The 71,028-nt window shown below is 39.7% G+C and overlaps 5 protein-coding genes across 6 annotated transcripts in view; 2 read left to right on the top strand and 3 right to left on the bottom strand.

The window, feature by feature from the left end:
* The first annotated feature begins 2,854 nt into the window (after positions 1–2,854).
* cax2 (cation/H+ exchanger protein 2) lies at positions 2,855–15,879 on the top strand. 2 transcript variants are annotated; one of them, XM_031737283.2, is made up of 20 exons: positions 2,855–3,041; positions 5,871–6,017; positions 6,108–6,214; positions 6,307–6,421; positions 7,878–7,994; positions 8,072–8,133; positions 10,046–10,198; positions 10,439–10,630; positions 10,719–10,818; positions 10,897–11,038; positions 11,128–11,311; positions 11,605–11,704; positions 12,108–12,241; positions 12,341–12,372; positions 13,865–14,010; positions 14,101–14,246; positions 14,320–14,414; positions 14,494–14,572; positions 14,677–14,785; positions 15,496–15,879. In XM_031737283.2, exons 1-20 carry the CDS (start codon positions 2,972–2,974, stop codon positions 15,567–15,569), a joined length of 2,304 nt encoding a protein of 767 aa, XP_031593143.1. In that variant the 5' UTR covers positions 2,855–2,971; the 3' UTR covers positions 15,570–15,879. The 2 variants fall into 2 exon arrangements, with proteins under 2 accessions (XP_031593143.1, XP_031593144.1); XM_031737284.2 differs by having other exon boundaries at positions 13,865–13,977.
* Positions 15,880–17,001: 1,122 nt separating this feature from the next.
* LOC116318305 (kelch domain-containing protein 10-like) lies at positions 17,002–23,866 on the bottom strand. Its single transcript, XM_031737274.2, has 10 exons — positions 23,608–23,866; positions 22,586–22,678; positions 22,130–22,351; positions 20,290–20,444; positions 20,050–20,198; positions 19,848–19,932; positions 19,697–19,763; positions 19,563–19,610; positions 19,348–19,487; positions 17,002–19,262 (listed from the first exon to the last, which is right to left on the bottom strand). Exons 1-10 carry the CDS (start codon positions 23,690–23,692, stop codon positions 19,053–19,055), a joined length of 1,254 nt encoding a protein of 417 aa, XP_031593134.1. The 5' UTR covers positions 23,693–23,866; the 3' UTR covers positions 17,002–19,052.
* A 5,217-nt stretch (positions 23,867–29,083) lies between these two features.
* LOC116318328 (ubiquitin-conjugating enzyme E2 H-like) lies at positions 29,084–38,409 on the top strand. Its single transcript, XM_031737311.2, has 7 exons — positions 29,084–29,391; positions 33,039–33,115; positions 33,223–33,297; positions 33,391–33,430; positions 33,643–33,695; positions 35,530–35,658; positions 35,891–38,409. The coding sequence occupies exons 1-7, from the start codon at positions 29,339–29,341 to the stop codon at positions 36,013–36,015; spliced, it is 552 nt and encodes a 183-aa protein (XP_031593171.1). The 5' UTR covers positions 29,084–29,338; the 3' UTR covers positions 36,016–38,409.
* A 16,028-nt stretch (positions 38,410–54,437) lies between these two features.
* LOC116318344 (S-adenosylhomocysteine hydrolase-like protein 1) lies at positions 54,438–66,349 on the bottom strand. Its single transcript, XM_031737331.2, has 17 exons — positions 66,214–66,349; positions 61,097–61,193; positions 60,585–60,722; positions 60,325–60,425; positions 59,994–60,096; positions 59,807–59,901; positions 58,188–58,294; positions 57,985–58,101; positions 57,841–57,904; positions 57,665–57,753; positions 57,470–57,540; positions 57,262–57,356; positions 57,081–57,179; positions 56,584–56,652; positions 56,391–56,469; positions 54,983–55,103; positions 54,438–54,891 (listed from the first exon to the last, which is right to left on the bottom strand). Exons 1-17 carry the CDS (start codon positions 66,286–66,288, stop codon positions 54,885–54,887), a joined length of 1,527 nt encoding a protein of 508 aa, XP_031593191.1. The 5' UTR covers positions 66,289–66,349; the 3' UTR covers positions 54,438–54,884.
* Positions 66,350–70,866: 4,517 nt separating this feature from the next.
* Positions 70,867–71,028, bottom strand: part of LOC116318347 (muscarinic acetylcholine receptor M2-like) — an 8,102-nt gene continuing 7,940 nt past the window's right edge. The window contains exon 4 of the mRNA XM_031737334.2: positions 70,867–71,028. This exon is cut by the window's right edge and continues 750 nt beyond it. The gene's annotated coding sequence lies outside the window, so the exon portion shown is untranslated.

Consider the following 71,028-nt stretch of genomic DNA (forward strand, 5'->3'; position numbering starts at 1 on the left):
CAGTTGTTTTTTTGTTTTTGGTTATATTTAATATGATTTTGAGAAACCTGATAAGAAGTTGTATTGGTGGGAAAAGAGATGAAACTACAATAAAAGATCAGTGTGCTGGTCACAGTTTGAGATTAAAGAGTTTATTTACAGGTCCAACTTTGGGTCACAGAAACCTTTTTAAGGTCTGCATGGCCTCAAGCTTTATTTGCTACCAAATGTTTATTTTGCCAGAACGCAATAATCCGGACATCTCACATTTGACCTTGTCAGCTGTTTATCTTAACAGTTGAACATTTACATGACACTGACAGAATATTGAAGATAGGCCAACACAGCGGATATATGGACAGAATCTTAAGCTAAGCCAAATAATGCCAAGCTACACAAAAGGTTACTAATTGTAATAGATTATCAACTGAATGCAAAAGTTTACGGTTAAAAACTATTTTCCACAAAAAAAAAAAAACCCAAAACAAAAAATGTCTTAAGGTGCTAGATATTTCTTTTCACAGTCAGCAATCTTTATGGATGAAAAATATGTTTGACTGGAACACAGCAGCTGAGGTTGAATAGTTTGTTTTCATACTTAGTAACTGAATGAAATGACCTAGCAGGGGTAGATATAACGAGAGCTGCTGACAGTTTTTAAACGTAAAGGAACGGTATTTCCCAGTACTTTCTTTCTTATCTCCTTCACCATACTGGACCAGCCTCCATTAGAGGAAAAAAATGAGATAATGCTGACCCAGATTCAAGTTAAGCCTAGCTCACATAAAATGTACCAGAGTTTTTAATCATCAGTCTCCAGTTTTACACGCTGGTGAGTTTAAGCAAATATTCTGTAGGATCTTTCTGATTGCACAGTCTCTCATCTGCCAGTCAAATCAGTGTGCATCGCTTTACTCTGAGTCTGCCTGAGTGCGACCATTTCCTTCTGAAATGCAAAGGTCTCTAACTTTACAGTACAATGCAAAGCTTTTTTATCAGTTGCGACCATGTGTCCAAAATGCTAATTCACGATTCCTCTGATTAAGTTGTAAAACTAGTTAAACCTGTTGCAAATGATAACAGGTTTATCCAGTGGAGGAGACGAGGACTGACAGCGCTGTGTCTGTTAGTGGACACATTTAAAAATTTGCCCAATAGATACAGACTAGCTCGTCAGGATAAACATCACTTTGACAAGAATGTTAAAGGACGCATATTAAATATATCAGATATTACTGAGATATTGATTTTAGCATTTAATTCTAAACTGTATAAACACATAAGTGGAGAATTATACAGGATCATTATTAATTTAAGAGGCCGTTCAACAAATTACATGAAAACTAAATGTGGAAAAGAATTGGCAATGGCAGTCACCTCTATAATGGACATCTATAATAAATGGTAAATGGCCTGCATTTGTATAGCGCTTTACTCAGTCCCGAAGGACCCCAAAGCGCTTTACACTACATTCAGTCATTCACCCATTCACACACACACATTCACACACTGGCAATGGCAAGCTACATTGTAGCCACAGCTGCCCTGGGGCGCACTGACAGAGGCGAGAATACCAAAATAACTACAAGAGCCTCATATATGTGGAGTGATTTTCATTGAAAAAATGTGTACGTTTTTTTTCTAACGTTTTTTTTCTAACTCCAAAAAACTAAAGTCTAGACAGCTCAAATGTCGGCGTGGATTTGATCATTGTTTGACAGACCATGTTTCATCATGTTTTTTGGAGCTGTCTGATCCTTAAACTATTCTGGGACAGTGTTCACAGAAGAGTGAGGGAGTTTCTGTGCTACAGTGCTGAATTTTAGTGCCTGATTTATATATTTTATTTTTATTTTATTTTATTTAACAAGGCTACTATGTAACTTTTTCCATTTTAAAAGTGTGTTTGGTGCTTATAGTACGAAACCTCTGCTAAAACCTAAAAACAGAACAAACCGCTTCATGTCATTGCTACATTTGACCATATCGTGGAGCTATTTGCTCTGTTTCTGCTGGCCTGCAGTCATTTTCAAGTCAAACACACCACATAACTGTTTTGTTGTTTAGAAAATCTACGCTCTTTAACACATATATAAAATTAAATTGGCCCAGTTTGTTATTATTTTGTATTTCAGATATAGCAACCGTGTGGCCATTTGTATGGCCGCTGCATATGGAGCCTGAATAACGAGGAGAAAAATATTGAGTGAAACTAAGGTGAAGGATGTGACCTTTTTAGTGAAAGAGAGCGATAAAAACAGAAAGAGAAACAGCCGTTTGTTGGTCCTTGGTGTTAATGACCTGATTTTGGATGCATTTCATAACATTTAGTACGTAAGTTCATTACTGTGTTGTCCTTTCGCTTGCTTTCTATTTACACTGAATTATATATTTTACCAAGATTCACAAACCTTAAATAGTCTCGTTGTATACCACACAAACCATCATGTGATATTTTTGAAATACAATGTTTACTGGACTAATTCACTAATATGCCAACATCATTTTTTAATTAATAAGAAGTGTTTGTTACAGGACTTGCACCGGACACCGCGACTCCTATGAAATGAATAAAACAAACTGGCAGCTCCTTCAGTACCAGCAACAGTTCAACAAGGTTAAAAGACTCCATACCACTCACACTTTAGCCTTTTTAATAACAAAATGTAATTATTGTAAAGTTAAATAGCTGAAATAAAAACAAATATACATATATAAAAATTTTATTCATTTATTTATTTAGTCAGACCACTTTATAATATTATTTTTCAGTTCACAAAGGCTCGGCTGAGCTGAAGTGAACAGTTATTGCGTTTTTATTGTGGCTTTTCCCTTTAAGACGCCAGAAGCCTACATTTCCCACAATTCTACGCTCCATAACACTCATTAAATCAGTGCGTCCACGCGACAGCGACAGCAGCATCCGAGGAGATGATCCGGTCAGGCTCCGGTAACACACTCAGCAAACGGTGAGGTGTTTTTACCGGCGGAGATGTCTCTGTCGTCCACGGGGAGCCCGGACACGACCAGCCGGAGGAGGAGGCCGGCTGAACACGCGCAAGGTGAGCGGCACGAGCTCAGTATTTAGCACCTTGTAACTTTATTTGTTATGTGTCGCTAACGGCACCGTTATTACTCTCTCCATTTTAACTGTCTCCGTTTTATTTCTGTCTGCGTAGGCTTTCTTTACACTGATATTCACAGGAGCTCATTATGGAGTTATTGCACGGCTGTGCTCTCAACTAATCAATGATAGCGCTCAACGAATTAACATATATTTCGGTTAATTTTTAGATTAATGTGGACCTATAAAATGTCATAAAATAGTGCCCTCCTGTCCAGAGTCTTTATATGTACCTGACAAACGTTCCTGAATGCCTTTCTTAAAAGGCATTCTCAGTGTTCTCAAATACTCTCGTACACTAAGGAACAAAATCACGATAGTGTATCGAGGTAATGCTGTGTGTGCACAGTCATTAACACCATCATATAACACTGCAGCTGCTGTATTTGCAGACACACTTAAGGAAGCCAACAAAAAAGGAGAACAAGGAAACAAAACAAGACTACCTAAAAGTGTGTGAGCCAATTTGAGCTGTTGAAAAAGGGAAGTCAGGACCGATGTGCCCACATTTCCTTTGATGCATCTTGTTTGTTATGTATCCATTCATTCATCAATCTTCTGTATCTTTCTGAATGGCTGCAGGCACTTTCTATCCCTTGCTTTAATTGCTGTCACGAGTCTGGTTTCACTGAAACAAATCCAGCTGCTGTAATCAGGTCAAGTAAAGATAGATAGAAAGCCTTTTTATACCCCTCAGGAGATCTATGTACATGTTTCATTCATGTCACTGAAGAATAATAATAATGACAAATTTAAGAGATGAGGCGTTTTGTGTGCAGCTTTTGAAGCGACATAGAGGGAAGGGTCCCTGGCAAATCAGAATCTCCTCATCTACACTCCCAGGTTGACAAAGCCCCTGTTTGAATGGCACGAGGGGGTCACTTAATGGTTCAATTAGTAGGAAAATGATGACAGTCACATGATATTTCATTTGAATTCACCAGAATCACCATGGCCAACATTAAAACAACAGATGAGGAGATATCTTGCAAAGAATGGTCTTCCAATCCTCCTGTACAGATTCAAAGAGTCAGAGAATCACTTGGCTGCATGTGTTAGCTCAGAAGTTTATTAAAACATGTTGTTTTTCTCTTTAATGTGTCACCCACCTGTGTCGTCTCTGTATTTGATTAAAGAGGTAGTCGGTGTGTCATAAAGCAGCTGTGTGGCAGGCAGAGTGTGGACCCGGATTCAGGACTTGGGAGGAAAGAATGACCTCGAAACCTCAGCTTTATTGTCAGTAACTCTCAGAAAAAATCAAAACACGCACAAAGGAAACTGAAAACACAGAAACACAGAGGCAGGTGACACACCACCATGAGGGAGGATCCCACAAGAGAATAAATACACACCAGGTCATGAAGGGACAGCAAACAGGTGGGACCGCAGGTGGAAATGACCACAGAGGACGAGACAAGGGAAGTAGAACTAAATACAAAGCATATGAGGCAAGAGACCATCAAAATAAAACAAGAAGTAACTAACACCGAGACAAAAGACAAACACATGGAGACAGGACTGAAAGAACAGAATGGGCAACACAAAAGGCAAGTAACCTATTGCCAACAAAAGCTAAGCAAAGGACACAAGGTGTAGAATAACCAACAGCTCATAAGCACAAGGGGAACATAAAGTCAAACCATTAAAAGGCTAAAGAGCTCCAACATAAATCCCTTTTCAAAAGCAAAAAGAAATCATGAAACCACAAAAACCTCAAAACCCAGCGTCCACTGTGACACAGTGTATCCGATTCTATACGTACATTATACTTTTTGACCAAATGCAATATGTGCAATAAGTAAGTGGGGAACAAGATACTTAAAAACTGGCATTCTCTGATTTCTGTTTTAATTACTTTGGAGAATCGATTGAGAGTCATGCCATTTTGATTTTTCTTCATGTGATGATTTTCTTGCTGAAGTCTTTTACAGAGTTGGGGTTACGGTGATTAGTGATTTTTGAAACAGTTTCCATGTGATGTCTTTATTTGTCTTATCAGTTCAGAGGAGCGAGTGTTGGAATAGTTTGGCACAGCTTAACTGTTCGTGACATACTGCATTATTCTGCTTGAAACAGCCATCAGTGATGGGTGCTGAGGGGTCTTTAGCGTACTATTGATTGTACTGAACCATTAATACACAGCAGGATGGATCCATACATTTCATGTTATTTACTCCAAATTCTAACTGTACCTGAATGTTGGCAAGAATTACAAATTGTAGACTCAGTTTTCTGTTTGAGCTGACAGGAGTTGCACCCGGTGTTGTCTTCTGCTGCTGTAGTTTATCTCCTTCAAAGTTTAAAGTGCTGTATGTTCAGAGACGCTCTTCTGCTTAGCTCTGTGATCTCTGGGCAGTGGATTTTTTTTCAGACCATTCTCTATAAATCTGGAGATGGTTGTGGGTGAAAATCCCAGTATGTGAGCGGTTTCTGAAATACCATAAGTTGCTCAAATTACTTTCTTCCAGATTGCTCACTTCCAAATTGTTGTGATTCTGTGCTATAAAAATACAAATTAAATTAAATTGTCTAATTAGTCTAAACGTCATTGTAAATTCAGTACTGTGCCACAACAATACATTTGATTAAAACCTGATTGAACACAAAATGCTGCCTATTACCATATATTATGGGATGTCCTTCTCAGGCCCTTGGACACCTGGCAAAAACAGCTCATGCTAAGTTCCAGTCTGGGCTTTTTAAGGATGGCACTTGGTGTATGAATGCTGTCTTTGACATCTTTCAGTTTTTGTTTCTTTGGTTACAGATTCTTCAAGCGAGCATGATCCTCTGTTAGGTTACAGTAATGAACAGGCCCATGATCGACTGTGTGGCGCTCAGCACGCAGACTCCTCCACCCCATCTTCACAACACTCCTTATATCCTGCAACAAAATGCACTGCTGCATGTGCATGTGAGTGTAATTTACCAGTCTTTATATCCATATTCAGCTCTCCTGTTAAGAGATATTTGCAGCCATTTCTTGGTTATTTTCTCGTTGTAGGTCCGAGCCATCATGCATGCGAAGACAGCTGGGAGGAAAGCCAAAACAAGAGAACCATCAGAGCCGAGAATGAAGTGGAAGCCAACAAACTGGTCAACAACTACAGAGTAAGAAACCGGAAGAGTTTTCCACAGGAAAAGAAAGTGACCTGAGTTAAGGACACTGGAGTAATTGCTGTCTGTGTGTGCGTTTTTATCAGTTTGGGTTTAGAAAGTGGAAGAGCCATGTGACGGAGCGGCCGTTTGAAGGCCGGTCAGATGTTGTGAAAGAACTATACTCTGAGCTGAATGTCATAAAACCGCATTCAGGTCCAGGTACATTTTTTTAAATGTTTTCGTTTTATGTAAAGTTTGAGTTGATGCATGATATCAGTCTGTTAGATCTCGGGCTTTATTTTTCGTTGTCATTGAAGTTGAGCGCAAAGATAATTGCTGAGGAACACTACAGCTAAATTACTGTATTGAAAGGGTAAATGTATGTAAAAATTGTATGTAAAAATGTGTGCTTTTCTCTTCCAAAGTAGAAAAACTAACATGTTTTCTTGTCACTATGTCTCGGTTTAGAATAACAGAAATAATAATAGTGATAGATTTGAAAGTTTGATGTCATAAATCAGCTGTGTGCAGGCAGGAGAGGACTCACTTAGGCGAAACGTGAACTCAAAATGCAGCTTTATTGCTGAGAATTTAAAAAGTGGTACAAACCTATACAGGGAACATAACTAGGAACACGGTGAAACACACACAACTATGAGGGAGATCGCGACACAGGACCGAGGGAGACGCTGACATAAATACACAGAAGGAAAACGAGGGAATAGAGAACACACGGGGAACACAACTAGACAAGAAAACATGGGACCTTCACAATAAAATGGGAAACGAAGGAACATGACGCAAGAGTGGAGGAGAGGGAGCGAAGAAACATGAGGGAGAGTGAGGAGACATAACGAGCTGGGGAAACAGAATAAACATGATGGAATAAAACACAAGGAGGGGAAACAAGGCACAAGAACTCATACAAGCACAAACACAGAGAGGGAGACACAGAGGGCAAAAGACACAGGGTGGAGTCTAATAAACGAAAGCTAAACAGATTAACCAAGGTACTACAGAATAAACCCTTAGACTAACAAAGTGGACTTAAACATAATACAAAGTGACAAAAACACAAGAAACCTCAAAATGCTGGGTCAAATGACCCAGGGTCGTGACATTTGATCAAAGATTCAAGTCAGATTTAATATTGTAAAATAGCATCATTCTCCTTGGAAAAAGTGAGGAGTGAGTCAGAGGGAGTAAGACGGTTGTTACCATTTAACCAATTTACACACATTTTTTTGTGCCTAGTTTTAGTTTTTCGGTAAAAAGTTGAGAAAATCTTTTATGAATGTTACTTTAAAAAACCTTTGAAACCATCTTTGATATGAATTAGTTGTAGAAGATAAAACTGGCTGTCAAGTTCTTTTGAACACATTACATGTAACAACCATGAAGAAACTGATAAGACTTACAAATCCTTACCTGAACTAAATCTGATGACAACAGAATTTTTTGTTATTATATTTTGAGGCTTTGGTAACATTATTAATAAAAAGTGTCTAAGAATAATAATAATAATAATGATCTGGAAGTGCAATCTATCTATTGATTCTGTTCTTTTTTGCATTAATTAATGAAATTTAAGTTAAATTATATTCAGAAATCCTAAAAGTGTAAAAATATTTCTGCTGAAACACTTATTTCATTCTCTGTGTCCTTCTGCTGTCAGGTCATTTCATCACATGTGGAAACGTAGCCTACGTGCTCCTGTTTGGTTGGTGGGTTTCTCTGGCATATTTCCTGGTTGGCACACTGATGTTCATCACTGTTACTGGGGTACCGTATGGTAGGTGAGGTAATAGATAATGATAATAATTGATCATCTGCCATTCCCCTTGTCCTTCACTCTGTTTCTGTCTTCAGGTAAACTGTGCTGGAAGCTGTGCTGCTACTTCCTGTGGCCGTTTGGCAACCCAATCCACGAGGTGCTGTTTGGGTTCAGTTAATATTCCTGCTGTTGTCTGTGGTCCTTTTCGTTTAGCGGGCATCAGACTGATTCACAGTAAATCCTGTAGTTTCTTCATTGACTCGTGGTCATTAAAGCAGAAGTCGTGTTTTTCTGAATGATGTCACAAGTCTGCAACAGTGCATTTGCAACAACTTGTTATTGCGACATGTTCAGGGTGCAGGGGCGACTTTGAACACCCTCAGTGAGGTCCCTCAGTGTGTCCCTAACGCCTCCTTCCTCTGACTTGTTTTATGTCCCTGTCCTCCATTGCTTCTTTGTATCTTTGCTCGGCTCGGACAGTCTCGGTCGTTGTGTCCTTGGGCAAGACACTTCACCCGTTGCCTACTGGTGGTGGTCAGAGGGCCCGGTGGTGCCAGTGTCCGGCAGCCTCGCCTCTGTCAGTGCGCCCCAGGGTGGCTGTGGCTACAACGTAGCTTGCCATCACCAGTGTGTGAATGTGTGCGTGAATGGGTGAATGACTGGATATGTAAAGCGCTTTGGGGTCCTTAGGGACCATAAAAGCGCTATATAAATACAGGCCATTTACCATGGATTAGTTTTACTCCTGGTCTAGACGTTTTCACAGCTCAAACTACATTTCTCTCAGACTTATACGTTGATTGATCCCTTTGATTAAGAATAAAGTTACTATTAGCAAAAGAAGAGTTTGCATTAGCACTCCAAAAAATGAAAGTGAAAAGACTGGATTTTAACTCTTTTCACCCTCTCTCAGATGTAATGAGAGGTGAACCGGGGGAACTTCAATCTCTCTCTGTCCCACTTTTCTCGACAGTCCCACTAATTTTCCTGATAATCTTCACTTTATGGGATTGTGCTTGTTATCCTCCTGTTGGTTATTCCTTAATCCCCCCTCTCTCCTCTTAGTCTATGTCACAGCATCTGTTGTGTTTCCCATACACAGAGAGCTGTACTGTGAAGTGAGATTAATGGCTCAACAAGCTTAAAGTCAAAGTTTTCTGTGTCGTGAAACTGGCTTTATATATCCTATATATATCCTTAAATCACCATGGTAGCGTATGCCGAACACATAACCTGGGCCCTATACTACAAAGTCATTCAACATTCCCAGGGTATCTTTCTGTTATCTGGATTTACTTACCCTAAAATTGGAAATCAGGATAAACAGTCACATGAAGCTGGTCATCAGTTTGTTACGTTAACCCAGGCTTTCTCCTGCGCATTCACATGAAAGGGTGTTGACAGCATCTGACCAATCGAAAAGGAAGGTGTTTTAAGGATCATTTGACTCTTCTCCACAGAAAATGATCCCTATGACATCTACTTTAAAATGTTATCAAATGGTGTTTAGAAAACTATAAACAACGTAGAATATATAACAGTAAAACTGAAGAAAAGAACAAGAGATGATACTTAATTGTTAATCTGGTGATTTAATGCACAGCATGGAAAAATAAGCCTTTTAATTGCAGTTAATTGGTCAGCAGGCAGTAATTTTATGCCACGTTTCCACTGACTCTTTCATTTACAGCCTTTTTTAAGTCAGGCTTGGCCAACTCCAGGCCTCGAGTGCTGGTGTCCTGCAGGTTTTAGATCTTACCCTGGGTCAACACACCTGAATCAAATGATTAGTTTATTACCAGGCCTCTGGAGAACTTCAAGACATGTTGAGGAGGTAATAGCCATTTAAATCAGCTGTGATCGATCAAGGACACATCTAAAACCTGCAGGACACTGGCCCTCGAGGCCTGAGTTTGGACACCACTGTTTTAAGTGCATTGTAGAATCTTTGCTGCGGGAATACCTTAAATGTGTGCACGTCGTTAAGTCGTACCTGAATAAAACCACTGAATGGACCTGAAGCATGAAGCATGGTTGTAAAAGACATCTTTTTGGTTGTGTTCCTCCAGATGGGAAATACACTGAGGCGATGCTGTGAGCGCGCACCATACTGTGAGTGCAGTATGGAGGCGGAAGAAGATAACTCACCATTTCTGCTGCCATCACCCACAGAGGTGCCAGTCCCAGAGATGCCAGACCGACCTCTGCGCACTCCTTACTGGGTAAATGTTCACACTTAAAAACATATATATATATGTAGATACCGGAAATTCACAAGCAAGACTTTGGCATTTATGGCAGAAGGTGTTGCATGCTGTAATTTGCAGCACTGGGTTATAGAAATAAAACTGACCTAGCACTGAATACATTGCATGTTTAGCAGATTTTTTGCTGCAAGTGTAACATGCAGCAAAAAAACATGCACGTGCAACGTTATACAATGTGCCCTTCTTGTTGTACAGCGTCGTTTTGTCACCTATGTGTGGCTGCTGCTGGGATATCCTCCTCTGGTGGTTGTTCACTCTCTGGCGTGCTTCATCTCCTGGATCCTGGTCTTCACCATCCCAGTTTTCAAGATGAACGCACGAACTCTGGGCGTCATCCTCCTGCTGCCTCCTGAGGATGTGTCTATCTCTGCTGGCTCACAGAGGAAGGTACAGGTGACACGTAGTGTTTATTGGTCACTGCATAGTCCTGGGGAGTTCCTAATGCACCATTTTCTTTGGTTTTCTTCACTTTTAGCATCAAGGCTATGAGACCAGAGCGCTACTGTGTTGTTACCACGCTGCCAACTGGTACTACTACAAGTACACGATTGATGGGATTAATGTGTTTGCTGCCAGTATCCTTTTACACATATAATATGTGTGTTTCCTTGTGTGATATAAAGACCTGTTATCATCCTTGACTCCAATCTCAGACCTCCTCCCTCTAGTGATAGTTGCCCTGGTAACTGGATATATTGACAGAGAAAACAAGTACGCCAGCTCCGATGTCAAATTCACCATAGCAATTGGTTCCATCATACCTCTGTCATATTACATTGGCATGGGAATTGCTAGGTGAGCATTTTTCATTACCATTGACACCTCAAGAAGCAGAACTGTTAAAAAGAGTCTCAGATTTTTATAGTTTGTTTTTGCATTTGCAGCATTTCAGCTCAGAGTAACTTTGCTGTGGGCGCTGTGGTCAACGCCACCTTTGGCTCCATCACAGAACTGACCTTTTACATCACAGCCCTGCTCAGAGGTCACCAGCAAGCTAACACCTGTCTGGAGGAGGTTGTTAAGGCTGCGCTGACTGGGACACTGCTTGGATGTATCCTCTTCATTCCTGTCAGTCGAGCTTCATCTTGTTTCGCTTGTTTAGCTTAGGTTTGTTAGTTAGTTAGTAGGTAGGACTTCCCTACATCCTTTTGGCACTGCACTGCTGTGCACAACAACATGAATGGCTAGTATGTTGGAAAGTCTACCTGTACAAAAAAAGAAAAAATGCCAGTACGTCAGTTTTTAAGTAACACAGTTAGTGCAACACCAGTATACTGTATATATAATTTCAAGGCGTAGGTTTCAGAAATGTGTTAAATAAGCATGTATAAGTGAGACCTCATGTTTTGTTTGCTTCTCAGGGGATTTGCATGATAATTGGAGGTCTGCGGCACAGTGAGCAAAGGTTTAACAGCCGTTCTGCAGGAGTGAGCTGTGCGCTGCTTTTCATCTCCATAGGAGGCACGTATTTGAAAACCAGCACATGCAGAAGGCTGCAGGAGCAGTTCAGACTGCCACATGAAAATATGTGAATAGCATGTATGTGCCACAATCAGAAAACAAATATTTATGCCTGCAATAGTTTTATTTCATTGTTTTTGTTAGTAAGTAACACCTGGAGCAGATGTCGGCCATTATAATCCCTGGATATTAAATAATCAAATGCAAATACCATCAAACTGGTGCCATTAAAACACTGAATACAAGCTAAGTCTAAGAGGATTGTCTCCATGAATCAAGTCAGCTGATGACGATAGCAGCACGAACAGTTTCTGTTTTTATTCTCCCCAGAAACATCTTATAGTTTAAAAACATTACAAACAGTGTTAAACACTCACTTCGATCATCTGAATGTTATTGGCAGGTGTGTTTGCACCCACGCTCTTCTCTAAGGCTTATGGGAACTTGGTGTGTGACTCCTGTACCAACTCTACCGGGGCAAACAGCACAAGCAACAGCAGTGGGCCGTTTGTCTGCCACAACTGCCACTATGACCTGGTAGGTGTCATTAGCCAGGAGGACATACACCCTGTTCTTACACACTGTACTGCACATGTACAATGTTTTTATTGTTGTTGTTGTTGTTGTTTTCAACAGAGCAATGGTACACTGTTTCACAACCATGTCCAGTAAGTTATTTTTCAAATTTATCTACTAATAAAAAATAGTTTTAGAACTGCACAGTTAATTTTCAAGAATAAACTTGTCACAGCTGTTCAGCTCACATTATGTGCAGTATAAAAATCACCTGCAAAACTAAGAAATACGATGCAGTGCTTCCTTTGGTGATACATTATAATTACACATACATGCAGATACACTCACTGGACACTTCATTAGCTACCCCTTGCGAGTACTGGCTTGGACCCCCTTTTTCCTTCAGTTCAATAGGGAGAAATCATTTAGAAGAACTTAAAAAGATTTTTGAGATACAGAATTAATTTAAGCTATTTGGCAAGTAGACTCCGATGTCCCATCATAGCAGAACAGAGCCCAGCAGTGAGCAATTATGAGAGGACACCTGGAGGATAGGTGAAGATAAAGATGAAGGCTTAGATATTGAACTGGACATGGTGCGGAAGTGGCCTGCAGGAATGAGACCCAAAAAAGACAGAATGACAGAAAAGGATGCAGAATGAAGGCTGGAGAAGGCGGACAACAAAATGATTGGACTAAAGCAATGACGTCTGCTTTGAGTGCAGGGAAAATGGAAGCGATGTAAAGAAAGGTTAGCAGCTGAAACACCTGAATGTTGTTGCAGAAATCGAGACTCATTGGACCATGGGAACAACCAGCAAGTTGCTAATTACATATTTGAATTAATAAGCAATTAAACAGGTGTACCTATCAAAGTGGCCGGTGAGGTGCTCTAAGCGGATTCTCCAATTTAATGTACCAACTTAACTTTTTATTAAAGTGATAATTTTGGGTGGTGCAGTGGTGAACACCGTTGCGCCACAACAAGAAAGCTCCTGGTTCAGACCTGCTGGCCAGCTGGGGGGTTTCTGAGCATCATCCCTGTGTCTGTGTCTCACAGTTCAAAGACATGCATGTTAGTCCGAGTGGTTATTCTGGATTGGCAAAGGTGTGGATGGTCTCTTTATCTCTTTCCCAGTGTTACTGGGATTGACTCCAGCAGTTAAAAGGATGGTTGGACATAACTGGGAATTACTTTGACATTGTAATTTGAAAGTGAATATCTGATGTTGCTAAATCTCTACAGTAAATAAATATTCCCTAAATTATGGGCTATTCTCTTTTCCTCAGTAATTCTAGCCTTACATTTTCTTGACATCTATCCTAGCAGACTCGGGTTTAGAGGCTGGGTTAACCATGGATAGGTGCCCACTCTGTCAAAGCTCCTAAACAGCAAAACCGTTCAGGCTCCCATCTAAACCTAAATTCTGAGGTTTAGATGGGAGCCCACTTGGAGATTCAAACCAAGGACCCTTCCACTGTGAGGTGGCAAAGCTAACCGCTGCACCAGTCTAATGAAGCAAATCCTCCTGAAGAGGAGTAATTTAATCTGAAGCTGTAGAAACGGTTTCTAAAAATCACACATTCATTCATCATCATTTTGCTGCACCTGCTGCTCATTAATTGTGCACTGTTTGTTTTTAGGCCTCTGGTGTACACCGTGTGTGCCCTCCTGCCTGTTGCCTACATCATCGGTCTGCTCTTCACTCTGAAGACGCACTCCCACATTTACAACATCCACGTAGGAGAAGTACAGGGTATGAATCACTCTAACGAGTCACACTTAACAGGTCAGCCAAAAAATTTCATGTTACATTTTGCTATTTTAGAGAAAAGTGAGCCGTGTTTGATGCTTACTTACAATACTATAATCTCACCAGTGAGTAGCCACCACGGGACGGTGGTCCACTGGTCACGCTGGAGGTCTCTGGTCATCCTCATCTTGGCTACGGTGCTCACGTCTGCTTGTGCCGATCTTGCCACCGAGCACATTCAACCCATACTAAGCCAACCAAACATCTCTCAGGTAAGTACATGCATCTGAGCACGCTCAGGCTGTTTGTATTTTATAGCTTTAATGTTTTCTTCTCTCCCAGCAGTATTTCATCGGGGTGACCGTTCTGGCTATGGTTCCTGAGATCCCCGAGATTGTTAATGGGATCCAGTTTGCACTCCAGAACAACATCAGTCTCAGGTACATCCCGTCTCATCAGTAAGCTACAGGAACAGTTTGAAGAGCATCATTTGTATCTGCTTTTCTTTTATTCTTCCAGCCTCGAGGTGGGAAGCTGTATCGCTGTGCAGGTCTGCATGCTACAAATACCAATACTGGTCCTATTTAATGCTTTCTATGTAAGCCTTCATTTTAATCCTTCATTTATTCATATATAAATACAAGTCATTCTGCTGCTTTACAGTGTTTTATAATAGACACAATCTATCTCTGCCTTTTCCAGGATGTGGGATTTGTGCTGATTTTCAGTGACCAGCACCTGTGGGCCAGCATCTTCAGTGTGATCTTGGTCAACTACATCTTCATGGACGGCAAGTGTGATTATTTTCAGGGTAAGTTAAAGTAAGTAAATTTAAAAGATTTTGGAGCTGAAATTGTGGATAGCTGAACCTTTGTGAAATACATCACATAAGACTGTAAAAGGGGTCTATGCACTGTATTTTTGCATTACTGGCGGACATTTTGAAATCTAAAACTTTGTGGGGGTTTTTTGTTTTTGGTCAGAGTGAGCTGTTTTTCCCCTGAAGGGCAGGAGCATGTAAAAATGTGTAAAATGTAAAAATAAAAACTTTATGTTGCCCACAGTTTTTTATGGATGGTCTTAAAACTTCAAGGCAGTATACTAGGCCTTGGGGGACAGGAGTACCCTAGTTGGCTAAGCGTTTGTCCTTGAACTTGAAAGCCGATCATTGCCAAAAAAAATTCAAGTAACCATATCAAGTCATATGAAATTCAATACGACTCCCTGCAACATCCCTACAATAACAGAACAACAGGCTGACATTAGCATATTGTAATAAAAACATCATGGGTATAGCCCTTGGGGAGGAGTTTTGCTCTCTAGTTGCTCTTGTTTACTCCTTAGATAACTGAATTACAGGTCTGTAATTTAGCAAAGTCACCCAGACACCTCAATAAAAATGGCTCTCAAACAACGTCTTGATTTCATCACAGGTTGACAGTTTAAACAGGCATATCTGGGATCTGATACTAATTGCAGCTGAAAGACTTGAATCTTATTTTAGGGTGTCTTTTCTCCCAGGTACGGCTCTGGTGGTCGTCTACCTCATCCTCCTGGCTCAGTACTACTTTGCTCCATCTCCAGCCGGCTGTTGAACATTGGATGGGGATTTTCTGCACAAATTGCAGGTGTTTTTTGGCAGGTTCTTATCTCGTCAAATTATGCATAAATGTTGATGGGGGAATCCCAAATGGAACCTTTAAATTTTTTTTAATCTATTTTATTTCTTTTATTGTAATCATACTTGAGACAAAACTGAAAATTGTAAGCTCAGGATGGTACTTTTGTGACTAGTGCTGTTAAAAAAAAAAATGTATATTTTATAAACTGACATAATTAACAGCGATGAGAGATTAACTATTTTTACTGTACAACAGGAGTTTCTGCACTGATCATACTTTAAAGCAGGGGTCCCCAATCTCAGTCCACGAGGGCCGGTGTCCCTGCAGGTTTTAGATCTCACCCTGGGTCAACACACCTGAATCACATGATTAGCTCATTACCAGGCCTCTGGAGAACTTCAAGACATGTTGAGGAGGTAATAGCCATTTAAATCAGCTGTGATGGATCAAGGACACATCTAAAACCTGCAGGGACACCGGCCCTCGTGGACTGAGATTGGGGACCCCTGCTTTAAAGGAACAATTGTAATGACGTTTGTATATTTCAACTGCAGTAAATGTGATGTGAGACGTTTTTAAATGACAGTCATGTGAATTATGTAAGAAAGTTTACCCTCTTTTACATAACAGTGCTTAGCAGATTTTATAATGATTCAAACACAGCCTCAGATGAACGACAACGGCATGAAATATTATACACCGTCATTACTTAACCAGAGCTACGCCAAAAAACAGAAGCAGTGTGTGAACAACTAACACACACCCTGTTTGTTCATGCACAGCTCTGTCAGGTTGACGTCTGGAGTTCGAAATGTCATTGCTACACTTCGATTTGCTGCTGTGCTTCGGATCATTTTGTTGCATTACCCAATTTGGCCACGATTCATCAGTTAGATGGCCTCGCGTTCAACTCTAGAGTACTATAGTATTCAGAGGAGTTCATGGTCGACTCAATGACTGCATGGTGTCCCAAACCACCATCCCTTGGAGACCCCCCGGGGGTTAATCCCTATCATTTAATTGTGACTGAGTTTTATTGTATAGCACTTTGGTCAACCTGTGTTGTTTTTAAATGTGCTTATAAATAAAACAGACTTACTAAAAGGAGTTCTTCCTTCTGCTCAAACTTGCTGATGATCAGTTAATCAAGTACATTTGATTAGCAGCATCTGGCTTGTACTTAGCCTCTTGGAGACAGTAAGATAGTACCTAGCTTTTCCACAAACTGCTTCTACGTTTTGTTAAATAATGACTGTACTATTCTGCCGTTTTTGTTCATTTTAGGTTGAATTACCCAGTTGTAGTGTACTGGATTTTTCACACTGTGCTGTGCCAGCAAAGATTTGTTCTCTGTGAACAGGCTATGGGGAAAAAAAAAAAAAAAAAAAAAAAAAGTGAGTCAATACAATGTTTTGAAAAACCAGCTGCCTGCGTTTTTATTGTTTGTACAGACAGAAATTACAAAACAACGTATATTGCAGCCATATTTGCCTTTTATAAAGACATTCAACTTTTCTCCCAAGAGTTTAAAGTGACATGCACACCATACTGACATGCAACAGATCATTGAACTTTCATTAACATCAAAAAAATGATGCAAATATTGAACGTGTCAATCTGAAGCAAGGTCGTTACTAAGTTTGAGCACGCAGTGAAGCAGAATGCTTCAAGATAGAAATAAATAAGGCCATGACATGATTAAAGGAACTGAGGTGCGGCACAGAGTGTACGAAAGGGATCGTAGTAGAATAGCTGTCAAATTAACGCAGCTCAATATTGAACCAGCACAGTTGCAGTTAATGTGAATTCAAATGCTCAATGCAAGGCTTAATGTGTGTTTTGGGTTTTTTTTTTTTTTGTTTTTTTAAATTGCATGAAAGCAACTAGGAGAACCACAACAGTATTAAGATTTACAGTCCACAGTAACTAAAACAAAACTGCTGGTGTGCCCAAATCTGGTTTCACACTGAACCTGCTGATGTTTTAATGATGAGTGTCTGCGCGGCTCATCAGACTGATCACAGTATTTCACATCCTGAGTACACCTTCCACACATCACCTTGTTACTAGTTTGTTAATGTTCCTTGCCAAGTACCAAAGCACATCATCTCTAAACAACAACAATGTAATAATAATAATAATAATAATAATAATAATAATAATAATAATAATAATAATAATAATGTCAACAATGCATGTTGCAGTACAAAAAGTTGAAATGGATTCTTGGCTTTAAAGTGAAAAAACTGAACGTTACAGAAATGTTGGGTTGGGGTTTTTGGGGAGGTACAGCGCCAAGTCGGGTGCAGTTCAAAGATTTCTAATAGAATAAAAACAGCAGCACAGTGATTAAAATAGTAAAACTGGCTTCGTGGGTTTAAAATAACAGACTAGTTAAGCATACATGCTGAGCAACAAAATAGCTTGTGAAGAGCACCGACTAAATCCTAGTGGGCAAAAAAAACAACAAACAAACAAAAAGGGCTACACACTGACTGAAATAAACAAACTTGACTCTTGCAGACCAATCTGCACACCCCACTTTTTGAAATTCAAAAGGCACTAAATAAATAGATACTGGAGCTACAGGTGTTCAAAACAGGTATTTTTCATTTTTCCCCTCCCCTCAAAAAAAGAGGAATAAAAATTGAAGAGGCATAAGATATTTCACAGTGATGCTGTGTCACATGTTTTCATCTGATCAGAAGGTCTAATTGTGACCGGCGAGAGGAACATTTTCCAATTTGAATGGTCGAGTTTTAATCGCAGCTCCACATCAGCACCCTAATCAGTGAGTCTTTGAGGCTGAAACGTGTTACTTAAACTGTGAAGAGCAATCACAAATAGAAGTCTGCTTTTTACTGAGAATCTGGAGACTTTCTATTTAAATGTCAGGGCCTACAAACTGGTGCCTCTGCTGGGTTTGAAGAGGGAACAGCAGGACTGATTGAGGGTAGTGCTGCACAACCTGTTCCACTTCAGGATTGGAGGAGAGAAAAAAAAAAAGAAAAAAAAAGAAAAAGAAAGAACAGACAAAAAAAGTCTCTCTGATCTAAATAAAAGCTAAAACTTCACTACTTTACCAACATTCATTTAGCCTTTTAACAAGTGGTCTTTGGAGTTTATAAAATCTCTCTCAGGCTCCACAAGTTTCCACGACCAAAAAACAAGAAGAAAAACCTGAAGGCGGCGGAAGTGAAAAACAAACAGCATACAGTAATTTCTATTTTCTACACGGTTTCTGATGGATGCGTGCACATATGACACACTGAGAAACTTAAAAAAAATTGCACTTTTTAAAAACAACCCACACATTTACATCAGACTAATGTAAAAAGGCAATCAAAGTATTTTCATAACTATCTGACATCATCGGGCTTACTTTGTCCTTTCATCCTAAATTGTCAGACATCTTAGAGTCAGTGCTACGCCATCACATACCGCTGCATTCAGTCTTTATTTGAGCCGCTGGATTAACGTGTGCGTCAGTCCCAGGCTGAGCAGCTGGAGGGTGGACAGCTGGGATAAGTGAGGGAAAGTTTTCAGCAGTTTCTCCCAGGTCATTTCCAGCAGGCTGGGCACCACCAGCCACACTTTATACAGAGAGCCAGTCCTTCGATTCCCAGACATGTTGACGACTCCGCCGTGGACGTACATGCAGCCGGCCTAAAGGAAGAGGAACACCAGAGGATGAAATCTGCGTCCACTCTATGAGGATTTAAATTTTCTCTCTGTTTGCGATGGTACTGACCGGAGTGACCGCAGCACAGTGAAAGTAAGCCGGCTCCGGCATGATCGCAGGAAGCTTCGTCCACTGAAAAGTCTGCAGGTTGATCTTCCAGAGGTCTGACAGGATGCGCTCTCCGTTATAACCCCCACATATAAAAACCTCTGCACATAAAAACAGGCATGAAGCAGAAACATTTCAGAGAAAACCCGTTTGATGATGTTGTGTGAAACACTCACCCTCTTTGACCTGGACACAGCTGTGACATCGACGGGCGGCGGGATATCCTGTGAGAAGAAAATGAAGTGAATTCGACTTGTGGCAGTCAAAACGCTTTACCACTGTAAATTAAAGTTTAACATTAGTCACAAACCTATTTTTTCTTGGGGTTTCGTTATGATATCCTCCCAGTAGTTTGTCTCCAAGTTATAAGCATGAATCTGATGAACACAAATAAGCTTAATTTAAAGACAGGACGACAACAAGTTTGCATGCAATGGTGTTTAAGTGCCAGTTACTCTCACCTTGTCTAGTGGATATGATGTCCAGGAAGTCCCGCCTCCAAAAATATATATTCTCTGCCCGTCATGAGCTAGCTCATGTCTATATCTGCGAAATTATTGATTCATTTTCAGAAAATCTGGAGCCACATGTAGAGAATTCCCTGTGTTTAACAAACTGTCCCTGCTGCTTTTAGCTGTGTATGAATGACCTAAGGTCACTGACCTCTCCTCAGGTAGGTCTGAGGGCACGTTGTTGGGTTTGATGTGGGTCCACTCCCTGGTGGTCAGGTCCAGCCTGTGCAGGTCGGTGCTGTATAGGTAGCCCGTCGTCCCTCCAAACACATAAAGGTAGCCATTTATGATGACCATCGCCTGGAAGAGGAGGATAAATTGTTGATAAATGGTTGTAACAGAAGGGATGGGACAGAACATTCAAAAGGACCTCATACACAAAAACCGTTACCTGTCCATAGATCTTGTTGGGCTTCTTCCCTCTGCAGCTGAGCAGGTTCCATCGTTTGTACTGAACGTTGCAAACGTGGACGTCGTTGCCGTTGTTCTCACCGAATGGAATCCCGGTGCCACCGAACACAAGCAAGTTGTTCCCATGTAGGACAGCTGGGGAAAGACAACAGTATCAAACTCAGTTTTACTGATTAGGAGTGAAGTTTGGGAATAAAAAGAAAAAAACAAAACCCTGAATGTTTTGTACAGGAGTCTTAGACAAAACCTATAGGAAATTGAGTCAAATTGTTGCATCTGCATCCGTGTATAATCTGGCAATCTGAACTTCTGTTATCACTGAAACGACTGAAAAGACCAACAAACTGGGTACACCCGTGTTTTCTATTCCTGTTTTGCATTTTACAGGCTACAAAAAATAAAATAAAACAATCAGGAGGTGCAGATCAAGCTGTTGGTGTGCCAAAGTGTTTTCTAGATCTCATCTCCCATGAATGATGTAAAGTCATGTTGGGCAAGAAAAGAATATTTGTGTCACAAAGTAGAAGCTGCAATCAGTTTTTGGCAAAGTGACTTTTATGTCTTTTATGTATCCAGCCAAAACGTTTCTATGACATTAAAAATGTCTATTTTTCAACAGTGACCTTGCCAGGAGGGCAGCAGACAAATATAACAGTAGTTGTATAAAACACTGAAGTCGATACAAAGGACTGGACTGATTATAATGTAGGTACAAAAAAAGAAAAAAAAAAAAAAAGTCGAGACAAAAAGATACTTGCAAAACGGGTCATTTTCTTATTTAATACATAACCTTCATAAATCCTGAGACTAGACTACAGTTTATTTACCAATAGAAGCAAAACTATCACACACACACAAAAAGAAAATGCATAATCATTGGAAATCACTTTGACACAAAACCAGAAAGACATTACCGCGCAGGGCACGGCAGTCGCCGTCAGGTCATTTTTGGCTCATGTCTGTTGGTGAGACACACTGACGCACACAAACCAGGCTTAGTGGTTCTCAGGCAGTCTCATCTTGATGCAACACAGTGAATCATCATGCAGACTTCTGTCCTCTGAATACTGTAGTTTTTTTTTCCAGAAGAGAAAACTGCTAGATTTGCTTTCGCTGCTAGTGCCACCTAGTGGTGAGGCTACACATTTCAACCAACTAAATGGCCACTGCACACTTCTGCCTATACTATGGAAACATGACAACACAATGTAGTGTGGAGGTTGACCTCCCTCTTATAACGGGCTAATTCTAAAAATAAATATAAATACATTCATGTCTGCCAACAGGTCCCTCTAAAGCCTACACAACAGTCAATTGTGACTACACAAATAATGAATTACAAACCAAAGAGTTGAGTTCTTGCAAGACTGCATCTGTTTGTTTACTAAACAAGGATAAAATTTTAGTTATCAGATAAAAGTCTAAACTTGAGAAATATCATTTAGAGCAGAATATTTTATTTTTACTGCTAAAAAAAGATGTTGCTATAAAATGTCAGAATTCACACCTAAATTAACTGAGCTGTAAATTGCAACTAAAAGTCTTGCGACTTGCTGAGAAATGCAGGCCAGTTTCTAGCCTCAAATGTGATGTGTCCTAATTTTATTTGTGTGAGTTCAAAAAAAAAAAAAAGTGTGCAGGGGTGAATTTAGAGCTGGTTTTCAATAACAGTGAGACTAACCACATGTGCTCAATGTTTAATGCATAAATGAAGGCAGGGGTGTGCATACACCCTTTAGAATATACTGATAAAAATACTGGAATAAGTCAAAAAATATTTTCATCAAGGGAATAAAAATAAAGGCAGCATCAGTCCTTACCTGACATAGAAGCCAGCTCTGTGGGCATGTAGCCCTCTGTGCGGACCTGCTGCCAGGACGCTGTGGCAAAATGATACCGCCAGAGCTCCCTGAACAGAGGGTAGTCTTCGTTCTCTGAGCCGCCTGCCTCATCAAAGTCTGGGTTGTAGCCTCCAAACACGTACAGGTTGGTGCTGTCTGCTACACAGCGGTGTCCACTGCGGGCAGGAGGAATGCAGTGTCCTGTAGGAGGAGGCGTTGTAGACAGAAACCATCAGTCTCATCGCCACACACCACGATGTAAATCATCACGCAGACTTCTTTCTCTCCTCTGAATACTGTAGTTTTATTAGGAGCGATATAACACTTCTAGCTTTGCTTTACAGGACGTTAACTGCAGCTCAATTGCACTTTGAATTCTAAGTGTTTGTTTATGAGTTTAGACAGTCTAATGTGGTGTCTGTGCAGGTTTAGTACCTTCTCTCAGAAACCTGTTGGGGATCCGCAGGTTTGGGCAGGAAGGGGAGAAGATGCGCCGGGCCTGAAACCACCGTGCTCGCTTCTTAGTGGCTGCAAGACAAGCAGAGAAAAAGACAGATTCATAAACCACTTCTCTCATGTTCTTGTCAGGGGTTGAACTAATGAGCATCTACCGTTTCATTTTAACTTCCACAGGGACATTTCTTTCCCCTTTTCACTACAGACCAATTACAGGATCTCACAGACTGCTGTGAGCAGCTGGTGTTGTTGTCCATGATCCTTCTGTCATGGAAAAGATTTTCTGGAGCTCATGGACGATCATTTGATAGCTCCACGGCCGTCACACCTGTTTATTTTACTTTAACCACACTGCAGGCTTTTCAAATGTTGAACAACCACAGTCACGTATATTCAGCCAAGCGACACACTTCCAGCAAACCGGGGCTGGTGTTTCTGGGACTATCCCAGTAAAAACCGTAGAAGTATATGAATACAGTCATCGTATACTCTGATAGTTTTTTATTTTGTTCTTAAGCCACAGCTATTGTACTTCCTCGGTGAATCAAGATACTCTGTTCACTGCTACACTCAGAGAAATCAGGAGTTCAGGTGTAACCTCTCTCATTTTCTATTCTTAAGTATGTCAGTGTAACCGAGAATCCACTTCATGCATGGGAGAGCTTCCAGAATATGAAAATCATTGCTGTGCCTTTGTCTTTCATTTCCATTTAAATGGGAACATAAGCAACAATAACACTGAAATATGCACTCGCTGATTTCTGCTGGCTTCCGTAGCAACGTTAGCAACCTTTGGCCTGTGTAGCTGCTGTAGCGATGCAGAGTGCACACAAAGCTAGCATGGCTGGCTCACAGACAAAGCCCAGCAAATGCAAATGAGCAGCCAGCTCTGCCCAAAGAGGCAGCGAGCGCTGAGCTGTATTACAAAGTATTTACATTAACTTCTCAGGAAGGCTTGCTGATTGGATCCAGCTGCAGAGCAGTCGCCTGTGTTTACAAACCTGAGTCGCGGATGGAGGGCCTCCACGACAGTTTCTCAAACTTATTGAGCTGACTGAAAGTTTCACCGTGCTCAGGCGAAGACATGATTAACCTGGGACACGCCGACCGAAGAGGCTCACACCCAGACCCGGACAGGAATCCGCCTCAGTGCAAACAAACGGCGCGACATGAAACCGCCAGCTCTGGCTTCAGAGCAAAATAAAGAAATATGCTAACTCCTCCAACTGTCCACAGCTGCTGCCGTCCGAGACGTCATAGCCACGTGGTCTGAACTAACCAATCAGAGGAGAATGGGTCGCTCAAGTGGCGTTCAAGAGCCACATGGAAATGTTTATAGTTTTATTAAAGGGCCTCGCCGCAATAATCTCCTAGCAATAACAAATAAATAAAAGAGTCAGTAACAACTGACGTGAACGTCAATACCCTTTGTTTTCAATGAATATGGCTTATCAGAGATATATGTTTGTAGTTTTGCATGTTTACCTTATATTATATACTTAATGCATGTGCATTGTCTGTGGGTCTTTCAGTAACTGAAAAGCATGCTCTATTGAGTTGAGATCATGTGACTGACTTTGAGATTGAAGAACATTTATTTTCTCCAAGAAACTATTGGGTTGCATTTGCAGCATACTCTAGGTCATTATCCATTTAGGCTGTGAAGTTGGTCTGATCGGTTTTGCAGCATTTGGCTGAATCTGAGCAGAAAGCGTAGCCCTGTACACTTCACAATTAATCCTGCTACATTTATCAGCAGTCATATCATCAATAAACACTGTCTTACTGTCTCCACCACTAACAGATTCTGTGGTTGCTTCAGATCATGAGCTATTTCCCTCCTTCTCCATACTTTTCTCTTCCCATCAGTGTGGTACAAGTCAATTTTAGTTTTATCAGTCCAAAAATTTGAATCAGTTTCCACTTTGCTGTAAACCCACTGTGTTTCTATTCATGAATTTAAAAAATAATGTATCAATATATCAATATAAGGAGCTAAAACAGATGCAATACCTAAACAGTTACTTCAATGCTTTTGTTAAAGGCCTTGAATAAAAGCTGAAATTCTGCAACACACAACTTAAATAAGGGATATTTGAGCCAAACACGTGGTTGGAGTAACTCCTTTTGATCAGCTGTATCTTGAGTCAACCTTTCGCCCACATCTTTGGGAGCTGCATTGCAGACATGTTATAATCTGGATTTGAAACTCACTGGGAGTTGCAGAAGGAGCAAAACAAATGCATGACTAGCCACTGTGGCTTGTTTACATGGACCATGTTTTAATAATCATAGACTTAGAATTGTAATAATTGCTAATTCTCACAGTGAGTAATGATCTGGAAAAGATCAACACCCTCTTTTGTTTAAAGTACAAGCACAAATACAGCAGGCATGCCCAAACTCTGTTAAAATGAAAGAACCTTTTGAGACAAAGGTTTTTACACCTGATCTCTTTTTCTGGGACAGCCACTCCCAATGCAACAGTTAATCAAACAATCCTTCTGCTGGTGTCCATGTGTTCACAGATACATTTTCTCTCATCTGAAGCTAAAATATTATCCCAAAGAGTACTTTCAGAGAGGCAGAAAGATTCTCAGCCACTGTTGGTCTCATAATGTAACACAGACTGTCCAAATAACCCTTGAACAGACTGGCAGCAGGTAGACAATGAAGGGAGTCTGTGAAATGTCACAGACAGTAAGAAATTCCTGAACAATGAGCCACTGCTGTGTTAATGAGATTAAACAAGAGATGAGTCGTCAGGTTTTGTTCCGTGCTGTGATCTACTTATTGATTTACAGAGGTCAGGACGTGAGATCAACCAGCTTGAAAACTGATTAGACTTACTGGAAGATGCACCACATTGATCACATTTCTATGCTCCTCCATGGAAAGATTAAAGATAACTGAACTATCCAACTGGATGATGTCAGAGTGTCAGCTAGTCTTCTGAATAAGTCAGGCTAGACAAAGTGCTGCTTTACTGTGTTATATGTAAGAAAAATTGTGTATGTTTCTGTTCTGTGTACTGTTTGTTTGTATATGTGTCTTTCTGGCTGCTGTTACAACCAAATTTCCCCTTGTGGGACAATTAAAGGACTATTCTATTCTATTCTATACATTAATATGTCATATGTATCAATCATAGATGAAGTTTAATAAGCTTCTATCAGAGCATGACTTCACCCCTGTTATTCAAGTTAGAAAGCTTGATAAAATGGCTTACTTCTCATGATATACAACAGACTTCAATGATCTGTAGTTCTGTATGTAGATGCTAAGAAATATAAAAATATAGTAAAAATGAAAGTGTAGTCTAACTTAGTTAAACGAAAGATTTATCAGCACATCAGAAAACATGACGTCTGCATGTCTTTATCAGACTCTTGCATCGTTGCAGAAGAATTTTCGCCACACTCTTCTTTACAGCTTCTTTCATTCATGCACAGCTCCCTGAAGATCCTGCCAAAGCTTTTCAATCATGTTGAGTACTGGACTTTGACTGGGTTGTTGCGCCACCTTGATTCTTTTCTTTTTCAGTCATTCTGTTGCAGATTTGCTGCTGTGCTTGGAATCCTCACATTTGTCTCAAGAACACTGTGGTATCCAGAGGAGTTCGTGGTCAGCTCAACGACAGCAAGCTCATGTTTTCTAGCTGGAAAACAAGCCTAAATAAAGTTTTGTTAAACAAATAATGTGTCATATCCTCCTAAGTAGAGAGGGATAAAAGTATCTTTCAGTTTAACCTTTAGTAGGTAGGGTAGCTGAAATAAGTCAAAACATATGGACCAAAACCAAAAGTCCACTACAGAGGAAATAAATTAATAGATTGTAGGAGGATGTGCTGTTGTTCAGTTGAGGTTGTATTTAAATAACCTTAGAATCTGGTATGAAGCGGATTACTTTTTAAAAAATATATAAAACCTTAGCAACCTTTCTCACATCACTATATTAAAGCACAGCTGGCATGACACATTTGTGGTGAGGTGTTACCAGTAACAAAAACTATGAGTTAATACAAAACCAGTATGAATCAGTGATCAACCTGATATTCAAAGGCATCTATGGATAGATTTATGAGTGCAGATGTCGCTGTGCAAATACATCTCGCTGGTGCATAAAGACAAGTTTTATCTCTTTTATGTCTGTGCTAGATGTCTGCACCTTTTTAAACCTCACCTTTGACCATGGAAGGATGAATCTGTGGTAACAAATTTCCCACGTGTGGGACTAATAAAGGTTATCTTATCTTATCTTACAGAGAGTGTGCCGGCCTTCACACAAAATGTCGTACATGCCAATCTTTAAAACAAGAAATTATGGACAAGCTGATCTTTGTTTAGTACTCCTTGAAAAATTTCGTGTGCAATGAATGCTGATGAGAGTGCAACAGAATAAAGCCAGATTCTGAAACAAAAATATATGGTGCTGCCATATTTTGTTAGGTGAAATATGGCAAAAGTAGTTGTGGGTGCTTATGAGTCTAGTAAGAGACTGAATAAATCTAAAGATGGGCTGAATTTGCAGACAGTCAACTGTGCAAGTTCAGTCCAAAGGCAGACAGTTTAATGCAAGAAAAAGTAATGGCCCCCTAAACCGAATAACTGTTTGTGCCATCCTTGGCAGAAAGGAGTGTTTGTGATAACTGCCAATGGGTCTTTCACATGACCGTGGAAGAATTTTGTCCCAATCTTCTTTGCCTAATTGTTTTAATTTGGGTACATTACGTTTTTCAGCATAAGCATCCTGTTTAAGGTCATGCTAAGGCATCTCAATCAGACTTAAAACCAGATTTTGCTGAGACTACCCAAAACGTTTTTTTGTTTTTGTTTTTGTTTTTTTTTAGCCATTCAGAGGCGCAGTTGGTGGTGTGTTTCTGGTGCTTGTCCTGCTACATAACCCAAGTGCCCTTGACCTTCAGTGCATAAACTTTTCTGGTGGAGAGCAGAAATCATGGCTGTGTTACATTTACACCACATATAACCGGACTTAAACCTTCCAAAAAGTTCAACTTTTGTCATAGTCTGCAGATTATTTTCCCAAAAGTCTTGGGGATATTTTCAGGATGTGTGATGAGCCTTTGTGTTCTTTTTTGGTCAGCAGTGGTTTTTGCCTAAGTGCTCTCCCATGCATGCCCAGTCTCTTTCTTATTGTTGAATCATGAACATTTATCTTAACCAACCTTAGATGTTGTTGTGGGTTATTTTTTGATCTCTTGGATGAGTCGTCGATGGCTCCTGGAGTAATTTTGGTATGCCAATCACTCCATATGTGGATAATGACTCTTTCTGTGGTTCACTGTAGTCCAAAGCCTTAGAAATGTCTTTGTAACTCTTTCCAGACTCATAGATGTCAATTTGTTTTTCAGCTTTTTTCTTTAGATCATGTGAAGTCAGAAAGTGAAGTCAGCTTTGCCGAATAAAAGTGTTTAATCACACTTATACCATGATTGAACAGAGGGTGAGTTATTTTTTTTCAGAGGCCAGGTAGGTTTAATCACTTTTTTCCCCTTAATAAATAAAATCATCCTTTGAAAAACTACATTTTGTATTTATGGGGGTTATCTGTGTCTGATGTTAGATTTTGTTTAATGAAATAAAACATTGCAGTATAACAAATGTGCAGAAAAACTAAGAAATCTAGAATGGAAAAAATAATTTTTCATAACTTTTAGGACAACCGTCAAGCCTACAACAAGTCTACCTGTTGCCCTACTTCACTAAGATTACACTGGAAACCCTGGATAGATTTTAGAGAAGAGAATGCTGGAAAAGGGGAAAAACCTGAGGAAAGGAATAACAATACTAACACAAGCATGGCTCTGAGGAAGACTTTGAGATTTTTACTGATGCATTACAAATAGGATTTGGCTTCTTTCACTGTGATTTGTAAGTCTTTTTTGTTATTAATAAATCTTTAGTGTTTCGTGTTCTTCGGTCTCTTTTGTAGTTTGTGTATTTGCCTTGTCGTTAGAAGTCTGCAATCCATTTAACTACATGTCAATAAAGGAATACTGATTTCAAAGCAAATATAAAATCCACCAGGACGGCTGTGTTGGATTGCATCAGTCATTAGCTGACTTCTTACTAACTGTTTTAATACCTGCTGGATGTCATAGCAATGTGTGTGCAATAAGCACCTTAAATTAACCAATAACTACTCCTTTAAATGATTCATTCAGCACTTAAAGAAACCAAACAACTTCGGCCTAATGTGCTTATTTCAGCCCCTCAAGAATGAGATTTTAACATAGATCTACACGCGATAGAACAGCACGCACTTTCTTTTTGAGTTTTATGCGAGCAGATTCGTTAAAATGACTCAGAAGTTAATGTCTCTCCTTAAACCTTATCTCCTCCTGATCTCCTGTCTTTGCAGAAATGCTCCACCGCAGTAAGTTAAAGTGGTTGAGAGGCGCTGACAGTATGGCCCTGTCCTTCGGCTGTATTTCTATAGCTCAGCCCCTCCTCTGCTCGCTCTGGTCGCTGGAGGTTGATGTCACTGGCAGAGAGTCTTCAGGACAGGACACAAGCTGGTCAGGCAAGGAGCTGCTGATAGAGGGAGAGAAGGAAAAAAGTGGGTGATGTTGCAGCTGGGATCTCGTTTATGGACATTGTGGAAAGGCTGCTGATAGAGACCGGGGAGCTTCTCTTGGTATTTTCAAGCTGAGAGGTTGAGGTAGCTGAGTAGCCGCAGTATTTTTAGCTCACTTCTGAAAGGAATACAAAAATGTCGTCTCCAAGTCCGGGAAAGAGGCGAATGGATACCGACGTGGTGAAACTGTATCCTTTACAGTATATAAACACAAGCTGGTGTTTTTTTTCTTTTATCTTTATGATCAGCTGTTAGCTTTGTGGTAGTGCTTAATTATATAATTTGCTCTCGATGGGTGCTCTGAGAGTGTGTGTGTGTGTATATATATGTGAGGTGGCTGGCAGCTGTGTGAGATTGAGAGATTCTGAAAAAAAAAAGTATGAAGACTTTAACGTTAACAGACAGCTCTGTGTCTCCACCGAGTCTGGACGTTAGCTCGGCTAGAAGAATGGCGAACAGGACGCTTATTTAACGTTTTCTGAGTGAACTCCACCGCCTGTTGTGAAGCGTTAGCTCGCTGCTACGTTAGCATTATCGTCCTGTTTGTATCGATAGAGAATTAGCAGCGGAAACTGTCGCAATACAACGCTGGCTGCTCACTCTTGTGTTAGCTTTGAACACTGTTAGCGTTAGCCTGGTAGCGTCTATAGTTAGCCCACTGGCTTCTAAAATGTGATTCCTACAGGACTGACAGCACACTGGGAAGTCCTGGCGAAGGGTTTTGTACATTTTGGAAACAAATATGTAGAAGGACACGTTCATTTATTCGTGATTTGGTAGCGTTGACGCCGAGGAAGCTAGCTGTGTAGCATGCTATCACCAAAGAAAGAACAATTAAGGTCGATGTGGAGACGATCTTTGAAAAATCTAGAGCCGACAATTAACGGCCTTTCGCTCTTTAACATCAGAGAACATAAAACAATAGTTTAATAATTTTTGCTTATTTATTTATTATTATTTTTTATTTGTTGTCCAAATGAAAACAATCCTTCTAACTGAAGACGAACAAATCACAAATGGTACACACAGTAGTCACGGATGGCGTGTTTGGCACAGATTCTCCAGCAGGATGTGAAGCAAAAACAGTTTAATTTCAGTCTGAATGGGAAAAAAAAGGAACAAAAACCAAAGTGGTCGTGATCTTTGTTTTTACATAATTATCCCCCCCCGCAGTTTTCACTTATCGACTTCTACCTGCGTTTCTTATATTCGTATAAATGCTTGTGTCGTTTAGTAATTGTTTGCAGTGACCTGCTGAAGTTTTTGCTTGAAAGCTTTTTCTGACAGCGTGAGGCTCAATTGTTTTGTTTTTGTCCTGCAGCTACATGCTGCGCTCTCATTGGCCACCTTGTTACCATCCGGAACATGGTAGAGGGCGGGGCTTCTTTCACACAGCTGATCGAGGAACAACAAGCATGCTCTGTGTGTTGGGGGGGGATGTGGGGGCTGGGAGCAGGGACAGGGCTGCACTCACTCACACTCATCTATCACCTCCAGAGACACACACCTCGGGAAGCACATGACTCAGTGTTGAACAGCGTTCATTAAACCCCCCCCCCCAAAAAACATCTACTTTTCCATTTAAAGAAATGAGAAGAGTTCCTGTTTCTTTTTTTTGTTATTGTAAAATAAGTGATTATTTTTTTACTTAAAAATGAAAAATCACCATAGGCATCAGGATATTGATGTTTTAACTTCATTATAACCTCATTACATTTTTAGATCTTAATTGTATAATAGAAATAACAGTCAAAATAGTTAGCAAGAATGAATATAATCATCCCTCGCTGGCCTGCGGGACGCAGTTTAAAAAGATTATGCTTTAAAAATGTTTCTATCTAAGTAAATAACAATAAGGCTTTTATGAGTATAGGAATTATAAGGTCGCTATAAAGTTCAAATTTTACGAGGTTTTTTTATGGGTCAGCAATGCCCTTTGAGGGATGACTGTGCATGTAAGCTCAACTGATCCACAGATAGTTAAGGCAATAAGTCTTTGTTACCTTATTTAGCAGAAGTGTGTATTACATGTGGTTTTTGTCTAATGGATAAACAAAACCATTTTATATGCTTCATTTTTTTCCTTGTGGTCCTTATGGAAAGTTTTCAACGTACATATTTTAGAGGATCTAATAAGTTCGTATTAATGTCAATGCCTTGATTAATTTTAATTAAGTTAACACTCCCTTTCGTTCCTTGAAGCTTTGCCGCATTCATACTATCATTATTTTAACATTTTCTTGATAACAGTGAAGTTTTTGACCTTGTCTTATTCAGGTGGCAGTACAGTACAAGCGCAGCCTTAGCAGGAGCCACATATAAGGTGTACAGTGGGTTTAATGTTTCATAACACCAATGTAGCCTGGTATTAGGAAGTAAGAATGAGGTATTTTGTATGTGGATTGCAGCCTGGTAAATTTTAACCACAGACCCTGGATTGTGCCAAAGAGTCACATCTATAAAAAGAGGTGGGGGGGGGGTGTTTACAAATTGATATTCTTGTATTTTATTAGCTGAGTGAAATGAGAAATTCAATACTGGATAATAGGAGTCACTGAGGAAAAACATGTTGGGACCCATCAGGTGTTGCTGCTGTGGATCTCGTTTCACCAGTTCCCAAACAGAGAACGCCGAAGCAGTAGCGTGTAACAGTAGATGCCTTTCATAGTTTCACGCTGTGTCTTTAAATTGAGTATGTAAGACTGAATCACTGTGACAGATTATATCACTCGAAATATACTTCCACATGTGCTGTAGGTGAGGTGATTCTGTATGGCTGGTGTTGGGTGTAATTGTGCCAGTGAAGATGGGAGAGATGTGCTTGGTGTGATGAAGAAAACAATTAAAAGAATAAATAAATCCTTCATATCTTTGTATCAAAAGGAGCTGATAAGGTGCTCTGCAAGCTTCTGTCCAAATATAGGAATTAACTTGTGTAATAAGTCTTGGTGAGGTTTCTATGGATAACCCTGTAGGGGGTAAAAAAGCACAAGAGAGTTGCTCAGCTTTGCTGCACAAGCATACATCTATAACAGGTTTTATTTATAGGAGCTGTTCCCTCGGATCACATTTAGAGCTTCCCTGTCTTCTTGGTCAGTGGTTTGCAAACCTTTTTTTTTCTTTTTCTAAACCACCTTCTGCTCTGCTGGATGTTTAGTCTCTTTGCCTCCTGGCTATTATGCATTCAGGCCGTGTAGCTCTATTTGTGCTTGAGGAATTTAACTAAATTAGCATGTGAACGTCGCCTCGTTCAGATCGTTGGAATGGCGAGGACAGGAGGATTTACGATGAGGTGATGAAACAGGGCGCAACAGTTACTTTTGTGGTTTCTTCCCTTCTGTTTTTCCGTCATTGTGTCACACTCACACAGTCGCTGAGATTAAACGCACTCCACCTTTCTGCACCGCTGTCAAGACAGCTGACTCAGTCTCTCGCTGTCACCACATGCTGTGATTATTAACTAAGCGGAGCGCGTCACAGGCTCGTGTTTGTGCCTTTCTCTGCGCTGAAAGGATGTGTGCAGTAGAAAACTTTCTGCCCTTGCTAGTATCTTTCCATCCCATCTCACCGTGAGCCTGTTTTCACTTTAGAAGCAGGCTGTTTGTTTGACGGAGGCCGCTGCATTATTGATCTCATTATTACGGCTGATGCTATTGAACCCACGCGTGACCTCTGCCCAGACAAATCCACAGGGAAAGAGGCAGACACAGCAGCCCAGCTGGAAAAATAAACAGAAAACAACCATATTTGATCATGTGTGACTTTTCCAGCTTGTTCGCTGTTGTTTTTTGTTTGTTTGTTTTTGTTTGTAGCGTTTTCCTTAACCCGGCGTCAGCATCGAGAGCAAGCACGAGGTCACCATCCTTAGTGGACTCAATGAGTTTGTGGTCAAGTTTCACGGACCACCTGGAAGTAAGACCCTTGAATTTTCCACAGTGTTAACCAGCTTTTTGTCAGCTCACTTATGTTAAACATATATTAAAAGGTTCATGTAGATAATTGATATGTTTTTATTTTAGCACCGTATGAAGGAGGCGTGTGGAAGGTCCGGGTGGACCTGCCTGATAAATACCCCTTCAAATCGCCTTCAATAGGTATAAAACATTTGAACTCACCTTGCACTGTAAAAAACAGTATACAACTTAAAAATGTGGGGAAAAAAAATCTGCATTTTTTTTTTCTTTCAGGATTCATGAACAAAATCTTTCATCCCAACATCGATGAAGCGTAAGTAGGACAGATTCAAACATCATTGATCATTTATCCGGTGAATATGGGGAAGATTAAATGCACAGCCTGACGGTTCTGTGATAGGAAATTGTTTCACACACACACACACACAGACACACACACACACACACCCCTACAGAAAGTCATTGGTGCTATCTAATGATTTGTGTGTAGTTTATTCACAGTGTTGTCTTTTTTTTTTTTTTTAGGTCAGGAACTGTGTGTTTAGATGTCATTAACCAGACGTGGACAGCTCTCTATGGTAGGTACACGCATACTCTGACTGGTGCTAATAAAAACAATGACCGAGCGGCCTGTGCTGCACCTCTGCAGCGCGGTTTCAGGCAGAGCGTCTCGGTTTAATCGGCTTACACTTCAGTGATAACTGCTGCTGGTATTGAGGTCATGCATTGAGCACCAATAGATGGGTCAGGTCTCGAGACTAAGAGGTCTTTACACACACTCGGCTGGAGTGGAGTTGTTTTTTATGTGAGAGTGTAAATAAACTCAAAGTTTAGGTCCACTGTTTCATTCATGGACACAAGGCACATTTCTGTTTTTCAGCCTGCTCGTGATCCACAGCTGTGTTTGTTTTCTAGAAGTACTGTATGTGTGAAAACACCTCTATACGCGTTTGAGTGTTTTGCGTGGGTGCTGTGACACCGGTGTGATGACAACTCCACATAGATAATAATCTTAAGCTGTAACTGACTCAACATCTACACAAATGGAAGGTTACAGTCAGTAACCCCCAGTTGAGGCATTATCATCGTAGCATTACAGTGACGTCTTTGTGCCACCTTAATACTGATTATACTGGCTTTCAGCATGTATATTTAATGGATGTTCTCACTGAGAACAGTGCTTGCTTAATTATGTATCTGAGTGTAGTTTTAGCCTGACGGACTGAAAGAGGCTATCATGATGACATAATAAGATATTAAATTAGCCAAAAACTGGTGTTAAATCTTCACTCTGTCCTAAAGCTTCCTTGGCTGCTCTGAAAATACTTCCTGATGATGATAGAATCGTAATATAGGGTGCTCTGACCTTTTGACCTTTTTCTTTAAATTGCACAAGCTGGTGACAGTAGCTCCTTGGAGTAAAAAGCCTGAAGTTCTCCACCTGTAGCAGGTTCTGGTTGGAGAACTCAAAGCACTTCTACAGAGCAGAACAGAGTCTGCTGTCACTGCCTGCAGTTGGTAGTTTGTCCGATCAAGTGGAAACAGAGAAAGAGCTGGTTTGCATTGAGTGCTGTAACAACAACAACCTGACCAGCCTGCCTGCAGGGAAACGTTACACGGGAAGCTTCAGAACTACCTGGTTAACAGCAACTGGACTTTCAAAATAAGAGCCAGGGTATTGTCCAGTAGTGGCCGTTTTGGATAAATGAAAAAATAAATTGCAAAATATTCTAGGTAAAGACTTTTTTGTAGGAAACACTGTAATTTAATATCCATATAACTTATATGTGGTTGGCTTAGTAGATTAGTAAATGAGGAAAACGCCTCACCCTGTGCAGTGCTGTATGTACAGTGAGCTGAACGCTCCTATAAAGGTCATTAAAGGCTGAGCAGTTCCTTCTTTGTCATCCACTCACACTTTGAAGTGAAGGTTGCTTAGAGAGGAAACAAAACAGCTCTGTGAAGTGAACTTTTCTTTGCAAGGGAGACCCCCAGTGGGCGTTTTTATAGGTGCACACATAATGGACGGACTGCTTCAAATAAAGTCTGATTTAGATTTCTTCTGTGAATCTTTGGAGCATGTAGAGCCTAACCTATGTAAGTAGCTGATGTAATTATCAGCATTTAAGACTTTACATGTGCTAATTACCTTGTAGTCATTTCCTCTTGTTTTATACTAGTCCAAAGCATTTTTTTATTTGTTATTTTTTGCTCCTGGGAATCAGCGGTCTTGAACAGGCCAATCAGAATATTTGTGCTGCACTGATGTGACGTGTAGTTACATTTCCAGGGAGGTTAAACACAGAAGCATAAACGAGCACTAGTGAGGAGTGCTCGTGCATGTTGTTGGTGTTTCTCTGCAGCTTTGTTGTTTTCTGGACTGACTGTAATTTTTCTCCCCACATCCACCAGACCTCACCAACATCTTTGAGTCGTTTCTCCCTCAGCTGCTCGCCTACCCCAACCCCATCGATCCTCTGAATGGGGATGCAGCCGCCATGTACCTGCACCGGCCAGAGGATTATAAACACAAAATCAAAGGTAGTGTGCGCACACATGATTGAAAACACAAATGTAATTATTTCATACAACGCTGTAACATCAAACTATGATTTTTATACCCAAAATGTCAGATTTGTTCGTCAACCTGCACCAGATTTTCCAAGATTTTGTATTTTAAATCATATTTTATCAGTGCTTAGCCTGAAAATGTGCACGGGTTTGTGCTATGTTTGTCATCAGCAAGTCTGTTCGACTTGTGCGTCTCTTTCAGAGTACATCCAGAAGTACGCCACAGAGGAGGCGCTAAAAGAGCAGGAGGAAGGAGGAGGCGACTCATCTTCCGAGAGCTCCATGTCAGACTTTTCGGAGGACGAGGCTCAGGATATGGAGTTGTAGTGAAGGTGGAGCAGCCTTCACCTCACAGCAGACTGTCATTTCCTAAGAGAGCAGAAACTCAGTACTATATTCATATTTAAACAAGACAATTTTTTTACAGCAACACAAGGATTTTTATTGCTACACGAGGATTTGCAGTATGATATTGCAGAATATTCACTCTTACTTAGGAATTCATTGCCACCTGCCCTTCCTTCCTCCTTCATCTTCCTCCTCCTCCTCTTCTTCTTCTCCTCCTCCTTCGTCCCAAGGCCCAGTTTAGATCAGGTTGATTTTGTTGATCTTTTGTGGCTCGAGCTGACATTTTCACATTGCTCTGACCGCCAAAACTGAGCTGTGAGGCCGGCAGAGGAGGAGAGCCATCAGCACAAAACTAGACTGTGTACCACAGGCCTCACCTCGCCACCTTTCGTTCTAACACGCTCAAGTTTTTTTTTTTTTTTTTTTTCTTTTCATGAGGCATTTTTTCCTCGCTGACAGAAGACTGCCAGGAGGACATCCATGATTCAGTCTCTGCTTCTAAGGAGAGAGGAATCCTGTTTTTTCTTCCTTTTTTTTTTTCTTAAGTTATCTTTGCCCCATCTTCATCTTTTTGACACTGCCACGATGAGGAGTTGCCATTAAAAGCATCACTTTGAAGGAGCAGAAGGCCACAGCGTGCGGTCATGTGTACAGACCCGTGCCCTCTGTGCAACCTGCAGACACGTCACACACTTAACAAGCAAGCGGCACATCAACCATGAGCCACACAAAACACCACAGCATGTGCGTGTGTCTAGGTGTGTGTGTGCGTGTGTGTGCATGCATGAATGTAATCCATTGATAATCTGTGTTGTTTTGGTGCCCCGGCTCCCCCTCCGATGCTCAGCAGAAACCAGAAGAGGAGATTCAATAATCCCGACACCTCTTTTGTTCAGCACCCATCTCCTTCTCCTCTTCCTCTCCGTTTTAGGAAAGCGTTTGTCATTCTCTGAGTATCTTTGTATATTGTGGCATGACACAGTTAAAGTTTGTGTAGGGCTTTGTGGAGCTGTATCGCTATAGACACGAAGGGGACGCCTCTGTGAGTCAGCCCGCGCTCGACACGGGTTATCCGGGTTTTCTCGGTGAATCGTCGGACTTCTTAACTTTGCCTATTGCTTGTGTTGAACTATAATAGGTGTTTGACTTGCGTAGGGATAGTTAGTTTTTCGCGGGTGGTGAATCCTATCATAATGTATGGTTTAATACTTACACACTAGTTTAAAAAGACTTCTTGTCCTGATGAAGACAGGGAGAATTGCACGTCTTTGGAGGTGTGTTGCAGCCCTGCTCCTCTGCACCCCCCCCCCTTTTTTTTCTCCTCTTACGTAAACATCTCAATCAAAAGCGATTTCTGCTGCCAGACAGAAGCGCTCTGTTTCCCATTTACTTTTTCATGCTGTTGGTGGCCTGTTTTCCGAAAAATGGTGGGACCAAAATCTAATGAATCTTACAGGCTGTAGTGTCATTGCGCCCCCCCCCCCCAAAAAAAGGGGAAACTGGGTTATGGATAAAGAGTGAAGCTGAGTAGATAAAAGTTCCTCAAGTGGTGAATCTCAGATTGGTTTAAACTTCAATTTGGACACAACACTCCTCATAATCTCCATCTTCTTCTTCTTGCGAGGACACTTTCAGTGTTTTTCCTGCTTTATGAAAAGCTTTATGTGCCTGCTAGCATTAGTGTGGAGGAGGTGTTACCAGAGCTGTGATGGCACCCTGATCTGTAGTCTGACACTTGTTTGTAACCTGTGCTCGTTGCATTACAGATCAGTCTGCTGTTTTGTTTTTCCCGGTGAAAGAAACCCAAATTAGAATCGTATCACCATCAAAAGGAGCCATTTCTCTTTGTTTGAATCAAAAATTCAATGAATCCCCCCTTGTTGGAAAAAAGAAAAAAAAAAGAAAGAAAGAAAAAAGATCAGTTTCTCTTTCGCGGTGTCTTGCAAGAGGGTGATACCTTAATTAAGGTGGTAAAAACTGCATGTCAGACTTCTTCTTGATATGGTGATTTTAAAACAAAAAGGTAAGAATTGCTCTAATTAGGCTGGATAACCAAATATATGAGGGTGTCGGTCTTAAGATGACGTGATGTCACAGTCGGTTTTCATTTGCAACAGAAAACAAACCACTTGTTGTTTGTCAGCCTGGATTCCTCGTTGTGTTATGTATTTTACTGGAACACATATATTTGATGCCTAAATTTGTTTGAATGTGTATTTTTTTTTTTGTTTGTTTTTAAAAAGAATTTTTTTTTAGTTTCCTATGCCCTGTTTCCAGGATACAGTTCAAGATATCCCCAAATTTTAAAAGGCAAAAAATGAATATATGTGCTTCCCTTGTAACTTGAAGAAAGAAATAAACAAAAAAATTATATACAGTGTGATTTTTATTTTTTTTATTTTTTTTTTAATCCTTCTGTGGATGGTAGTTTTATTTTGATTTCTTGAGCATTTGGGGAGCGATCATGGAAGTGAGTGTGTTATGTCATCTTAACCTCAAAAAGTTCAATATTTCTGTGTTGACAAATGTTTGCTTTTATGAGCATTTAAAAACAAACAAAACATGAGCCTCGAAGTATAAAACTCAGTGCAACAAATGGGAGTACAGTTGTGACCGCTGTGTGTGGAAAAACTTGCTGAGACTACATCCAGATTGTTAAAGGATCAGAGAAGATCAAGTCAACAGCTGACGAAACAGTGTTTCAAAAGTGGAAACAAGTGCCAGAATTTGTGCGTTTGTTCCTGTGGCACTAAAGATTTTTGAAATGATCCAACTTGGCAAACACTTAAAGTTTAGGAAAAACTATTTTACTGCAGCATCTCTGAGTTAAAAAAAATAATTTGTTTCTGACTATATTAAAGTGAAACTAGTAGTAACTGGACTGGGGCTGACACTACCAGTCAAACGTTTGGACACACCTTCTCATTTAATGGTTTTTCTTTATTTTCATGACTATTTACATTGTAGATTCTCACCAAAGGCATCAAAACTATGAATGAACACATATGGGATTATGTAGTAAACAAAAAAAATGTTAAATAACTCAAAACCTGTTTTATATTTTAGATTCTTCCAAATAACCAGCCTTTGCTTTGAATATGGCTTTACGCACTCTTGGAACTCACTTGATGAGCTTCATGAGGGAGTCACCTGAAATGGTTTTTCTTGGCTCCTCCTTCCCACACTGTAAAATAACTCTTATGCTTATGCTTGTCTGTTTAATTAACTTAGATTTATTAGTTAATTCAAATTCTTTTACAGTTTTTAATTTTGAGAATCAGTTTCAGGTTAATTAGAACAATCTCTTGATTAAACTCTTATCTTAGTTTAGTTGATTAAAGTCTGTTAATTACCCAAACGTCCAGTGTGAACTTGTAAATCAGTTTTATTTGATCTACAAAGGTCACTGGACCTAGATTTTTTTGTGTATGAACTTAAGATCTTTAAGCCTTCAACATCAATTTCAGCAAACCCGTTAGGTTTATCTCAAATCTTACATTTAAATTTGTGCATTCGTTTAAATCGATTTTTAGTTATTTATACTTTATAAAAAATGAATAAATAAAACAGATTCAAGTTTATCTGATTATTTTATGCATCAAGTTTTTTACAAGGACACAACAATTATTTCATTTATTGCTCCATCTTACTCATGTGAGAAACAGATATCAGAAAAATCATTAACGTTGCTTGTTGGGTTCATAATCCATCACAATTTATTTACTCATTAGGTAATCGCTTTGTGCGAGTTTAATTAAATTCTGACCAATACTCTGGGAGGAGTAGTGATTCTTGTGAACTGTGGACAGCTGGACAACAGAACCTTCACCATGGCATGAGCTAAAAACTGCTGCATTAAAGTTCACAGCATAAACACTGTACTGCAGATCAGTGTGTGAATATAAACCATAAAACACCTGAAACTCTGGTATGTGACTTCATTTAAAACCTCAATAAATTCCAGAGAACCAACTGCTTTGACAATGAGTGCTTGTGTGCTTCTGAAACATTGCTTTCAGTGTGCTCATATGCAAAACACAAAACCCTATGAACTTGCATGAGATGAGCACTTGCACTTGAGCACTTGAGTCCACCATTATACTGTTTTTCACAGAAGTAAGTTTCTTAAACCATAAACAAATGAGTAAAGGCATTTACTGTGGAAAGGCAAACAGTAAAATTGGAATTTAATAATTACAACAATCAATGTTGATAAGAATCTTCTGAATGACTTCAAATGTGTACGTAAGCTCCTCTGGATAGTCTATGTTGAGGGCAAAAATAAGACCCATCAGCATGGCAATGGCACACAGGACATCATTCAGATCAGACAGGATTACTGCATCCTCAAGGACAACCAACACATCAATGATGTCTTCTTTTTTTACCATCACAGTGCCAAATTCCATCCCCTTGATTCAGTATGTCTTCATTGTCTGTGGGCTGTAGAAGATTTCGAGGACAGAAAAACTAAGCCTTTAGCACTTACCATCATTGTGCTTAAATGGTTGCATCTTTAGGTGAGCTTAAAGGATAAAAAGTCTGTGGTTTCATCCAACATTAAAGTGTAACCCTTTAACAAAAAGACTTTCTCCATGTTAATTCAAATTATTCTGGTTGATTTAAAATGTCACTTGCCATTATTTTATTTTTATTACCCCTCAGCTGTAAAAGGCTGACTAACATAAATAGCTGGTTTTAGTTTCTAAACGTACTGACCAAAAGTCAATAAGTGGGCCAAAGCAGCAGATCAAATGAGGGTAGTGTTCCAGGAAAATGATGTTAAGCCCAATTTTCATGCCCATTGCCCCCAACAGTTTCACATACAAGTATTTGAAATTGAAATTTTCCGTGGACAGTTAGTTTTGTCAGAAACTTTAGAGGGGAACCATTTTATTAAGTATGTAAATGTAAAGTATTTCTTTCTAATAACATTTTTCAAACACAATCAGAGCTCCAAAGGTACAATACCTTCTAAAACATCATGTCAAAAGTACATTATACAATGAAAGTAAGACAACCTGCTGAATACACATTTATTTTTCACCCCGTCAGCACTTTGCATTTTCACATTTTGTCTGAGCTTTGAAACACTGACATTATACGACTCTTTGGCTCTCAGTGAAAATGACCCACTTTGCAGGGGACAAACAGATCCGACAAAATTTATCAACATTAAATGACTCCTGCAATTGACAAAGGAATGTGCTCCTACATTATCAGATAACACATACAGCACTGTACCCATAACACTGCTTCCCAGTTGTAGGTCTCTCAGAAGTGGGTTTACAATCTTCTATTACTGCCTCTTGTCAATAACGTCATCCTTATTTAACAATCCTTGCAGAAATTTTAGAACTGGGACATAAACAGTTCTAAATATGTTCAACTGGGTCTACAACGCCAAATTTGTCTCTGAAATAGGACAACCTTTTCTGTTCCACTCTCTAAAATGCAGCAAAGCTATAGTGCCGTGGGTGATATCTAAAACCTGCAGGACACTGGCCCTTGAGGCCTGGAGTTGGACACCCCTGAGCTAAGGCAACTGTCTCATTAAAATTACACAACAAGCATTTTAGTTTAGAGCCAGCAAGACCGTTACATACTCCTTCTGTGACCCCAAATGGATCTGCAGAGCTTTTTTAGATCTGAAACACTGCGCAGTCTGTGTAAATGCAGGGCAGTGGACAGTTTCTTCCCTAATGTCTGTGACTGTTAATGTAATGTTCAACGACTTTACACCTCATTCAAAAACAAAACAGATGTGATCATCTAGGCATGTGAAGATTAATTAATGAAAAATATTTAGTTATGGATGCTATTACAACCACAATGTCATAAACAGTCTGCTCTGCTGCTTTTCTAAATTAACAATTTGTTGGTGGCATAATTGAATATTTATTTAAATCACCTGCCTGTGATCATCAATATATTACCTCTTAAGAAGTAGTTTGACGAGATAATCTTTACATCATTTGTTAAATTAAATTACAATATAATCTGTGTTGTTTCCACCAATATGAAAAATACAAAAAAAAAAAAAAAACCAAAAACGAACTTAGCATTTCACTCCATTGGAAAAAAAAATCCCCCACAGCACCAAGTTTGCCAACATAAACCATAAAACCAGAAGGAAAATATATCAGATATAATTATGTATTATTACACCATACAAGTGTGTGTGCACATAGTTTTCTGACCCACATAAACAATGTTATTTTTGTTACAGCACAGGGGATGCAGTAAACCAAATAACACAACAAATCAGAGAAACACACCCCGGGGGCTGATGCAGTTTACCATGCCAAAAATCACTGCCTGATACTAATGCTTTTATTGCTACAGGTCTTTTATTAGGAAAGAATTTGTTTATACTGTCCACAAGAGTTAAAAAAAATAAGTTAAAGTGGAGCTGTTATTCATCAACTGTTTCGGGGAGAGATATAATTTCCCAGTTTTATTATAGCAAGAAATCCAAACACTGGAGGATTTTTTCCCCAGAGGATCCCATTTTATAACCTGGCCTAAATAACACGTACGCATATTACCTGATTATTGCAACTTTGAAGAAAAACGCCCAACCGTGACTATTAAAATGCTCACAAGTTACACCAACATAACTGAGGGGGAGAATATGCATCAATTATTTGAGTGAAAATGAAGGAAAATATTTATTAAAAGTTTTCCACATTATTTCTGAAACAAAGGAGAGCAAGACACGAGGGAAATGAGTAGGTAACACGAGCTGGTTAGTGGCAGACCACACAGTTTATCTCATAAAAACTAATTTAATGCTGACCTGTAGACCACATAGTCTTACTCCTCTCAATGCACTCTGGTAGCAACAGTAAATAACAGAAGTGATTAGATAAGGGTGAAAAAAAAGGGGACAACAAGAGCAGTCCTACCAAAAAAAGATATTTTAGGACCCAGTCAGTTATTAGATACATTGCTGAAATGAACGTCCACCAAATTACAACAGCCTGTGAACTTAAAATACATTTTAAGAACACAGACATATGAAAGAAGCCATATTAGTTAGCCGAGTTAGCTTGTCAATATCAGTGGTCGGGTGTGCTGCCTTAAAGCTAGCGGTACAACACTTTTTGTCCATACATTAAATCCATAAAAAGGACAGGATAGAGTTTGTTTGCTTAGATTTGGTTTAGTTTAGATGATGAGCTAGACAGCTCATCGGCTAAAGTTACATTAGCTAAGGCAAACTTCTATGTAAACTTTGCAGTATAATTCAGCTGCATTTCAGTGATGTTTATTATTATTTTTAATGTAATTAGTTTTCACAATCACCTGGGGGGTAAAATAAGGATTGCGTTAAAAAAAAACAAAGAAAGAAAAGGGACATTAAAGACAAAGAAAAAGGTTGCACGGATAATAGCCCTATCGTAAGTACAAGAAAAGTTGCGCAGAGAAAAATAGAAACTGTCCTTCGAAAATGTATAGATCTGTGTCCTAATCCGGACCGCACTCCACCTATTGGTGACCTAGGATCTGGGCTGAAAAGTGCTATCTGTAATTACAACCCTGCATCCCTGTTAACAATGTCCTGTTGACTCACCATCTAAAACATTTATATTTTCCTCATCTTAATTTTTCAATTCCGAAGGGACTTTATCAAAAAAAGAGTAAAAGTTAGAGTGCATGTGCCATTTTTGGTAGTTACAGCCATCTCTAAAAGATTTTGAATATGAAGTTATCTGTTTTACAGTGAAGTTCAGTTGTAACAATAATCACTAGGTGTGGATAGAAGAGCCACAGTCTGGCTTGGAATAACAGTATTTCAGACTTGGCACAAGGATTATCAGTGAAAATCAGCTGGACAGAAATTCCTTACAGCCTCTGCAGGGAAGCAGGGAGGAGATGATGAAGCTGCATCAGCGAACTCATCAAAATACTGAAAATGCTGGCTGTCATGAATGAAGCTCAGCGTCAGAAGTTTATTCCAGTTTATTCCAATCCTGGGATTGTGGCTGTTTCCCAAAAGAGAGGTGATGATTCACACCTGTGCCGTTATTAGAAACATGAGCTGACCCAATATGCACTCTGTCACTCCTGTGTTATCCCTATTATATAAAATTTAATTCTTTATGTTCTGTAAAGTCTTGAGGTTTAATAAAAATGGTCTTATTTTGGAGGAAATGTCTCACACAGAATAATACTTGTAGCGTGTGTCCCTCCTGTGTCCACTGGATGGCAGTAAACGTTGAAGTGTCTTCACAAAAGAGCACAAAAAGAATTCCTTTTTATTATTCTTATCGTAACTTTGGAGGTTTATTCTTTAAACGGGCAAGTATGACGAAAGCTATTAAAAATACCTCTGCATGTATATATATAAATATATGTTCCGTTTTTATATTTTATTGCTGTTTTATGTCATTGCACTAGTGGCACTGCAGGTCTTGTGACACTTGAATGTGGGAAAATCACAGGTGTAAAAGACAGTTAATAAAATGATTGATGGCTCATTTCCTTTTAGATGCTTCAGGTTCGGAGAGTTATTAACTCCTGTGTCTACTGCTTGTATAAAGTGAAACTTGAGAAAGTGTCGTTTTTGCAGATAAACAGACTTTTGATCTTAACCATTAACCTGGGAATTCAGCTAAAATACCTCATCATATACACGTTAAGCCCGAAAAACTACAAACTTGGAGGTATTCTTTTTAATCCGATCATTTTAAGCTTTTCAAATTAAAGATGAAAACAAATACCCGAAGATGTGTGTGTTGAGGAGATGCTCTGAAGACTAAGGCCGAGCGTATAAAGATCCTATGAAATATTCATCGGTGTTCAGACAAGTAGCTCGTTTCTGAGCTCATTCTGGTTTCCATTTCCTACATCGGTTTAGTTTGGGCGCTTTACCACACGCAGTATTACGCAGGTTATTTTGTTATGAATTTTTTTTCTATTGAAATGTGTTACATAAACAAATAAACAAACCAACAATAAACAAAAATGAATAGTTTAATGAACTATTCAATTTTGGTCCTCAATTCTGGGGGATGGATTAAGCAAATTTGACTAACCTGATCCTTCTATTCGTAATCCCTGTTTGCAAATGTTGCTAAAAGGGGGGAAGAGCAGGTAATTATAACAGTAAAGTTAGGTTAGTTAGTTCGGGGTAATCTGAGCAGCAGGGGGAGAAGGAGAAGGAGGAGATGCTGCTGACCGGCTGGGCATCCTTCATAATGTATGGAGAGGACAAAGGGCGCACGGGTGGATTTCAGCCTCAACTTTGACAGAGCCGTAACCCAAACCTGTCTTATCCCACTCCAGTGGACTCACGTCAGCTGAAAGGATGATGACTCTTTTTCCACTTGCAATCTGTCTAATAATCACCGACAGCAGGTAAATGAGCTCTGGAGGGACATCTGCGTGCTGGTATAAAACAAGGAGCAGGGGAGGCCTGGGTTAGGAGACACTTTCGGACCTGTGTAGGGATGAGAGCGCGGAACTTGAGGCCTGGCTGCGGCGGTGAGCCACACCCGCTGGATGCTGGTAGGTCTGATTGCAGATATCACGACGGTTGGAGTTTTATTGGACACTAGAAGGTAAATAAGAGCTAAGAGCCAGAAAAATACTCGTTTTTCTTGTTTGCTTTATATCTTAATTACATAACGAAGCTTTTGTTTCTTCCTGGTTTGATTTTTTAACTATAACACATATTTTGTTAAAGTAAATATGGGCAGTGTTGGATTACTAGTCCTGCTTGACCTCATCATTCACACTGCAGTGCGCGTCCAGTGCGTAAAAGGCGCAGGGAAAATTTTCCGTAGACCTGCGTGTGAAGGCGGCAGAAGGAAAGGGAGGAGGGCATAATGGATTACTATACTGCTACTGAGTTAAGATGCTTACCAACTAATTACCTGTCCACTAGAAAATCCTCTGCTGCTCCAAACAAGCAAGGAGCCGCGAGGGATGGAGACGTGGAGCCCAGGAGAATAAACTGATTCTGTTTGGACTCTGAAGGCTGAAGAAGTACAAAAAAAGTCCATCACATGCTGCCCAGTCGGGAAATTTTGTCATCTTCATTGCAGTTTAAAGATATTTTGAAAATATTCTACTCCTGGATTGCTTTGAAGGGTGGGTTCAGCGAAGAAGCTTCTTCAGTTTTTCTGATGGGGTTTTGAGCGCTATAAGGATACTACATGATCAAGGTAAGGAGCAATGTCCGGCGCAGGATTTTAATAGACAGGGAGAAATAAATAAAAAACTACGGTCTGTAGTCAAGTTGAAAATGACAAGTTAATGATTTGTTTCCTCCAGATTACTGCAAATTTCATGATGTAAAGATGTGAGCATTTTGCATAAAGACACAGTTATACAAGGCTCAGTGGACTTAGCTTTCACTGTGGTCTGATTATAAAAACATGAATGCATTTTATTCCATTTATAAAAAATTACAGCTTCCATCTGGTCTTTTGGAAACGTGTGACCTAATAATTATTGTTCAGTTGTGAGATCCAAACTAAAAACAACCAGCTAAACAGACTAACTTCGGATATTCTGATCTCTCTCTCTCTCTCTCTCTCTCTCTCTCTCTCTCTCTCACTCACTCAAGCTTTTTACAGTATCGATCTCTCCCGGAAACGGGAATATGAGCCCTGCTTTGGGACCCATTGAAAGCATCTCAAAAATCACTTAGCACATCATTCCCTACAGCCAGAATCAATCCGAGCAGCAGACCTTCAGACCGTGTTCAGGAAGGCTCTCATGGAGGCCATAAATGCAGTGCCAAAACACCCACCCTTCAGCTATCCAGTGCTAACATTTAGAGCTCAAAGACAGTGGGTGAACTGGGATAAACAGCCCGATCCAGTAGCCCAGCAGCAGATGGCATAGCTGGATTTACTCACTATCCTGTGAGCTATAAACAAAACAGAGATGAGAGAAGGACACTACTGATTCTGATACAGACTCTGCACGAGACTGCAAAACCACTGGCACCAAAACACAAAACTTCCAAAGGTTAGTGGTAGCTTCACAGAAAAGGCACGGAGGTCCAGTTAGGATTCACATTTGTGCTGTTGCTCTGTTGCAGAATAGTCAGACTTCACTTCCTTCTCCTCCTGTTCTGTGTATGGCACTGGTAGAATTCACTGTCACAGCACACTATCAGTGAATTACCATAGGGCCATAAACAGAGTAGAGACAGAACCACACAGCCTACGTTGGTGTCCTCATTCTGATTCTGAAGTTTGTGAGTGATGGATCTACTCTCGACCTCACACCAAGTCTTCTTTGCCCATTTTGGCACTAGCACATTTTTGCTTTGTTTCTCCTCTTTTGAGCAATCATGTGTAGTGCCAATATAGGATGAGACAGACGTGCAGCTTTTCAGATTAAAGGAATCCAAACTTTTTTCTAATGTCTCCTGTGTACTATCTTTGTGCGACAGTGAGAACCACAGAGAGAGGAGAGGGAGGGACGGGGAGGGTGAACTGTGGATCTCATCGATTGGGTTGTCTATCTCAGATGTCGCTGGTTGCCATGGAGGCTTTATCTCTGAGACGCTGCTCCGTGTAACAGATCTGGTGGTGGTTACCGGTGCACTCTCCCACAGTGTTTGGCAATGGTAGAACTCACTCTGGTGAGCTGGAAGGATCCGGTGGTTCTAGACTTGCCAACAACTGACTGAGAGCTTTTGCCCATTCACCCTCCACCAGGGGACTCACTGCAGGACAAGGTGCTTGGAAAAGGGTCATAACCTTTGTTTTATTTAATCCTGGTGTCAAAAAAGGTCAGCAGGTTCAGGTGTCGCTTGTGTGAGTGACTGCAGGCGGAGCAGTGTGGGGTTAAAACTGATGATCCCCCCCTGAGCGTTCTTGCAGTCTCAGAACACTTTAGAAATCTGCAAGGATGGAGAAAATTTCCAATATTTGGAAGGAACAAGACACAAGGACAAACACTTCTCAAGTCCACCCAGTCTGCCTCTAAACCACCTAGAGCTGCGATGCCTCTCAGAGTTTTCTTGGACATGGTTTGTCGATTACAATATCTAACTCTTCTGTAATCTCAGGCCTTTAACACTCAATGTACAAACCAAATGACACTTTGATTATCAGGCCATGACACAATAATCCATGCGCAGACCATTAAGCTTGGAACTGACTATCATCTGCCCTGATTAAGAAATCAGCAGTGCTTGTTTGTCTGAAAGGAGCAGCTGTAAATAGCTGTAGCTGCAAATCTACAATGTTGTATTAACAGCAGCAGCAGATACAGAAGCTCTGCTGATGGTGCAACCTGATCTTTCTCAGTCAGGAAAGAACTGAAGTGAAGTGGTGCAAAATGATGTTAAACTGAGGCTAGATGCATTTGTTAGATCCACAGGGTTGTAACTATCTTTGAGGGCTGGCAGTAAATTCCTCAGTTCTGCTTCGGGGAAATTAAAGAGACAAAAGGTGATGCTACCTTGCAGTTTAACATACAGTGCACATAGTGATAGTGACGTTTGATACGTACACTTTTTGAGACCTCTACATGTATTAATTTCTGAAATTATGATCTTTTTGGGAGACTTTCAAGGAACAGTCGAACCTTTATGTAGAGATAGTATGTTTAAACAGTTAAACAATGAAAACTGTAACATAAAAGAGGTTTTCACAGCTAAAAAATTCCAATAAAATGTATCTAAAATCTGTTACAAAATTAAATTTGTCTTTAAATGTTTCCATTATTAAATGTATTATGTAGATTTCAGTGTTTCTATAATGTAAGTATGCAGGAGTACAAAAATGATTTAGCTAAACACCTGAATTTGAATAAAAATGAAGTCAAAACCAGGAAGCACACATGGTAAGAATGATGTGGAGAAAAGTGAAAAATCTGTGTTCTTAATTTAACACATGTCCATAAAGGAGCTTAAGGTTACAATGAAGTACAGCGCATTCATTAAAGGAGAAAACATACAGCTGGCAGGGCTTCATCTGTGCAGCACGGTTGGAGCAATGAGCGGCTGATGTATGTTCATCATGTTTCAGTCCAAATGCCGTGAGAGTCCATTATGGCCGATTGCTGAGAACCTGAGGTTAAGTGGTACCAGCAGAGAGAGGAAGGAGGGAGCCCGACACGCTGACAGCTGGTACGAGTGATTAGACCGTGCAGTGATGCAGGGAAGGCATCAAAGCTCTTTAGGGAGAATCCCTTAGTGGGAGGAGACAATGATACACACACACACACACACACACACACACACACACACACACACACACACACACACACACACACACACACAGGAATGAAATCCTGATACACAACTTCCTGGTTGCTAAAACTACTTACAAACTGAGCTTATCACATCCAACAGCATAGGCTGCACTGACCATCTGTCTTCTGCAGATGCATCACCAACCAATGGATTATCAGCAGCTCTGCCCTAGGACACACACCCCTCTTTCACACACATACTAACCCCCCTCTGACTACGAGAGTCTGGTAATACAACAGAATGAGTGGTATCATTAGATTAGATTGGGTGTGGAAGTTATGGAAGGATCTCCTCATTAATCACACACGCTAATGGCAGTTTAATAGCTGTTGTCTCAATTGCTTCTTTGTGTTGTACATCACTGTGCAGCTCCTCTGTTACAATAAAGGTGTTTTAATCTCAACAGGATGGTAAGTGTTGATTCATTTGAGATGATCTCACAGTACAAATGACCAAAAAATGCTTGAGGAAGTCAAAGAGAAGCTGGGATTTGGAAGCAAAACGTGTTTTCAGGTTATTTTTATTGTTACAGTATCAGAGTATTAGATGTTTGAGGGTAATGTGTAAAATCATTTGTTTTAATAATCAGAAAAAAAGGAGCAAATGCAGCATTGTGAACTTTAGTCTGCTGCCATAAAGAATCGTATTATATAATTAAAGAAGAAAAGAGGCCATGCACTGGTATAAACACACACACGTACAAAGACAGAGACTGGATTACAATAATCCAGGGACTGGGGGGTATTTTTAGGACTCCATGACCAGAGGCAGACACTTGAGGAAAACAGATAATCACTGTCATATGACCAGCTGGATTTTCTTGAAATACAGTTAATTACGTAGCGTCTGTGAGGAACACATGTAGAGCGAATGATGTCAGTACAAAAAAATTTTAACTGCCTCAAATCATCTCAGGGAAAGAGGTTGTTAACCCATCTAACTCCCCAGAACTTTAATAACCTAACCAAATAGTGTATTTATTGGTTTTCTGATTGAGCCGATTAGTTTAAATTTAAATTCATGTGACCTCATATTGTATTAGTTTATGCCTAACACAGGGGTGTCAAATATTTTACCAGTGCTTTTATAAATTTTCTCTTCATACTGAAAAAGGCCTCCCCCGTGGCCATTCATACCACACAAAATGTATTAACTAATAGATAAACAATAAAATGACATAAAAGGCTTTGTTTTTTCACAATCTATTAAAGAAATTAGTTTTTTACAATGAATCCACATTAAAAAAAAATCTGCAAATCAACAAAAATTTTGTGTTATAATTACAGGACAGATTGAGCAACAAACTACATATAGTTTATATAAAGTTATATATGCTATATAAGAACAAGTCCATTTACCATTGACCTTTTCAGCCATGCTTCTAATCTCGCACCAAAGCAACATAACCCAACTTTAAGGCAGTCTACAGTAAATATTTGCTTTTGATCTTCCAACAAAGGCTTTTGTAAATGGCAGTGCAAATCTCCCATTCGTTATTCCTCTAGGTCTACACCTATGGGAATGGGAGGCAGAGCCTTCAACTTTCAGGCCCCTCTTCTGTGAAAACCAGCTTCCAATTTGGATTTGGGAGAAATACACCCTCTCTACTTTTAAGATTAATCTTAAAACTTTACTTTTTAACAAAGCACATAGTTAGGGTGACAATAAGTCAGGGCTGCTGTTGGCTTTATATGACCACGCCAAAGTGCTTGCTCATATGGGGTCTAATTGTTGGGGTTTCTATGTTTCCTGTGTTTTCTTTGTAAGGTAGGGTCTTTACTATTGTACGATTTTTACCTTACAATATAAAGTGCCTTGAGGAAACTGTTGTTGTGATTTGGTGCTATATAAATAATACTGACTTGAATTGAACTTGTCCAGGTAAATAAGAATATTTTCAGCAGGATGCTCAATTTTGATACAAAAAAGGTAAAAACTAGTGGATAAAATGTAAGCTATGGCTAAACAATAAATACCAGTGTTACGATCGTTAGTTGTAGGGATTCTTATGTTTAAAAAAATTAATGTATTACACATTACTTTTTAAAAAAGTATTGCATTACATTACTTAATTACTCGCGAGAGAAAGTAATTTGTTACACTACTCACTACAGTACTTTCTCATTACTCCATAAAATGACCTCAAATTCATTGTCTCATAACGATCACGTAACAATATAAAACTTTAGGCTACAGTCCCACACACTAATACCAACATGAATCCGTATCCTAATGAAGACACACATACAATCTTTCTTTTAGTTTTTACATATGAACATGAAGGTGTGACAACAAAAGTAAAGATAAAAAAAAAACAAACAGCTGAAAGAGACTTCAAAGTGATCGCCGCTGTGATTCTACTTTAAAAACATGAATAGGTAGAAAGGGAGACTGACTGCTGACTGTTAAATGTTCAGTTCAACTTAATCGTTACTCTGGGTTCTCTTGGCTAGTTTTGTGTTAGCATGCTGTCTGTGCAGATATTTGCAAAGAACCATAGTTCTGTTTGCAGCTTATTGTGGTTGTTTCTGTCCTGGCAACAGTTTGCCCGTTACCATCACACTTTTGTCCTTTTTCTGGAATAAAAATAAAAGTACTGTCTAAGTCAGGGGTCTGCAACCTTTTACACCCAAAGAGCCACTTGGACCCGGTTTCCACGCAAAAGAAAACACTGGGAGCCGCAAATACTTTTTGACATCTAAAATGAAGATAACACTGTATATATTGTTTTTTATCTTTATGCTTTGTGTGAACAACTTAAGTGTGTTGCTTATGAAATCCATGAAGTGCTACAGAGAAAATTACATTATATTTATGTAATCAACACATTTTGAACTCTTAAAGAAATATAACAAAAGGAAAGACACCAACCTGAACTAAAATGATCCATGTAGCAAACAAAAACTGTTGTCAGCCGCCACCCTTATATCCCCTTTGGGCTGTTGGAGCCTTGACCTGACTCTTAAAAAATAATTGGAAAAAAGCACTATGCTGCTGAAAATGAAAAATAGATATTTGCAAAATTCTGCCTAAATATGTATTTTACCTGGTTAATGCGTCGCGGGCGGGCGTGGTTTGCAGCGCCGCTGCAGGGGAGGCGGATGCACCTGAGCGACACCGCAATCACGCCTCGCTGCCTTAAAGTCTGCGCTATCTGTGCTGTTGTGTTGTCGGGCTGTGAGCTGAAAAGCTACAGCCGGCTGTATCGCGTACAGCAACCGTGTGTGAAAAGTGCTCAATAAAGAGATGCTCAAAAGCATGCTCATGGAAACATCGTCGGGTCTGCCGTGATATGTTTACAATGGGACTTCTGCTCCTGAACCTCTGCGCACAGAGTCCGCAAATCAGGGCTATACAAAGTCAGTTTACGCAGGACTGTAAGCTGTCATCTGTCAGGCGTGAACGGTGTTTGTCTTTAACATAGTTCACGGTGGAGAACAGCTGCTGACATAATGTGGATCCGAAGATCCATAATTGGCCTACCTGGGGTTGAAAGTCTCGATAAATGCACGGCGTTTTGGCGGGTACACCGGCTTCATGAGTGTGACTCTTATTTTGAGCGATGAAAAAATAATAGAATATCATTTTATTTTTATATTTCAATATCACAATAATCTTCCAATTTAGAACTACAAGTTAAAAAGAACTAACATAAATAAAATACACTTCAGCTAAATACTTCTAATTTATTTGCCCAAACCAAGCGGAGCCGCACTTTAAGGACTAAAGAGCCGCATGCGGCTCCGGAGCCGCAGGTTGCCGACCCCTGGTCTAAGTAATATCTCTGCTCCTGAAAAGCTGTATCCCCGTACTGCTCCACCATTATCCTCCTACAGCACACGAAATGAAAGCATCTGAGTGTAGTGCAAGCGTGCAGGAAGAAGAATGCATGTTTGCTTGATGATTTTTTTTTCTATCCACCTGGCATGCAGATATCTGAAGAACCTTTGTGACACAAGTAACAATATAAACACATCTTTAAGTTAATTACTGAATTTAGTATAGTAATGCATTCCATCACATTACAGTACTACATTACAGTATTACAATGCATTACACCCAACAATGGTACATGCATAGTAATAATAATAATAGATTGTATTTATATAGCGGTTTTCGAGACCCTCAAAGCGCTTTACAATTCCACTATTCGTTCACTCTCACATTCACACACTGGTGGAGGCAAGCTACAGTTGTAGCCACAGCTGCCCTGGGGCAGACTGACAGAAGCGAGGCTGCCATATTGCACCATCGGCCCCTCTGGCCATCACCAGTAGGCGGTAGGTGAAGTGTCTTGCCCAAGAACACAACGACCAAGACAGACAGAGCTGGGGATTGAACGGGCAACCTTCCGGTTACAAGATGAGCTTCCCAACCCCCTGAACCACGGTCACCCTAGTTGTGTTTCTATTGAAATAATCAATTTCCTGATGACTTATCCCAAGATTTCCCAGTCCAACCTCTTACCCTAACCTTTAGCAAAGCTTTCACCTTAAAATTTGGTGATATATGTTATGGGGACTTATTGACCCCACAATGGAGGTGGCCCCCATATTGTGAGTGTGTGGTTTCATGTCCCCACAGTATTAGCAAAACAAGTACATGCATGCACACACACACACACACACACACACACACACACACACACACACACTGGTTTCAGATACTCATACAAGGATAGCAGCACTGAAGGCTCTGATAGTGACATATACAAGCAACTGGGACCATAGATTACCCGATGATAATGTTACTATTCCTCCCCCTAGTGGGTGAAACGCACAATGCACAGTCTTTGTCAAGCTGTGGCTAAATTGTTAAGCTTTGGTAGAACATGAAATTTACTAATTAAGAGGTTGGTAGTGCAATCCCTGGCAACTAAAGTCTGAAGCCCAAGTTGCTCTCAGATGCACTTTTTGTATGTGTGAATGTTAGATAGAAAGCACTAGCATGCAGGGGAAACGTGGCTTTTGTGAATGAGGCAGAACCAGCTCATTTACTACATATTTTAATTCTTGGAAACCATAAATAAACCTGCGTATACAAGGTTGTACATAACTGTATCTATCAATACAAAAAAGTCAAATAGTGTTCATTAGGTTGTTCTATGGTTTATAAGTTAAAAAGTTCATTGCTGGTTATGGTGTTTTCAAGTTATAAGGCAGAAATGCAGAAAGAGTAAAATGTATCTTTTTATTATAATAATTCTTTTATATTTATATGTACAAACATCTAATAACCTGCCTGTAATAGTTAATATTAATTTAGGTAAATGTAAATGTTAGAAAAGGATGGGGATTTTAGGTGATAAGACAAGAATACATTTTCAGGTACTCCATTCAGCTGATAGAAAAGTAACTCCATCCCATTCAGAACAGTTTTTCATTTCCTCCCTTTCAAAACAAGACATCACACTGATTAAATTCTGGTTACTGTGGACAATGTGAAAATCTGGAACAGTGTAACAAATACGACATAATACATAGGAATACAGAAAAGTCAGTCTTAATATGCTGTCACTTCAGATATACTCTGTAAAGCTTCAGACTGTAGAGGGAGTCAGCGCTCCTGTTTTCACAGCAGCTTTTCTGAAGAGCTTCTGTCGGTCAGCTTTGTGAGCAAAACATCAATACCTGTTACAACAAAAACCAAAAAGGATTAGAAACATTAAACGTTAAAATGTGTGTTAGTGTTTGTCTGCGTGAGAGAGAGAAGTTTACTTGCCTGTAATAGTTTGGTTTGAAGGGTCCGTGTTTGCTGATGCCCATGTACTTGGCCTGATCATCTGACAGCTCCGTGAGGTGTGCGTCAAATATCGGCAGGTGAAGGCTGGCCACGTATTCATCTGAAAATATGCAGACACGATGATTATCACACCTTAATTTCCTTCTTGGTTATACTGATAAATAGTTAAATTAAGTTAAAGGGAACCTTTTATTTTCTTTTTCACCTTCATAATTTAGATTTTTCGATTCTGCTAAAGTGGCATTTAAGCATGAGTAAATGATGATTATTTATCCTATACTCAGTGCAGTCTCTCAGTTCATAAGCTGTTTAATACAAACTATCTTAGCAGCTGCATTTTTAGAACAGCAGATTTAAGGGATGAGACAGAGATGTGGGAAGACCCATCTCAGTGAAATTCATGAGAATTTTAAAAATGTGGTTGAACAGTGAGGAACCTAGAACAAAGCAGGGGGGGCGCTACAGGAGAAAGAATAATTAATGACAACTACAATTAGAATGGTCTCTAAAACATTTGATATGATTTTCAGGCTTATGAAAACATTACAAATGTATTATGTGAATGTTTTCAAGCTTGAATTTGAGCTTGATTTTGTGTTGGATAGTTGTTTTGCAAAGTGAAAAAAAGTATTTAGCCTTTTTTTTTACTTAAATTAAATTAAATCCCATTTAAGTAGCTTAATAGTTATCATGCTATATAATACAAAAAACACATTTAAAGTATCTAGTAACACTAAAGTAAATGTAGTCATTATGTAGAATGGTGCCTTTCCACAATCAATACTTTATATTATTAGATCATAATTATTAATTCATTGATATGCATTTTAATTTTGTAACTTTTTAATGATTGTATTACAGGTATATCACTTATATATTGTAGATTTTCAATACAAAACGGTAAGCAACTAAAGCTTAGTATCGAGTACAAGATACATTACCGGTTGGGGAATAGAAAGAGAAAGTAATTAAATTAAATTCAGTTTTACTTGTATAAGACCAAATACAACAACAGTCCTCAAGACACTTTATATTAAACGGTAAAAACCCTACAATAATACAGAGAATACCCCAACATGTGCAAGCAGTGGGAGGGAAAAACTCCTTTTTAACAGGAAGAATGCTCCAGCAGAACTCAGGGAGGGGCAGACCTCTGCTGCAACCGGTTGGAAGTAATTAGCACAATGCAGATACACTACACAGAAATACTGTACAAGAACATTAAACCTGTACTTGAGTTAATGTACTACGCATTCCTGTTCATTCTCTTTGTAGTGACGTCATGCAGAAGCAAGAGTTGCCAAAGCAACTTGAAACTGAGAGCAGTCTAAAACCTTAGCTTTCAAAAATGAGCATCCAACTATTGTAACAGTGTATTGTAACTTGCCCATCTTCTTTGGCAGCAGGTAGACATCCTTGTTGTATCTTCCTTCTGGGGCATTGTACAGCTCTATGAGAGCCATGGCCTGAAACATATCAGCGAACGTTAACTAAAAGTGACTGCGAGCAGCCTAATGACTGACAGAGCTGCTGTGATGCATTTAGAAAAGAATAACCACTTTGTAAATCTGTTTTCTTACCTGGGTAGCAGCAGTGATGGAGAGGACAAATGAGGGCACGGTGGAGCAGCTCAGATTCAGCAAACGACCCTGAGAGGAAAGTCAATACTAAATGAAAACAAATCATGTAAGAGCGGCTATGATTACAACCATTTGAAATAATATTTCATCCCAATTGAGCCGTGGTTTGTATGTACTAAACAGGATAATGTTATGATTAGTGTAGTATGAGCCCCCAGTTTAAAGCACAGTGTACACTAATGGTCTTCCTGTGCTGTCTGATGTCATTATTTAGTTTTGGAGGATACACACCTGGTCTTTATATCATAATTGCTGCTTTTCTTTTCTGAATTTCTCTCTATTTTTACCCCAAAATCCCTTAGATTCATCCATCTGTTCCCTATAATACATTAAGAAGAGCGCATATTTCTCTTGCTAAATAAGCAGTGTACTTCAAGGTCACACATTTAAAGTCCTTACATGACTTGGGCCTCATTAGAAGAACAGAGTATCCTCACCTCTGCCAGCAAGACAATTCTCTTGCCATCAGGCCAGATGACGTGGTCCACCCGAGGTCTCACATGCACCCACTTCAGATCTGAAGACCGTAGACCAGCCTGAGATATAGGAATCTATAGTTTAACACCAAATCATTCACATATAGAGGCCTATACACGCACACACAACATGGGTCTTTACCAAATCTATCTCACTGCTGGAGTGTCCCATGTTGCAGACTATGCAGCCATTCTTCATTTTGTCCAGATGTTCTCTCATCACAACATTTTTATTCCCTGCAGAGAAGCAGTGAGCAAAATAAAAAACAGGTAAAAAATAAATATTAACAGCCTATTTTTTTGATTGTTTAAAAAGAAAAATGTATTAATTATAGGATGATAGCAGTCACCTGTGCAGGTGATGACCATGTCTATATGTCTGACTATTTCACTCAGTTTAATTACTCTGAAGCCATCCATGCTGAGTGGAGTGGGGGATAAGAGGACAGGGTTAAAACAGTATTTCATCACGTTTTTTTCATGGTGTGGCGTAAGAGGAGGGAACACTTCACATCTTGGTTGATAAAAGCTTCTTCTATTCATACCAGGCCTGAAGGGCACAGATAGGATCCACTTCTGTGACATACACTATAGCACCCAGTGCTTTTAGGGCAGCGCAGCAGCCTTTTCCAACCTACGAGAAAAAGAAATTCAACACAGTCTGGCCGAGTAGCTTAAATGTGAGTTATTTCACGGGGCACACACTTTATATTACACTAACCTCGCCATATCCACACACCACCACCTGCTTTCCTCCAAACATGATGTCAGTGGTCCGCTTCAGCCTGGAAGCAGAGTTGACCATGGTCAGTTTGCTGCTATGCTGGTGTTTTTATCTGTTTATAGTCACAACAGGATTAATTACCCTTCCAGTACAGACTCCTTGCAGAAGTAGAGGTTGTCAAACTTTTGCTTGGTCACCGAATCGTTGACATTCATAGCAGGAACAGACAGTCTGCCTGCCTTTGACAGCTGGTACAACCTGAATCAGAGGCACGGAAATACCCACGTGAGCTGCAGATTGACTTTGTAACCTTAAAATCATTCGAGCTTCGTGTTTACACTCACCGATAGACGCCTGTGATGCTTTCCTCCACAACACCTTTGAGATTCTTAAACAGTTCCGGATACTTTTTATAGATCCAGTCGGTCAGGTCGCCTCCGTCATCCAGGATCTGGGAAGAATGAGAAAAACAAGCTCGAGGCACCTTCATGGACACATTTGTAGATAACACACTGAACTGTAACTCAAAGGGTTCTTGGCCCAAATAAACATGAAGCAATAATTTTGAGTAAAATGCATCTGAAATATATAAAATCAAAGGTTCATGTATTCAAATAATTATTCATTAAGATTCCACTAAATTTAATACAATGTTTGATTGTATTATTGTAAGAAAATTGCATTGAAAATTTTAGTGTAAAGGAACAGTTTACCAAGTATTAATTATATGTGAAATACTAAATGTGTTTAAGTCAAAAAGTCTTCAAACACGAACAGTATCTTCTGAAATACCACAGAAGATGTGAGTACAAAAACCCTCCTCCTGAAATGTATGCTTAAATATTTCATTAATCTCTCTTAAGAGAATCTGCACATAAAGCTATCAGATGGAAACCACCATTTAGAAGAAAGTTAGCTCAACACAAAGTTTTTTTTAAGACTCCAGATGAGGCTGCAGTGAAACATAGCTAAGGATATAGAACTGGAAATGTGCATAATAGACCCACTTTGAAAAAAACAGGACACATTATACATACAGTGAGGGAAAATAATTATTCAACCTCTTGTTGAATTTGTAAGTTTGCTCACTTAGAAATAAATGAACAGTATCTATTTTTATGGTAATTTCATTTTACTGGAGAGAGACAGAATATCAATAAAAGATCCAGAAAAAATAACAAAAAACCCCACACTGAGTGAAATGATCCCCTACAACCCTGCCATAATTCATGCTGGTTGTGAGTCCATATGGCACACAGATTATAATCAATCAATTACAGATAATTCTGATCTTAAGACGTATCTTCACAAGTCTGGAATGTCCTACAAGTTCATCAGCAAGAAGCGTGATTCGAAGACAACAACTGTTGGTGTGAATATTATAGAAATATAATAATATGGAAATATAAAATGATCATTAGTTGCTCTCGGTTTGGAGCTCCACATAAGATCTTGCCTCATAAGGTGAGGATAATCATGAAAAAGGCGGTGAATCATCACAAAATTATATGGGAGGAACTTGTTAGTGATCTGAAGTTAGTAGGAACCACACTCACCAAAACACCATCGGTAACACAATATGCTGTAATGGACTGAAATCTTGCAGCGCCTGCAAGGTGCTTATGTTCAAGAAGCCACATGTGCAGGCCTGGCTTTTTAAATGATACAGAAAAGGCTTGGGAGAAAGTGCTGTGGTGCACACAGCTGGTGACCAGCTACTAGAAACACCTTACCACTGTGTTTGCCAACAAGTACCAAATCTCATCTTTTGCTTGGTAATGAAATACTTATTTCAGTCAATGACATGCAAATCAGTTTATAACTTGTATGTAATGTGTTTTTTCTGGTTTATTTTTGGTTGCTAGCCTGTCTCTCTCCGTCGAAATGAAACTACCATAAGAAATGCAGACTGTGTATTTCTAGGGGAAGCTATGTGACGTGTAAGAGGAGTCAATCGGCATACCATGTTGGGCTGCCAGGTCTCAGTGCCGACACAATGGTCAATACACCACCAGAACTCATCCTCCGATTCTCCTCTCCACGCGAACACTGAGATGCCTGAGAAGGGAAGTGGCATGAAAAGTGGTCAAAAGAGTAAGAGGGAGGAAGAGTAAAACTTGAGAAATCAGGAGCTTGTGCAGAAGCTGTACCTGCTTTAACCAGAGCAGCTGCCACAGCATTCTGAGTCGAGAAGATGTTACAAGCCGCCCAGCGACACTGCGCCCCCAACGCAACCAGAGTCTCAATCAGCACCTGCAGGACACCATAAACACACAGAGGCCGGTTCTACACACTGAAGTAGTGCTAATGCAGAATTATATGATGCACTGTGAATAATATGCAATGTACAAATAAGATAAAATCAAAATAGTGATATTCTCCTCTTTATTTAAACAAACAAACCAGATCTGTCTTTAGCACTCAGTGAATCTCTGCAGTGCTTGTTTCTTTATTTGACAGGAGTGTGTGTGTTGAACTGACCGCTGTCTGTGCAGTGATGTGTGTGCAGCCCACTACTTTGGCTCCAGCCAGCGGTTTCTCCCCACCTGCCCTTTTCCTCAGGTTCATCAGAGCTGGCATTTCTAAATATCACAGATGAGAATCAAGACACAAAAACCAGGACAGTCTTAGATCCTCCTCTTCTGCAAATCTCTACAGAGCCTCTTTAGATGGGTTGATTTTACTGTTATATTATAGCTTCTGCATAAACTGTGGTTTGAAGACCGTTTGTATTGGCGTACCTCGTTCTGCCATTTCTATTTCTTTGCGTCCAAAATCAGCCTGACTGATGTTTTTGATGCAGAAGTCAGACGGGCCTTTGGTGGATTTCTGAAGCTTGTCTCTAGGAGAAGACTCATCATCAGAGGTGTCACTGTGCACTGCAACACATAATTTAGACTATGTGAGAGAAATCAACTGGCTGACGCATGAAGGAGTATTACAGAAACACATGATTCTTTGGCTCAGGTTTTCCAGCCTTTATCTTTTTGATAGCTAGGTGATTCTTTTCTCTGATCTCTTTGAAGTCTGCATATACTCTGGCAGTGACTGACATGTTTGAGAAAGGCTCATGGAGCAGATTAGGACCAAATTAATGAGGCCTAATTCTGCAGAAGACTTTTCACTTTAATTAAGGTTTAGCCTACAGGGTTAATCCTCAGTTTGCGGTGCTGGGATCAAAAAAACGGCTCAGTTTATATATCAGAGACATGTGATTAGACTTAACAGCGTGTCTGTTTTCATGTTTCCATACCTGAAGCGAAGCTATCTGTAGATGACTGAGACATGGACCGAACAGTCCTTGTGGGAGGTCTGTTGAATTCTTGCTTCTGGTCAGTGAACGGTATTTGCTGAAGAATTATAAAAAGAAATCACCGACAGGCTCAAAATGACAGATACCAAATATTTCAGTTTTACCTCTCAGCAGGTCACAAAAGTTTTTTCCACTCTGTTTGAAGTAGATAGATGCGGCAGTCAAAACAGATACATTTGCTCATAAAACACCAATTTTCTTTTACCTCTCTTCTTATCTTTCTTATCTATCTCTTATCTTTCTTCTTTTATCTTAGTATCTGTTGCAATCTCACCGTCCAGTGTGGCTGTTTGAAGGCTGGGCTGCTGCCACAGGAATCCCACTTGGCCATGTCTGCTCTCTGGCTGCACGCGTTGACTTAAACCTACAGCTCAGCCTCACTGAAGGCTCACCACCTGTCTTCAGCTTTTCTTTGGTTGGCAGATTTTTTTTCTGCTTTTGTTCTTTCTCTTACATATGTGCACACCCACCAAGACCAACACGCCCACACGCTGACCTCAAGTGTTTGAAGCTTTGCAGCTGCAGATTTAGGGAAATCAGAGGATTTTTACTCTTATACAAATACACACATCAGTAGAACTGCTAATAATCACAGTTGCATTTACTTGAAAAGGCGCTTTTTAAGTTATGAAGATCGGTGAATTCACAAGAAGCAATAAAAAACAGTAAAAAAAAGTATATTCTGTGCTTCTGGAAGGACTTTTCCTTATTTCTTTAAAATAACAGCAATGACGACCTCTTTGACAAAAGCTTTAATTACAAATTAGATTTGGAGTTTGTTCAATTTAAGATATTATTTGACTGAATTCTGGAAAATGTAACATGTTTCTGTTTTTTTGCAAACTTGATCCTTAATAAGCCTCAAATGGGAACATTAGCACCTTGTGAGGTGCGTTACAGGACAGGAGAGGGTGCTTAATTTTTCTAATGTAAAAAATAAAGCAACATATAGCTCCTAAAGTAATTGCAGGGTTTGACTAACTTGTTTCAATCCTGTTATTAGCTTTCATAACTTGTCAGCTGCTCTCAAACCCCACAGAGGGAAAAAACAACAACTGTGAGCAAAAAAGAAGAAAAAAGAGGAAAAAAGCAAGAAACTGCACTCGTGGCTGAAATACAGCAGCCATACAACTAAAAACAACAAGACAGAAGCAATTAACACATATGTTTGAGGCTTTTTTTATGACACAAAACAAAGCAATGAAAAAGATATTATGCATGGAAAAGGTGTCTGCCTTCAGGAATGCTTAGTGAAGCGCGAGTTCAGGTTTCTAATTGTAACTTCTCAGAAAACCTCATCCCAGAACTCCTACAGTGTTAGAACTGTTTTGGTTTGCCATGTATTTAATGATGGTAGCCTATTGTTTTTATATTTCATATCAAAAAATCATTAGTCTGGGTTTACTTTCCTGAAAAAATCTTTCATTTCATTATATGTGATACAACTCCAGGTATCTTTAAGTCCAGACAGGGTAATACTTTTTAAATCCCCCAGCGTAACCACATATTTAAACTAGACTGAGGGTGCAAGAAGAAATCTAGAATCCAAATAAATTTTATAGTGGCAAAAATACAAAGTCAGGGCAAGGAGTCATGGAAAGAGATGACACACTGAGGCCCATTAAACTAAAGTAAGTAAGACAGACACACAGACAGATTATCGATCTCACAAGGGAAATTACTGAAGAAACTACAGGAGCTGCTGTGACAGACTGTCCACTCTCATGATGCCACTCCTCTACACGTCAAATTCATCAGTGAATAAAATACAGTCCACATAAATGAACATATTTTTTTTTCATAAACTTACTGATTTAAAACAGCCCAGCATGCCTCATTTAAATACTTTGTTTGGCAAAGGTCTCTTGTCATATGCAACATTAACAACATTAGTAAACTTTGCTGATCTGGTTTAAATATACACTTTATGGGCAACAGTACTGGGTCACACCTCATAATCTTTGAATTTAGGTATATAAAATCCAGCACCAAGCCGTGCGCTCTGCCTGTGCAAACATTTATAAAAGCATGAATAGTTCTTAAGAGCTTGCTAAATTAGGGTGTGGTGCTGTAACAGGATGCCACCACTGCAACAAGTCAGTTTGTGAAATTTCCTCCCTCTGAGATATCCCACAAGTGGTATTATTGCAAAGTGGAAGTGTTTAGAGACCACAGCAAGTCAGTCATGAAGTGCCAGACTAAGTAAAGACACTCTAATGAATGGTGTGAAAGAGAAACCAAACACAGGTCTCTGAAGCGGACAACAAAAGAAAGACAAAGGACGAGCTTTGTTACATAAGGGGCAGCAAGCCCAACCAAGTGGCCACCAGAGATCCACCCAGGGAACACAAGTAGGACACAGGAAGAGTACGCAGATGCTAAAACACTGATTCAGGACTGTGGGTTTTGTGTTTTTTAACTTTTAATTAATGTTTGATATCAAGTATTCTCTGTTTGGTTACGGTTTTGGTAACACTGTTAAAGTTTAATTGTTACGGTCCTGAGTCTGTGGACTCAGTGTTTTTCTGTTTGTATTAAGTTTTCCTTGATTTCATGATGTGTTTTGATTTCTGTTGTTAGTATCCCTAGTTCCTTGGCATTTCTTGTGTTCTAGTTCTTAGGTTGTGGTTCTGTTACTTCTGTTCAGTTTCCTGTTTTACTTTGAAAGTCTGTGTACTATGTCAGTGTGTTGAGTTTTGCCTCCCCTTGTCTTGTGATGTCTGATGAGTCCCAGCTGTGCTCTCCTCCTGTTTCACATTCCCTAATTACCTCAGTATGTATTTAAGCCCTGTGTTTTTCCCTGCCTGTTGTTGCGTCCTCCACATTGGTTGTGTGTGTGTGTTCATTGTCGTCTACCGTCAGCATCTCCGGTCTAGTTAAGTTTAAGTTGTTGTTTATGTAATGCCAAGCGTGATTCTCCAGCAAATAAAGCTGCCGTTTAAGTTCATGCTTTGTCTCCGAGTCCTGCACGTGGGTCCAGCCACTGACAGCCACACAACTCACCGTGACATTAATTTAGTTTAGGGGTTTTTTTGGTTTAGAATTTTTAGTGGGTGGTTCCAGTTTTCATTTCTGTGGTGAATTTCTTGTGATTTTAGGTTCATATTTTCTTTTGCCTTGGCCTCTGTTTTATTTCATGGTTTCTAGTCTTGTGTTTAGAGTGATATGTGTTACTTTGTGTTTTACTTTGTAATTCCCCAACAGTGTCTCGTATCTTGTTAAGTATTTGTCTCCGTGTTAGGTGTTTCTCCGTCATGTTACTTCCTGTTGTATTTTGATAGTCATTTGTCTCTTGTGGCCTGTTTTCAGTTTTGCTCCTGATCTAATTCAGCTGTGTTTTGTTCTCAAGGTGTCTCCACTCTGCCGCACTTACCTACTATGTATATAACTGCAAGATAATAATTGTACTGGAAGATTCTACATGTCTTGGGGTGTGGAAGAAGCTGGAGTACTCAGAGAGAACCCACAGTCACACAAGGAGAACATGTTAATGGCACACGGAAGGGCCCCGGCCAAATGATTAAAACCCAGGACCTTGCTTTGCGGCAACAGTGCTAACCACCACACCATTGTGCTGTTGCAATAGCTCCCTCAGTATAAGTAAATGTGTATATGCACTGATATATCATTAAATTCACAGTAAAAACTAACACAACTGTGCACTCGTGTCTTCAAGACAGCTGCGGTGGACAATGGGCAGTAAGGGCGGATTGTGACAGCACATATCAGTTTGATGACAACATTATTGTATGGTGCTGTTTGCCAGGCACTGCAGGGTATAACGAGGCCTTCAGTCTATTCAGCTTGTCTTAAATTGTGCCTCTGGAGCTCAGGAAGATTTTGAACTTTGCTATGAATTCTTCGGATTTTTATCCTCCACCTAAATAAAGGTTTTGTTGTTTCTTGAAGTTTGCCTTGAGATTCCAGCATTTGGGTCCTTCTGCCTTAATCATAACAGACACTTAACTAAAGAATGATAGGACTATATATATATATATATATATACTCTACTCACACACCGAGGCTGGGAGAAAACCAGACACAATCAACACAATCATAGGGGACAAAGTAAAATTAAAGACAAGACATAGGAGACAATTAACTAGCAAAGTAAAACAGGCAGTGAACATCAATAAGAAACTTGAACAAACTTTACGAGAAAAGACACATGAGATGGAAGTAAACTCTATAACAGACTGGGATTAAAGCATAATCAGAGCTGAATGGTCTAAAGTAACTAAGTAAGTAACTAAACTCCACAACTCCTACCCTTGACCTAAAATATGACATGCTGAAATAAACATGAAACTAACAGGAATCAAAAAGCAGCCTAGCAGTAAAAGTCGTAAAGGAAACTAGAATTTAAGACAGAACACAGATAACAGAAGTCCACAGCAAAACCCACAGACCGTGACAGTCACAGAGCAGGATCACCGCTCTGCTGAGGTGCATAGTGTGTCAACAACTGCAGAGTTCAAACCTCCCCAGGCATTAACATCACCATAAAAACTGACCAAGCAGTTCCTGTAAGTGGCCCAGGGCTTTCGTACATGGGGTGTAGTAATACCAGGTACAAACAAAAATAAATTATATTAAAAAGTCTCCAATAAATATAAATAAAGCTTTATGTTAAAGTCTGGCGGCTTTTTTCAACACATGGTTATAAGAAAACCTTGTGTTTCGTAAAATCACTTAAATACCACCTTCCGAAAATAGCTGCCATTTACACAAGCCACCAATCATTAACACAAAAGCTATTAACCTTTGACTTGGAGCAGTGTGAAGGTTAACTTAATGAGGGGCAGGTGGACATCAAATTCAAACTAGCTACTGCACAGATACTCTTCAAATAAATCTCAGAATTACATCGTAATGTGTAAATTATGTCTCTCTTTATGTCCACCCATACATTTCCTCTATGCCAGTGCAATTGACAAAGACCAACATAACCAATGTAATGTTGCTTAAACCCTCTAATTTAAAAAGCTTGAAGCTTGTAATTACACATCAAGCCCTCGACTCGCTGCCCTCCGTAAAAGAAAGAAAAGCTGTGATACCTTGATACAGATGGACTGCACCGCCTCCTCATTCTTGGCCTTAGATATATTCACTAGATTATATGCTTTCTTCATGCTGGCACAGTGCTCTCACAGTGACTCTCAGGAACCCTGCAGAGCTGCAAGTCGATGCTGTTCAAGTGACGCTTGACGCCACTCCCTCACCAAACAGGTGACAAAAGAAGGTGGGAGTGAGTAATGTGACCTCTGTTAGGCTTTCTGTGTGTGATTCTGAGAAAATACAGACAGCAGGAACTACAAAGATGAAGAGCGAGATTTAAGGAACGAAAATCTCAATTGAGTGTTTTTTGAGGCCACAGATGAAAATAGTTTAAAATAAACGGACAGCAGGTAGATAGAGATCAGGGAGCTGAGAGTTTTGCAACGTAATGACAGTTATTGCAACATAAAGAAAGACGACAGAAGAACTGGTCAAGAGGAAAGAACATTATTCTTAACAAAAGGGTTACAGAGGTCAGCGTGAGAGGTTATGTGACAATAGAGCATGAATTCATTGTTTTTTGTCCACAGAATGACCAAGCAGCTCTGCAGTGTTACTGAAGTCTCTTAGAGTGGCATTTGACTGATTTAAACCGCGGAAACAGTTGTTTATTGTTTTCTGTGGCTACAGGGCAGCTCTGTAAAGTCACAGGACCTAAAACAAAACTGAGGCCATGATAGGAACTTTGAGATTCAATATTTTTGGAGCTTGATCAGCAGCAAGAACAGGATATATTGCCCATTTCTGATTGTACATAGGTGTATTACCGATAGGCACTCAATTTTGTGGCGACACAAGACTAAAAAAAAAATATATATATATTATATATATATGCTTTTTAAAAGAGACATTTGAATATGTCAGAGCAGAGAAGGGCCAAATATAAGTAATTGAAAAAAATCTGCCATTTTTATTTGCCTACACTTCCCATGAGTAGTTCCCATAAACATTAAGATGTTTTATCCTTCTTTTACTAATATTTATTCATAGGTCCTACTTTTAATGCTGCATTCATCAGACATGACACGAGTCAGTTTGTTAGCTCTCTCGTTTTACATTTTCAGAGAGGGAAAGCAAGTGCAGTATTTGCGTGAGCGTACTGGTCAAACATTCATGGCGACTAAAAATCATTAACATCTTGAGTAGATGCACATTCACGCTCCCCGTGGAGTAGAGTCACAGGTGCATGTGTGATGTTATGTGGGCCTGGCACTTTTATAGAGATAGTGAAAGCGCTGTCTCTGCTCACCATGGTAGTCTTCAGCGCTTCAGTAACCGGTTTTCTCGCCACAACCTCGAATACCTCTAACCTGTCTCTGTCCCGACTTTGCTGCGTCCTCCTCCTCTCTGCTGCTTTTAGCATCTGCAGCAGGTTCGGACTGCCTTTGCTTTCCCTTGTTCCACCATTAGCACTCTCCATATCCTCCCCATTAAGTTCAGCTCTGTACTCCTCTTGTGGTTTCAGATACCCATCAGCTAGTCCCAGGTCCTGCTTCTTTTCCATGTTTCCTCTGATAGTAATGTGTTGAATTAGCTTCTTTCTCCAGTGTGTCATCCCCTACCCACATACATCTGATATTTCCTCCTCCATAGAGTGTATTTACTCTAAACAGTAGCAGTTCTTGGTTACTTCGACTAAATGTAAAGCAGATAATTGATCTTGGATACAGTGTGTACAGTGTAAACAGAGATATGAACACTGCTGCTCGACACGAGGCAAACGTAACCTGGAAATGCAGGAATGTAACTCACCTCCATCAATAAGTAGATGTCAGTTTGTGCCGTCATACAGTCTTTCATGCTAAAAGGACACAAGGAAGCCCTTGCATTCAAGATCTGAGTCATCTGGACTTGCATTTCTTGTTTTTGTGTTGCCTTTGATAACACTGACTCAAATCCCATTAAGGCACATGTGTAACTTGAACAGAGGGTTACAACAACCAGGCATGATGTCATGTTTACATTAAATGCCACCAGCATCAACAGAGGACCCGCGGTTCCTGATCACCTGCTCCAATGCCAGACTGAAAGACACGAGGTGGGATTTTGTATGTAGGTATGGGCAGAAGTGCCTGGGTTTCTCAGACAGACTGATGTTTGTATATATAAGGGGTTTGAAACAGTTATCAATCGCACTTAGTGTTCCCCTGATGAACTGCACTTACAGAAAGAAGAAACTTTGCAGCAAAACAGCAGAAAGTTTGGATGATAGCCAGTGTACGAGCTAATACATAATGGCCACTGTGAACCAGATGAATAAATATTGCAAGAAAGACAAGTCTTAATGTTCACAGGGGCACCTAACTGGTGTTTGATGATAGATTTTACTAACCTTTGTTTTTTTTAAAAAAAAGGTCCTTTAAGTTTAGTCTGTACAATAGTTTTTCTTTTATGTCTGGTTAAATAGATCGCAGTAGGAAGGTCCCTACAAACAGAATAAAAGGTTCTTCTGTGCAGTATCCAGTGAACTGGACAGAGTTACTCTTTTCAGGTTTCTACCTTTTAGCCTCCAGGTACATGTTTTTTTATCCACTAGAGGGTGTAACAGCTCTGCAGGTGTTGGGAGGTGTTTTCCCATCAGCTGAGACAGAAAAACCCTCTGAGAGAGAAGACTTTAAGATGATGTTCAGGACGTGTTTGCAATGCCGTGATCAGAGACGAAGCGCCTGGCTCTTTCTCTATTTTGAATGATAATGTTATCAGATTTGTAATCTTTTTTTTTTAAATTGTACACTAAATACAGATTAAGTTAACTATAAAGTTGACTTTATAGCTGGAAATACATTTAAATTCTCATCTATAAAATGGTGTACTGTTTAAACATTTTTATTTATAATACTGAGTATTGTCAAATATAACTTAAATACTCATTTGGATATCAACTTTCAAACAAAGTATCGCCAAATAAAATATGTCTGTCCTGAAACCTGTGAAACTCAAATAGTTTTGGATCACTGAAAACTCTCTCACCACCTGCAACAGTCCCAGGCAGGGTGCAAAATATAAACAGGATAGGTTATAATTATAATGTATTATTATTACAAAATAAATAAGTCTGTAGAATAAAAACTTGTCTCCCAAACTTCTTACCACCCTCTTACTGCTGCTGCTCGGCATCAGCTAGGAGCACGTGCATCTGGACCAAACCAAATCAGGAAATTAGGAGGGGTGAGGCGGTCGGAGGCCGCGTTGTTGCCAAAACCAAAATAAAAGTAATGCTAGGAAACAAACATGTTTCTAAGGACCTTGAGGCAAACATTATTTTATGGAGACAGGTTAATAATGTTTTTTCTGCTGTTTTCTATGGCCCCCGTCAGTCATGGGCTCTTAGCCAAAATGATCGTCATCATTTTGATTATACAATTTGAACAATATTAACCTACTAAGCTTCTACCTAAGTAGGATTATAGTCTTTATTCAAGTAGAAAGTCGATTTGCTTTTTATTTTTACGTCTAAACTCTTTTGTGGCAGCACGTTTTGTGTGATAACTCTGTAACTGGACAGAGGACTGCACACATGCTAATGCTTACAGCAAATAACTCTTCTCGTTAAAAATGTGAAGTAAATTGCTTTTGGCTGGTAAAATGGATTACAATCTTTCAAACACTTATCTGTATGTGACTTAAGCAACCTCAGCTTGCTGTCTAAGGCCATGTCCACACTAATATATTTTTGTTTGAAAATGCATCTTTTCCTCTCCGTTTTGGCCTTCCGTCCACACTGAGACGTCGTTTTTGGTCAAAGAAAACAGACCTTTTTGAAAACGCTCTCCAAAGTGGATAAATTTGAAGACACCGTTTTAGCATCGCAGTGTGAACTGCAAAAACGGAGGCTTTCGAAAACGACGACGCATTTTAGTCATATGATGCAGTCATGTGATCAATTCAACTAAGATGGCGGACGGCATTGTACAGCAGTTGTTTTGTTTGCTCTCAATTTTGATAGCCCTTTTAAAGATTAATATCAGTTTGTACAAGTTTTCCTTGACATTTTGCCGCGACTTTTCAAAGCGCCGGAAAGTAAATAAATGGCAGACAGAAATGACCCAGCTCAATCACCTTACATTTCACGCATGCACAGTATAGGAACGTAGCGTTTTCAGTGTGGATGAAAACAACTGAAAAAGATAGTGTGGACGTGGAGGGTTTTTAGATGAAAACGCTGTTTTCCAATTTATCTGGATTAGTGTGGACGTAGCCTAGGACTCCTGCAACTGGAGTGTTGTTTTTGGTGGAAAAGCCTGGTGTTCAGACCCAAAATCTACAGTTCTTCTAGTTCTTCTGGATCTAAAAACAAATTAGTCCCTAAAGACTCCCAGCATAAAAAAACATGTCTATGTTATTTACAGCATCTAAAACAAAACAAACAAACAAACAAAAATGGTTGACATCATCATGGGTGATGGCTACCTCTTTCTTTCGTATACAGTCTGTAATCTTGTGGCAGTAATTTGGTTGGTTTGTTTAAGTTTTTTTCATATCGGATGATAGCCAATGGGAAACAGTTAATATTAGCAGAAATCAAGAAAAACATAGGACACACAGGTTATGACAAATAACTCTGATTCCAAACTGTCATCCTTTTTATTTACACAAATCAGAGAGAAAGAGGGAAGACACAAGCACGTTTAATAGTTGCACACGTCTCACAACATCACAGATTACAGGTTCCATTAATGTGAAATGTAAGTTTAGCACGACACACAGGACACGCATCACTTCACAGCTGCTAATTGTCTTTTCTCATGTGGATTTAGTATAAAGACATGCTTCATTTTGAGAGCTCAGCTCTAATGCTCTCATAATGGTATAAT

This window comes from Oreochromis aureus, linkage group 7, assembly GCF_013358895.1.
Source record: "Oreochromis aureus strain Israel breed Guangdong linkage group 7, ZZ_aureus, whole genome shotgun sequence".
Lineage (NCBI taxonomy): Eukaryota > Metazoa > Chordata > Actinopteri > Cichliformes > Cichlidae > Oreochromis > Oreochromis aureus.

Coding starts and splice junctions, on each gene's coding strand:
- cax2 (XM_031737283.2), top strand. CDS start 2,972: ATGTCTCTGTCGTCCACGGGGAGCCCGGACACGACCAGCCGGAGGAGG. Junction 14,247..14,319: donor GCCAACCAAACATCTCTCAG/GTAAGTACATGC, acceptor CTCTCCCAGCAG/TATTTCATCGGGGTGACCGT. Junction 14,786..15,495: donor CAAGTGTGATTATTTTCAGG/GTAAGTTAAAGT, acceptor CTTTTCTCCCAG/GTACGGCTCTGGTGGTCGTC.
- LOC116318305 (XM_031737274.2), bottom strand. CDS start 23,692: ATGTCTTCGCCTGAGCACGGTGAAACTTTCAGTCAGCTCAATAAGTTT. Junction 20,199..20,289: donor CCAACAAGATCTATGGACAG/GTAACGGTTTTT, acceptor CTCCTCTTCCAG/GCGATGGTCATCATAAATGG. Junction 19,611..19,696: donor GAAACCCCAAGAAAAAATAG/GTTTGTGACTAA, acceptor TTCTTCTCACAG/GATATCCCGCCGCCCGTCGA.
- LOC116318328 (XM_031737311.2), top strand. CDS start 29,339: ATGTCGTCTCCAAGTCCGGGAAAGAGGCGAATGGATACCGACGTGGTG. Junction 33,431..33,642: donor CATCCCAACATCGATGAAGC/GTAAGTAGGACA, acceptor TTTTTTTTTTAG/GTCAGGAACTGTGTGTTTAG. Junction 33,696..35,529: donor GACGTGGACAGCTCTCTATG/GTAGGTACACGC, acceptor CACATCCACCAG/ACCTCACCAACATCTTTGAG.
- LOC116318344 (XM_031737331.2), bottom strand. CDS start 66,288: ATGAAGAAAGCATATAATCTAGTGAATATATCTAAGGCCAAGAATGAG. Junction 61,194..66,213: donor TGCAGTCCATCTGTATCAAG/GTATCACAGCTT, acceptor ATAATTCTTCAG/CAAATACCGTTCACTGACCA. Junction 60,097..60,324: donor ACATCACTGCACAGACAGCG/GTCAGTTCAACA, acceptor GGTGTCCTGCAG/GTGCTGATTGAGACTCTGGT.